This window comes from Mus musculus, chromosome 19 (assembly GCF_000001635.26).
Source record: "Mus musculus strain C57BL/6J chromosome 19, GRCm38.p6 C57BL/6J".
Classification (NCBI taxonomy): Eukaryota; Metazoa; Chordata; class Mammalia; order Rodentia; family Muridae; genus Mus; species Mus musculus.
Window position 1 is genome coordinate 53,427,100 of NC_000085.6, and position 71,705 is coordinate 53,498,804.

General features: G+C 49.0%; 3 long non-coding RNA genes across 3 annotated transcripts; 1 reads left to right on the forward strand and 2 right to left on the reverse strand.

Annotated features, from left to right (window-relative positions):
* Window positions 1-14,112: 14,112 nt before the first annotated feature.
* On the reverse strand, window positions 14,113-37,697 carry Mirt1 (myocardial infarction associated transcript 1). Its single transcript, NR_028427.1, has 10 exons — window positions 37,587-37,697; window positions 36,209-36,393; window positions 24,523-24,665; window positions 24,314-24,404; window positions 22,176-24,093; window positions 20,057-20,214; window positions 19,677-19,788; window positions 19,242-19,384; window positions 18,151-18,245; window positions 14,113-16,448 (listed from the first exon to the last, which is right to left on the reverse strand). It is a non-coding gene; the product is annotated as a myocardial infarction associated transcript 1 (long non-coding RNA).
* On the forward strand, window positions 33,523-35,632 carry 4833407H14Rik (RIKEN cDNA 4833407H14 gene). Its single transcript, NR_167900.1, has 2 exons — window positions 33,523-33,720; window positions 34,617-35,632. It is a non-coding gene; the product is annotated as an RIKEN cDNA 4833407H14 gene (long non-coding RNA).
* A 24,180-nt stretch (window positions 37,698-61,877) lies between the features above and the next one.
* On the reverse strand, window positions 61,878-65,550 carry Gm30826. Its single transcript, XR_386791.2, has 2 exons — window positions 64,879-65,550; window positions 61,878-62,213 (listed from the first exon to the last, which is right to left on the reverse strand). It is a non-coding gene; the product is annotated as a predicted gene, 30826 (long non-coding RNA).
* Window positions 65,551-71,705: the final 6,155 nt, after the last annotated feature.

Below are 71,705 nucleotides of genomic sequence, written 5' to 3' on the forward strand. Positions count from 1 at the left end.
ACCGAGCCGACTCTCAAGCACAGTCCTCTTGAGTAGCCATCACCAACCCCCTAGCAACCTCAGCACCCCCTAGCAACCTCAGCACCAGTGACTCTATTTGTCCCACCTGATCACACTGCTCCATCTCTGCAACATCTGAATACATTCACCGAGGCTAGACTGTGCACCGCCCAGCCTTGTCCTAAATGGGCTATCTCATGTAAGCTCATTTAACCCTCATGAAATCCACACTGCGGCAGGCAGAGAAGTCCCTCCATCTGCAAGAGACACTTTCTAATGCCGCCGCCGCAGCACAATGGAGGCTACAAGCAGTGACTGGTGTATTCTGCACTATGCCTTCCCTGTATATGTGCCAGCACATTAACAAGTTAGGAAAGAGTCTCAGCCTGCCCTTTCCTGTCGTCCATCCACTGGGCCATGAGCCAAATCACTGCTTCTCCTTACACTTGGCAGTGACCTCAGGCAAGGTCGCCTAATTGGCCACAGGGATGACCTTGTGGAGTGCCCTCCCTGCCTTCCTCAGTGGTCTCTTTTACTTTGAAGTTTCTGCCAAGAAAAACTGTTGCAGCCCCTGCTGACGCCTCGGCTGCTTTCCCTCACAGTGAAGCTGGCTCAGCTGGCTGCCCCTCAGGTGATGGGACCAAGATGGGTCCATCGGACACGACTCCAAGACTAGGTCTAAGAGTGCCATTTGTAGCTAGGACTGATACAATAACAGTTGTAGCCTTGATGAGCTGTGTGCCTTGCTACAGCACATCTTATAGGTCAGGCTCCGAGCCAGCCCAACACATACAGATCTAACTTAATCCAGGGAACCAATAGGATGTTAACAACCCACATTAACAAACGAGGAGACAGAGGCTGCACTGCACACGGAGCGGCTGGGCAGAGCCTCTGTGCCAGGCAACCAGGAGCCTTCTAACTGATTGTGTTCCACTTCCTTATGGAAATGGGAGGAAGCTGATTCTGAGCCCACACAGCAGTTAGAACAGCAGGTTTAATCAGCAAGAATGGCTGAGTGTGTTTGAGCAAGGCTGCCGGCAATCAGTGGAGAGATTACCCGCCGCCATGGCTCCAGGTGGAACAAGAAGTGGGAGGAACCGGCTCACTCCTAAGCCTGCCCCTCCCAGCATCCCCATTCCAACCCACTTTCCTCTCCTACGTGTTTCCTAACTACCCACCCATCCTCTTCCATCTTCACCCCACTGGAGAGCAGAGAGCCAAGCTCACTCTCAAGCTGGTTTTTCTCTGTAGTCTGTTTAATGCTGAAAAGGTTGAGCGATGTTCCCATTTTGTGGATGGAGATGTTGAGGCACATTTAAGACGATGCGTTTGTTGGTAGAACTGGCCTTGAGATGGAGCTAGAGGTGAACTAGAGGCTCAGCCACACTGTGAAGCAGGAACAAACCCCTCACACGTTTTGGAAAGGACTTCAGCACCTTGGCAAGCAGGGCTGAGCCTGGCTGGGAAGGAAGGGATAGCCACTCTAAGAAGGACAAGACTTGTCCTCTACTGGCTTAGCCTAGATCACACCCACCCTCCTCACCAGCCAGAGTTCCTTGTCGCTGCTAGAGAGGATACTGTCCCTCTCATAAACAGATAGCTGTAGCATGAGCTCACCTGTTGACCACTCTGTGAGACTGTAAGCTACCAGAAAGCACCTACAGAATAGGCTTCCAGATGCCACCAGTCCACAGGCCTGAGAGTGCGTGCCATCTTGCAACCTTGGGTAGCACTTCTGTCACCCATGAAGGTATCTTGTGACTCATAGTGCAGGTCAGAGGTTCCTGGAGCCAAGGAGTCAAGATTACAGTCTGTGACCTCCCCTTGCCTTGCCTGGAGCCTCCCAGACCACAGGTAGCTCCTGCTGCCTCTTGGTGTAGAGACAGAGGTGGACAGGTACAGACAGATTTCAGGGAGCTTGAAAAATGTCAAGTGACACCAACTGGCTTGAGTTAAACCCTAGAGCCCTTCTCTCAAGAGTCACATGACCTGGTGCAGCATCAGTCTCAATGTTGGTATTTGTAGCAAGGGATCAACCACATCTCTTTAGTACTTTTGGTGAACCCAGAGGATTTATATAAGTGTCCATCCTGCTGAGGATTGCATAAGGATTGTCCCCACATGTGCGTGAGCTGGGAGCCTGTCTCCCAGTGTGGCAGAGCAGAGGGGGCTGATGGGAGCTTGGCTCAGGGATCCTCCTTCGCAAATGATCAGTGCCTGGATGCAGAAGTGAGTCAGGTAGGATTTCCCCTTCGCTCCCATTCTTTGCCCACTGGAGTCATAACAACCAAAAATATTCCGTCAAAGGGTAATTAGCCTTGGCAGAGAAGTAGCCACTGTAAGCCCTGGAGCCTGAGAAGCAGAGGCAGTCACCCCTGGACATTCTCCGCCGCACAAAGAAGATTCTTCTCCTTGGGTCCAGTAAGATGGTTCATGGTGTAAAGACTCTTGCCGACAACCCTGATGACCTGACTTGGATTCTAGGAACCTATGTAGTAGAGCAAGAGAACTGACTCCTCTGGGTTGTGCTTATATGTTCCAGTGTGTGTATGTACACACACACACACACACACACACACACACACACACACCCCTTTTGTTTGATCTCACCCAAATCTGGAAGGCTTGAAGTCTCAAGTTTTAACACTACCTAGCTATACAACTTTGGATGAGTCGAAGGGCTGTGGGGCAGTGGGCTGTGCATAGACAGCCTGGTCTCTGGTCAAGCCTAGGTCTTTTATCTGCCTTCACCTGATCTGGGTGGGTGGACAGGATTGGTCCGTACAGTTTCATTAGCAGGCCTGGTCCCATCCAGCCGAGGAAGGAGGTAAAGTCTTCTTTCCTGGAACTTTCAGGAACTGGTTGAGGAAGAGGCTGCGACCATCAGAAAGAGAACTCAGCGTAGACATCTGTAAACCGATAACCACGCCCCACCCCACCCCACCCTACCCCAACTCCTAACTGCATGTCCACCTTTTTCTTAAACTATTAGTACCTCATATCCATCTTTCCTTCCTTTTTCTTTTCTTTTTCTTTTCTCTTACTGCTAGCATTGAACGTGTAATCTTGCGTCTCCATCCCCCCCCACCCCCCCCAGACGCTGGCTTTACAAGCTAGTGGTATGTTTGGCCTCAGCACCTTATTATGCTGACATCTGTAGCCATGAAGGATGCCAGTGCTAGACCCTCTGGAAGCAGCCCCGATCTCTCCCCATCACAGCTAAAGCCTCTTCCTCCTCAGGTTGCCTCCTCCTCATGTCCTCCAGGATAAGGAGAGCGCAGACAGACACGCGCTCTGTCTGTTTGGGGATGGCAGATCCAGACAGCAAGTTCTGTTCTTTCTCCATCTGGCTTCCTTGGTGAACTCTCTGCTGAACTCCTTCCAGCCTTGTGGGCAGCTCTCCTGCAGGGAGGAGCCAGTGCCAGGGAGAACAGAATAATTGCCTCTCGTGTTGTGCATGCAGAGCCTTCATTATCACATCCCCGGAGTGGCATTTGCAGCCCTCTGTCACAGCATCCCGCCACTGAGTAGCGCGCACACAATTTGTCACCCTCATATTCTCCACTGTCTCGAAAGAGCCAATTAGCTTTCTGTTTCTGTGGGTTGTGTAGCTTCACCAGGAGAATCACATCTCCATGGGCTGTTATTTGCAGAGAAGACCATTGGCTTGCTCACTCAAGAGCACATGTTAGGGACCAGGGCCCTCCACCCACCATCTTTTATCCTACCCTCTGCACAAGGAAGCAATTCTTTTGATCTGTGAAGCTCAGGGATGCTGGGCTATTATATTCTGAAATCAGAAGGCTTGGAGTTTAGTAGTTCATATAAGGCTTGGAGTTTAGTAGTTCATAGATCTGTCAAGTGTCCGTGCATCTGGCCGTGACATCGCAAGGCGCTTCTGAATGTCATTTTCTTCATGTACAACGTAACCGGGTTGGCACTGACACCCAGGCTCCTAGAATATAGTCACCTGTCATTTTATAGAGAGAAAAAGCTGAGGCCCAGAGGTGGTCCTTTGTGGAGCAGTGGGTGTGGGAGAAAGAGGGAGTGGGAGAAAACCCGCATCCCGCCAGAGTTCCCGTGCTCTGGGCGGGCAGACATGAAAGGACTGCCACATGCTTTCCACACAGCCCCTGGTGGGCATCAGGCTGTGTGAAGCCACTAAACCCCACACGGTGGGTGGTGGACAAGGGGCAGTCCTAGGTACCAGGTTCTCAGCATGGGGCATCTCACGCTGGACACTGCGGAAGAGCTGAGAACAGAATGGGCCCCCCCCCCCGGGGTCGACTCAGTAAGCCCCAGGGCTGAAGGGAGGAGAGGACAAGGGAAGAGGGGCACTCGGTGGGTTCCACGTGGATGAGAGTCTTTGGTCTGGTCCATGGCTGGAGCGCAGGAAGGCCTTCTGGTGGGAGGTTTGATGCTGCTAGTTAGGGCAAAGCCTATCCCATTGTCCAAGCACGGCAGGCCTTGATGAGCAGAGACAGTCTATGGTTTTAGAGCTTTATTGTAGAAAGCAGGGGGAAGGAGAGAAGGTAGAAAGAGAGAGACTGGCCATGACCATGTGGAAAGGGGAAGAGAGAGAGAGAAGGAGGGCTAGAGAGGAGAGTAAGAAAGGTGAATGCTTAAAGAGAGCGAGGAGGGGCCAAGCAGCCCCTTTTATAGTGGGCTGGGCTACTAAGTAACTGTTGGGGTGGAGTTGAGCCAGAATGCCAGGAGCTTGGGACATTGTCTGCGTGACTGATAGTCACACACCTCTCCTTAGGGGGCTGTGGGGGCAGTAACTTCAGATGAAGGCAGATAAAATTAGTGCAAGGGGTGCTGGGGAGGTGGCTTGGTGGGTAGAGCACTTAGTGTGCAAGCCTAGTGCATCCCCAGCCCTCATGGTGAAAAGCCAGGCGTGGCTGCGCGCACCTGTAACCCCAGCGTTGGCCCAGGGAGGTTAGATTCGAGGGATCGGTGGTGTGAGCTTGCTGGCCAGCCAGGCAGAGACGATGAGAGCTTCTGCTGGTCCCCAGGATGAGGTGGGGCCAGTCCTGGCAGGAACACTGCCCCACACCTCGTGTTAGGACTGTCAGTGGACCAGGGGACCTAGATGGCTTAGGCTACGAAGGGGAAGCTGACTGGCTGGGCCCTGTCTAACAGACAGACAGACAGTGAGGACAATACCAGGGGCTGGAAAGGACTCACCAAAGGATATAGACTTGATTCTCTTCCTTAGTGTATTTTCCCAGCTGCCTAGGACCTTCTGCTCTCATGTCTCAGCTGTCCCTTGTCACCACACAGTAGATACTGACACAGGCAGGAGACTCCAGGTTTATTTGCATAAGAATGACCTAGAAAGACTGGAAAGCTTGCTGGTGGCAGCTTCTTGGTCCCACTCTTTGAGGTTCTGATTTGGTGAGTTTGAGCAGGACCCTAGACAGAGTGTTTTGGTCAGTCCTGGGAGATTCCCACACGGGTGGTTTCTAGACCTCACTGTGAGTGAGAATCTTGCGTTCGTGGCTCAGGGTGTAGACTTCTGAAGTCAGACCAGAATCCAAACCCTATCTCTGACACTCCCTAACCCTGCTTTCCTCATCTGCAAAATGAGGCCATCATCTTCCTCCTGCTCTAAGGATTAAATGAGATCCAGGCAAAGGCCAGACTGCCTGAGATTCATTGTGCCTTTCATAAGACTTGGCTATTATTGCTGGTAGAAACCGTTACCTCTGCTAGCTCCTGCTAGCTCCTCCTAGCTCCTCCTTCCAGCCCTGGCTAGCCCCTGCTTCCAGCTCCTGTTAGCCCCTGTTAGCCTCTGCTAGCCCCTCCAAGCCCCTCCCATGTACACAGGAACTCAGTGGGCAATGAGAGGCATATTTGGTTTTGATTCAAAATTGTCTTCGCACGTGCTAGGCAAATGCTCTGTCACCAAGTCACACCTTCATCTCCCCCTTTAAACGTAACTCTGTTAGAACCGCTACCGGGAACTGAACCTGGGACCTTGTGAATGTTGGTTAGCATTCTGCTGCCAAGCCTCGAGTTTGCAATCCTTCCTTCCTTCCTCACTGAGGCCTCTGATTCAGACCACTGAGGTTGATCTAATTTCCCTTTGGATGGCAAAGCATCTTTACTGCTCTATTTTTCTTGTAGATTCAAATAGAAATTAAATCACTTATTAGCCCATTTCCACAAGAAAGAAGATAAAACACTGTCTCCTGCCCAGCCAGGACTGGGCACTGGGAAAGTCTCTGATGGGCCCAAATCTTATTTAGCATTGAAAGAAAACCAGAAGTCCACTGATTACTGGACCCATCATTTATCTTGGAATTTGATGGGACTGAGGGCTGGGCAGAGTTGGCATATGTCAGGAGCCTGGTACGAAGAAGAGGCCCCTCTTAGAGCAGCTTGCAGCCCAGTCCTTCCTAGTCTGGGTTCTCTGGGCCTGTCCTTATGCAAATGGAAGCCCTGGGCAGCAGATCTACCCTGTCTCTGGCCCTCAGCTCTTCTTAATCCTCTCTGAGCTCTTGGTGTCCTTGACTGTGAAATGGGCTGCTTCTCTGGGTTCTGGTGGGGAGCAACCCTAAAATCTCAACGGTGCATGCTGACCCGAGAGCTGTCTTTGTGAGGGACAGGTGTGCCACAATGTCTGCCACATTTCTCTTGGGCTCCACTTCAACATTTATTCATTGTAGACTAATTTATTTCTGTGTGAGGAGAAATGAAGAGGCCAACACTTGAGAAACAAACAGTCACGAAGAGCCTCAGGTTTCCAGCATTTTGTGTCACGTGCGGAAAGGCCCTGAAGGAGCGAAGAACTCCGGGTCACTCGTGAATGGCATTTGCTGTAGAAGAAAGTATTTCTCCTTAGAAGAAAGGCTGTGTGAAGGGCCTTCTTCTGTCCTCCCTCCAGGTCTCAGGGAAGTGACACAGAGCAGTTCTCAGGAGAGTCCAGGGCTGTGTCATCACTGGCAGACCTCTGGGCTGACTCAGACCCATGGGGCAGGAGCAGTCCCCTGAGAAGCTAGCTGCCCTTTCAGAGAAAACTCCCCCGTGGGCGTGAGGAGAGCCAAGTGGTGTGAAGGGGAAATAGAAACTAACTTGACTTTTACCTAGAAACCCCGGTCCTCTGCCTGGTTGTTTGTTACCCATAAGCTCTCGAAACTCTCTGATTCTCTCGAAACTCCTGCTTCTCTGCCTTATTTGTTACCAGTCATCTCTCCAGGCTAGAGTCACCTTGAGTCTTCTGTCACTCCTCTGTGCACATAAAAACACACAGAGGAAGTGGGTGGGTGGATGATGATGGATGAATGGGTGGATGGACAAATGGACAGACGAACTGACGGACGGATGGACAGGTAAAGGAGTCTGCTGTCTCTCAGGAAGGAGATCCTCAGAGACTCCTACAGCTGACAGGGACAGAACTTTCTAATGGAAGCAGGAGGAGGGGACAAGTGGCTCCAGGAATGCCCGGCCATGCCTTTGGGTTGCACCAGGCCCTACAGCAGGGGCACAGGAGAGCCTAATTCTCTCCTTAGGAGAGTGTAAAGGGAAAGATAGAACCGATCTGGAGTTCCAGGGGCAGATCCATTCTCCCAAGACCTGGAAGCTATCCCAAGACTCCCGCCTCCAAGAGGCCCCTCCTTCACACACACACCCCACCACCACAGCCACCTGCTAATGCACCATGAAGGTGCCTCCCCTTAGGAGGGGGTCTCCAGGGAACAGGACATTCCATACATGTTCAACCCCATGCCCTGATGGTGTTTATTAAAGATAGCACTGAGAAACCAGGTTTAACATTTTATTTATTTATTTATCTATATACTGATGCATGCATGCTGTGGCTGGTAAGTAGAAGTTAGTTCTCCTTTCACCACTGGCTCCAGGGATCAAACTCAGGTTGCCAGGCCTTTACCTGCTGAGTCACCTCACCTGCCCAGAGCCAGGGCCATATTTTTAAGTTTCCTGTTTTGTATCCATAGAATGTTATAAATTAATGGGGCAGGAAGAGTCACTGGAGAGTTTGTTATCAGTGCAGGTCACTGGTTGAGTGAGATGACCTCATTCAAAGAACAGGTGAGAGATTTTCCAAGGAGGTAGGAGGATCGGGGTTGTTGACCTGGTGTGGGAGGTCCCCTCTCTCTACTGATAACCGGGCTTCTATGTTCAAGCTCCCAGAGCGAGTGAGCCATCTACTTACACCCCTCCCCCTCAAGCCCACTGCCCCTGCTATGACCTAGTGTCTGAGCGGGAACACAAATAACCCTTGCTTCCCTAAGGACAGGTGTCAACCGTCATCCCACACATGTTGGGTCGTGTCCTTTTCACAGTAGCATGCTACCTTTATTTTGTACATAAGGAAAGTGTGACGTAAAGATCCAAAGAAAGCAGCTCAAGATCGAGAAGCTATCGGGTGGTATCTAGGCTCTAAGATCCCAGAACAGCAAGTTCATGTGTCCAGCAGGTCTGAGGGCCTGTGTGGCAAGAGGCACTCACATGACTGGAGTGGGCACGAGACATGAAGCCCTGGCACACCAAAAGCAGCCATGGTAAGAACACCAGTGGTATTTGGTGAGCTCTGGGTTAGTCCTCAGCCTCCTGCTTTACCTGTAGTGCTCTTTTCCACCAACACTGTGACAGTGTAGGCACTACCGATACCATCATTGAGAAGAGCACCCATTCATCCATCCATGACAGACAGTTTTGTCAACTTGACACAACAAAGAATAACCAGGGAAAAGAGTTTCAAGGAGGGGTTGTCTTCACTGGGTTGACCTGTGGGCATGGCTATGGTGGGCTGTTTTCATTAAGTTAATTGATATGGGAAGACCCAGCCTACTGTGGGAGGCATCATTCCCTAGGCAGGTGCTCTGAGATGCATAAGAGTGAAGAAACTGAGTGCAAGCAAGCAGCATGAATGCATGTATTCTCTCCCTGCTATTGACTGTAGATATGGTATGACTAGTTTTTTGAAGAACTTGCCTTGACTTCCTCCCTAGTGGTAGACCTTAACCTGGAACTGAAAGCTGAAATAATAAACCCCTTTAGTCTATGCTGGGCTTTTTTTTGGGGGGGGGGGGTCAGGGTATTTTATCACAGCAACAGAAATGAAACTAGAACATATTCAACCAAACATCCATCCACACAGCCATCCATCCATCTACCTATCTACTTACTCACTCACTCACTCACTCACTCACTCACTCACTCACTCTTTCATACATCTACCTGTCTATCCATCCTTTCAGCCATCTATCCATCTGTTTCTCTATCCATCCAATCATCCATCCATCCATCCATCCATCAATCCATCCATCATCCATCTACCCATCCACCTACCAATCCATTTATTCATCCACCCACCCATCTGCTCATCCATCAATCTGTCATCTCTCTATCCATCCATTTCTTCATCCATCCATCCATCCATCATCTATCCACCCACCAATCTGTCCAGGAAACTTGTCCTTCCTCTCTGACAGGCTGACCTTGACTAGGGAGCATCCCACAGTCCATCCATCTATCCATCCATCCATCCATCCATCCATCCATCCATCCATCCATCCATCTCTTCATCTATCCAGCCAGCCAGCCATTTCTCCATCTATCCATTCATCCATCTATCCATCTGTTTTTCATCCATCCACTCATCCTCACCCTATTTCTTCATGCATCTATGAACCATCCTCCCTCCCACCCACCTAACACTTCTGCAGTTCACACAGTATTATTTTTCCTAAACTGTGGTCCAGATTCCTAGGAAAACCTGTTCTGCCCTGGCTCAAGTCCATTGAAAAGGACCTTCTGTTGGCTACTTCAGAGTGGGTGTCCTCAGTTGCTCAAAGTCCCAGGTGCACTTGTGAGCAGGTCCTCCTCCGCCCATGCTTTTTTATAGTCTAACTCTTCTCCCAGCTCTGAGACTCCTCCAGGGGAGGCCCTGTAGCCAAGCATTGTCAAAGCCTAGCCTACCTGCCCAGCCTGCTCACCTATAGAATGGGCCAACAGCTTCATCCAGCCTGGCTAGCCAAGTGAGACTAAAGGCACGTGGGAAGGCACGGGGCAGAGTAGCAAGGGGGTTCAAGGGTGCAGGTGGCCCTCATCTCCATGTCAAGCACAGATATCTACAAAATACTTGTGCTGAGGTTTTGGGCAAGATCCAGAAATATGGCCTGGAGAAACTCTGTTGCCTGACAGCATTATAGCTCCTGTCCCTAGGACTCAGTATCCCAGTGTCTGTCCAGGAAACTTGTCCTTCCTCTCTGACAGCCCTGACCTTGACTAGGGAGCATCCCACAGTGTGATTCCCAGCCAGCGTCATCTCATGACAGCTACGCCATGGAACACTACCCTCCACTCCATTCCCGACCCTGGCACCACCTCAAGGTCACTTCCCTTGTGACCTTCCTGCTCCGGAGAGCAGTCATTCCCACACAGCCCTTACTCTCCCTTCCTCCCTCTCGCCTCTGTCCCTCCCACTCTCCGGAAGGGAAGCCAGGCCCCACAATTGATTAATAGCCCGGCTTTCACTGATAATTCCTCACTGAGGGCCCACAGCTCCAAGCTTTGAGTAAACATAGCAATTTGTTTTAAATAAACATCCTCCTTACAAAGTGAAGTTCAACCCTCAGCCCAGCTGACACAGAAACCATTTTCACCTCTGTGTCCTGTGCTAAGACATCTGCGTGGGAGAGGATAGCCTGCAAATCAGGATCCTTCATGGGCCTTCTTTCTCTCTACACTATGACTGCCCTGTGTTCCCTTTCCAGCCTACAGAAGTTCTACCCTCTAACCCCACCTATTACATCTTCTCCTCAGTGCACAGGTCAATATCTCCATTAAATGGTTCTACCTCAACCCCACCCCCAGGAAGGGCAGATCGGACCGGCCTGCGTTCCTCCTTCTTGATCCACCATTCGGGTCGAGAAGTCCCAACCTCCGGCTTCTGATCGCCTGTCTCCACACTTCCTGTAACTCTCTACTGTGTTCAGACCCACGTTCCTGCCTTGACTCTTGTGACTTGGGTCTGACAACTTCTTCACCCAATTCTGCGCCTGCATCAGAGCAGGTGGAATGGAGGCCTGGGAGTCTGCAACACTAAGTAGGAACCAATGCAGCCAATGCAGAGACACTCGGGGGACCGGGACCACTGCAGCAACTGCCAGGACTCAGACAATGACTCAGAATACTGAAGAGCAGGTGACCTTGGGCCTTGACCCTGTGAGGGATGCTGGAGCAGGCCTTATGCTGGCCCATCACATCAGATACTACAGTAATTTACAAGGCTGGACATTTTGAAATCAACCCCTGCCCCCCTTTCAGAGTAGGAGTACTCTGAGAGTCTTGCTGGGTCTTTGGTTGGTCAAAGATGAAGGACACTTTAGGGATCTGTAGAGCAGATAAACGTATTTAGTAGGATGAACACAAACCTCAGGGGGTTAGGGGCACAGGGAACGGTTCTCCCTGCATTACCTACTCTGAGACCAGAAAGTTCCTCTGGCAGGATATGGGAAGGTCCCCAGCAGTTGCTGCCCGGCCCCACTTCCTGCAGGGTGTGTACAGTCATGGAGACCCTAGGAGGAGTCATCCCTACATCTTCATTATCATCAGCAGTACTGGGTTCCTGGCTTTGAGAGAATCCAGCTCCAGAGGCAGAAAAGCAAACAAACAACAAATACAAACAAACAAACAAACAAACAAACAAAAAACCAGACAGCGACGGGGACACCCCTGTATACCTGGGCAGAGCCTGGAGGTTAAGCTCAGTCTTGGCTCAGTGTACTGCCTTGGAGCCTCTCACTACCTCTGACTGAAAATGGGCTGACATTTCTATTCTAGAGGCTTGGGGTTAAGAGTTAGGGGTAAGCTTTGCTGGATAGAAAGCCAAACCCTTCTTGAATGCAGGGTGTGGTCCATGCCTGCAATCCACAACACTCAAGAAGTAAAAGGAGGATGTGCAGGGCCCTAGGTTCCATTCCCAGACTGCAAGAAGAAAATAAAGAGAAGAGAGCAGGGGAGGGAGGAGAGGGGAGGGGAGGTGAGGGGAGGGGAGGAAAAAGGGAGGAAGGAAGGAAGAAAGAAAGGAAGAGAGAACAATAATAAGACACCTTGTGTTACAGAGAGAAATCCTGACAAAACAAAAACAAAACAAAACAAAAAAGTCGGACTGGATGTGATCCATGCCTATAATCCCAGTATTTAGAAAGCTGAGGCAGGAGGATTGCCAGAAGATTGAGGTCAGCCTGGGATACACAGTGAGCTCCGTGAGAGGCTGGCTATAGAGTAAGACTCTGTCTTAAAAAACAAAAACAAAAACAAAACAAAGCATGTGTACACACACACACACACACACACACACACACACACACACACACACACACACGGAGAACTTGTAATAGTCAGAATGACATCACTTCCCACCTTCATCTGCCGCTTTTCACACTGTCCTCTCCCCACTTCATCCGATGGCTCCTGGTGGCCCCTGACAAGCAGGCTCAAGTGGTTCCCTCTCTTTAGGAAATATCTGCAGCGCCATGAGAGCCCAGGAACCATATGCTGCTCATATGTCAACACGGTATAAGCTAGAGTCATGTTGGAAGAGGGAATCTCAGCTAAGAGAATGTTCCCACTAGATTGCCTGCGTCCCTGTGGGTAGTGCCAACTTTTTTGTTGGTAGTCTTAGGCTGAGCAAGCCAGTAGGCAGCATTCTCCACGACCTCTGCATCAGCTCCTGCCTTGAGTTCTCGCCCTGACTTCCCTTCACGCTGGACTGTGATTAGGACAGGTAAAATAAAACAAACCCTTTCTTCCCATGTTGCTTTTAGTCCTGGCGTTATCACAGCAATAGAAACCCTTGCTAAGACACCTCTGCTCCCCTCACACCTCACGGTTATTTGTATCTGTTTTCTTTGCACTAAGAAACAATTCATAGAAGATAACATTTGTTCCTTTTAGTTGCAGCCCATTGCTCTTTAGCACGTTCAGAAAATTGCACAGCTATTCTCTCTATCAGTAGGTTTCTCGTCCCCTAAATAAGCCCAGGACTCCAGTCACCAATTTCTCCTTCACCCATAGACACCAGCCACCACTAAGCGTCCCGAGGATTTACCCATTCTGGGCATTTTATATAGATGGAATAGCGCAAAGTACGGTCTTTTGAGTCTAGCTTGTAGCTCCTTTTGCAGTGTGTGTGTGTGTGTGTGTGTGTGTGTGTGTGTGTGTCTTATTGAACATGGGTGAGAGATTAGAGGGAGAAACAAGGGCAACTTTAAAGCAGCTACCCTACAAAGTCTGCACACAGCAGGGACGCCCCTCCCCCATTGCTCTGTCCACAGAGATGGAGCCTATCTCTCATCCTCCCCCACTTAGATCCTCTAGCCTTCTCAAGAGCACACGAAATTGGGGAAGAACTGTGTATAGTTGGTTGGGGTTGGGGGATGGGTACTCAGGTGAGGGTCAAGTGACCCTCTCTGTCTCCTTTAACCCAGAAGTGAGGATCTTTGGCAAGGAGGCCCAGCCAAACTCCTGAGATGTTAGCAGTCGGGCTCAAAGGCTGGTTCCCTTACAGCTGTCTTTCTGAGCGCCACCCGCTGTGCGCCCCTTTCCCCCCCCCCAACAGTGCTGGGCTTACCAGCAGCTGCTCTTAGCTTTTTGTGGGTGCTCAGAATACAAATTCAGGTTATGGAGTCAGAAATACAAATTATGGTTTTGCAGCAGGCACACTTTGCCCCACAGCTGTACCCCAGCCCTTGAAATGAAACATTTAAATCAGCCGTTCTCAACCTTCCTAACCCTTTAATATACTTCTTCACGCTGTGCTGACCCCCAACCATAGTTACTTTTGTTGCTACATCATAACTGTATTTTTGCTCCTGTTACGAACAGCAATGTAAACATCTATATTTTACAATAGTCTTAGGTGACCCCTCTGAGAAGATTCCCTGCGGGGTCATAACCACAGGTTGAGAACATTGATTAAATAAAATATTAAAGAGGGAAAAATCCTCATGGTAAAAAGTAAATCTATTGATTTTACAGTTCTTCTGTTTTTTTTTTTTTTGTTCTCAGCATATATTTAAATAAAGTAGAAATATAATAATAAAATCAGTCCAATGCAGTTTGCATGTATTTAGTGTATAAATTGACGAGCAATTTTATTTCTTTTTTTTTTCTTGTCAAGAAAGAACAAAGAATTCTGAATTTAAAGTCTTAGACATTGTTTCTTTCAGAACCCTGGCTCATATGTAACTTTCATTTCCTATTTTTTAAACTTTGAGAAAAGTAACTGTTTAACAGAGCTGCTTTGTTATGTCTGCCAGCTGTGAGAATTCCAATGTCTCACCTCTTTGAACACTTGTCAGGATCTGTCCTTTCCCTTAGCGAGGTAGGCTGGGTGTGAGGTGGCATCTCACTGTGGTTTGGATTTGCATCTCCCTGCAGAGTAACGGTGTCTGCCTCTTTTTGCATACAGACTTCACATACACACCTACACCTCCGGGGGAAATGCATATTTGAATTCCAGCCACTTCTAAGTTCAGGGGTTTCTTGTTTTGTCCTCTTTGTTTTTGCTTCTGTTCAGTTTTCGGCACACATACACTAACTGCGTCACTGTTCTGTGATCCATCTTTAGATGTCTGAGTTCACAGTTACACTTTCGACAAACGTGGGCCAAGTCTGGGTCTTATTCAAACCCACATCCTCTCCTCTTGGGCCCGGTGCGCCTACGATGGTGCCTGGCAAGTGCCTGGGTGATTGGGCACCCAGCCTTGGACACACGGGCTTGGACACCTGGTCTTGGACACCCAGCCTTGGACACCCAGGCTGTCCAACCCAGCCTTGAACACATAGGCTTAGACACCCAGGCTTGGACACCTGGCCTTGGGCACCCAGCCTTGGACACACAGGCTTGGGCACCCAGCCTTGGACACACAGGCTTGGGCACCCAGGCTTGGACACCTGGCCTTGGGCACCCAGCCTTGGACACACAGCCTTGGGCACCCAGGCTTGGACACCCGGCCTTGGGCACTCAGCTTTGGACAGCGTCTTTGTGTTTTCTTCTAAGGCCTTTCTAAGCACCCATGTTTCCAACTTACCTCTGTGTGGAGGCAGGCCCATGGTGGGGTTAAGGGGACTTTGCTATGAAGTGGAGTCTGAGCACAAAAGTCTGTATTCTGGAACATTCTGGCATGTTACCTAAGGAGACCTTCTGTGCCTTTACCCTCCCTCCAGGTCTCAGGCTTCCTCTCTCGTCTTTGTCGGGGTTGTGGAAAGTAGGAATGGTTGTTTTCCAGCCAAGGCGAATACAGCTCCAGAAGGATGAGTGCCAAAAATATTGTTGCCCTCCAAGTACATGACCACCACCTTCCACACAGCTACCAATGGCTGCCAGGTGACCCAGAAGGTACAGCTAAACCTGCCCTTCCTCCATCTTGTCAGCCTCCATGACCTTTAAAATACTCTTTTGCGTTCTTACCTGGAAACAGAATTACTGGGCCATACAATAATTCTATTTCTTCCTTTTCCTCTTCCCCTTTCCTTTCCCTTCCTTCATTTCTTTAAAGAGTGTATTCTACAGAGTTAGTCATGTTTGTTTCCCACCAACAGTGTCCAGGGCATCCTACTAGCACTAGTAATGGTTTTTACATGGTAGCTGCTCTGATAGGTGGGAAGTAGTTTCTGTTTTGTTTTGTTTTGTTTTGTATTTTGTTGTTGTTTTTCGAGACAGGGTTTCTCTGTACAGCCCTGGCTATCCTGGAACTCACTCTGTAGACCAGGCTGGCCTTGAACTCAGAAATCCGCCTGCCTCTGCCTCCCAAGTGCTGGGATTAAAGGCTTGCGCCACCACTGCCCGGTGTGGGTTTGATTTGCATTTCTCCTGGGACTCCTGCATTGAGGCATGGCTATTGACCATTTTATGACTTGTAGAAGAAAAACAAGTGTTTGCTTGGCTGAATCGCCTCCCCCCCCTCCCCGGTTTCTGTCACTGTTGATGGCTGTGGCAGCGGTTTGTAGGAGTGCTTTGTATATCCCGGATATTGGTCCTTTATCAGGTCTACAATTTGCAAACCTGTTCATGCGTCCTGTAGGTGGCCTTTTTCCTCCACGGGTCACCCATTTACTGTACAAAGTTGACATTTTAGTGAAACACATTCCGTCTGATAGGATGACTGAGAATATTTAAAATACAGCCTAAGGAAGGAAAGATGGTGAAAGAAGATACCAACAGAAATGAAGTCTGGGTTTGTCCTTGAGCAGATGGCACCCTTTGTTCTGGGGAAGCCCCGCCTGATGAGAGTGGTGGGTGAGAACCAGAGCCCACGTGTGCTGCTTCAAGTCCCAGTAAGAAGCCAACGCGTACCTGGGCCAGGGAGCGGGCCTATGTGGGTGAGGAGGGGTTGCACCGTGGCTCTGGGGTTTCCCTGAGATCCGTAAAGGGAGTGTGGTGAGTGGGTTCAAAGGCAGGAAGTTCACTGTAGGGAAAGCAGAGAGTGCCCCTATGTCAGCCTCCGGAGCCAGGTCTAAAGAGCAGCTCTCTGTTCGCCCGCCACCTTTATGTTGTTTCGTGAGATTTTTTTTTTTTTAATTCTAAAAATAATTATGACTAGATCCAGCTGACTGAAGCATAAAACATTAACGTTGATCATTCATTAAACAAGATTGTGCCAGCAACCAGGCTTCATGAGCCCCTAGAGAAGCCCAATCATCCACAGCCCTCCTCATCCACACCGGGCAAGGACCCTGAGCCCTTAGGGAAGAGCTACTTCTAGTTCAGCAGGGCTCAGTTCAGCTCCGTCTGATTTCCAAGCACATTTCTACTACAGCCTTTTTTCTGCGACCGTTCATCTTAGCACTTGCGCATTTTTCTTAAGCTTTCAAAATAATGATTATGTATTTTCAACCTCTGTTTACAAACGCAAAATCAGCTGAGTAATATTTCAGGAACAGTAAGAGATGCCATTTATTGCGTAGTTTTCTCACAAATTGATGTAATGGGTGCTGGCACCATAGTTTTCGCCATCTTAGGCTGATGGGCTTGCCCCAATCCCTGCGTGCTGGACGCTGAAAACAGACAGTCATCCCACATCCCATAACTTGTCTCAAGAGGGCACTTCAGCCAAGTTCGGGGCTTTCGGTGCTTCGTAATAGCTAATAATAAAATAGCAAGGGTTCTGACCACAGCAGCCCCCCTTTTCCTGACACCTTCTAAAGAGGAATGACAAAGAGCTTCCGTGGAGAGTGTGGGAAAGGTACCACACACATCCCCACCTCCATCTCCAGACAAGGTCCCGTGGGCATCCCAAACATCAGTGTCTGCTCTCTGATGCTCTCTGTACACAGACTTCTGCCATGCACACTGTTGGCACAGCCAGGTAATTTGTCCCAGAGCAATGTATGGGGACAGTTTTGGTTGTCCAGCAGGTTGGCAGGCTGCTGTTGGTATCACACTGGTGGAGATCAGGGATACTGCTAAGTATCCTACAAGGCCCAAAACCCCAGTGTTGAGTCAGAGTGAACTCAAGGATTCTATGTTCCTTAGCTGGCTCCCTGTGGCTTACATTCTTCACACTGAGTGTCCTCATACTACACCGCACTGTGAGAGACACACCAGTGGGGATATCAGGCAAGACAGAGACATGGTCCTGGACAGAGAAATCTGACAGGGCCACATACCTATGAGCAAGGTGCACAGTGGATAGGAGGCATAGCACCGATGCATGAGTGTCCCCACATTTGACCCCAGGCAGAGGGGCAGGAAGGAGTCTACAATTCATGGCCCTTAAGACATTTTGCAACTCCTGTGCCCTTTCAACCCTTATAAAGAAAGTTCCATTGTGTCACTGGTGGTAAAGGTCCCTGTTAACGAGCCCGTGTGTTTGCCAGGGAGGGGACTTACTCGCCATGGTGCCCCATGAGATGTCTGGGTGAGATTAAAGGGTCCTTTATGTGATGCCTCTTCAGTGACAAGAGAGGCAGTGGAAGGCTTCCTCCTCCAGACAATAAACTAAAACCCCCTTGAGATTGATTGCCGACCTTGAGGCACATTTTAATGACTAGCTTTATGGCTGTTCAGAGGAGACTGGGGAGATCACGGAGAGTGTGAGGCGAAGGAGGCTGTGCTATGGGGTCTATACCACTCAGACCCTTCCACCACGGAGGCGACTTTCTGCATACCTGCTGCAGGACAGAGACCCTTGCCTTCAACACGGAACCGCTTGCTTTCCTTCATGCCCGGTGCCCTGTGGGTCCAGGCTTCTCTGCAGCAGGCACTGGGACAAAATAAGGAGGAAAAATGAGGGACAAAACTTTAGACGAGGGAGCAAATCAGAGAGCGGTCCCTCATCCCAGAAATTCCACAGGTGGTCAGAACTCAGAGACCCTTGAAGTTTGACAGACCCAGGGAGAACAGCAGCCTGGCTTATTTCTGTCTGTAACCAGCTGCTGCTAGGTGCTCACTTGCCTGCCAGCCATGGGTCTTGCTCGTCTTGCTTTCCCTTTGGCGTCTCTCCTGACTCTCTGCAGGACAAACTCAGCTTCTACTCTCTCTTCCATGACTTCCCACTGCAGCTAGCTTTCCCCAGCATCCTGGCTATGCTATCTCAGAGAGCTTGCCATGTGCTCCGGGGCTCCAGTCTCCTAAACACACCCACCCTGTGGTCCAGCACCTAGAAAATAGAGTCTCCCTGAATCTTACTAGTTGCTGTTTCCCAAGAGGTGAGCAGTCTATGCCAGGGCTCTGGTAGGGAGCTGCTGAGGTACCAGCTTCAGGACAGGGGTTTTTCGGATTATCTGTGAGCCTGGCAGAATCTCCTGCCTTCTCTTCTAAGCCAAGGAGACAGTAGCATCCTCACTCCTTAAAGATCTGTTTAATGGCGCTTGGCACAAAGGCGGCAAATAATAAATGTTATTAACTTATGAACCATTGGAAAGCAAGCCCGAGTCTGCCTACAGGGTGTTGAGAGAAAATTTATTTCCTCACAGTTTCCCTCAGTGGAACTTGAGAGGGAAAAAAGGCTTTGCCCAGAAACACAGCAGTGGTGACATTCAGGCAGCCCAATTTGTAAGGTGGGCCCTGTGAGTTAAGGGGTGGGGCTGGAATCCTCACCAGGCTCAGTAGCATTTCTTGTCCAGGTGTTGACCATCCCCCCCTCCCCCCAGGTGAGACTCATCCTCCTGTTCTTGGCAGGGGTCTGTCCCTGGCTGAGGGATGAAGCAAGGTGGGGATGGAACATGGGAAGATCTGAGGCAAGCTGCCACCCACTTACATCAGCAGAGCTTTTCATTCAAGCATTGCTGGTCCCAAGAACAGAAGCCGATCTAGAAGTCAGATGCAGGTGGCCAAACATCTCTTCGCTTGGCTTGTCAGAGTGACTGCTTCCTGGTTGGCTGTATGAACTCTTTCACCTCCCTAGGCCGAGAAGACATACAGCCCTGGCTCATCTGCCGGCAGCATGAGCCCTCCGATAGGGAGCCCCCTTGTTACCCACTTCCTCCCAGTACCTTCTCCCTTCCTCACTTCTCCCAGGCTTGACAGAGGCTCTGAAGCACGTGAGGCCATTATGTAAACATTCCCCAGATTTTTGACAAGAGTACTGAGAAGTTCCCAGAGACTCTGAGATGAGGGTCTCGTATGTAGGTACATCTGTGCTGAAAGATGCTGTCTGGGACTGGAGGGCTCAAACCATCCATACTGCACTCACCTAGTGATTCACAGGCGAGAGGGCAACACCTGCTCCCTCTTCCCCACAGACAGCCTACAGTTCTCTCAGTATTCACGGATTATACCAAACAGTTTCTCACGGAACTCACTTCCTGCAGACACACAGAGAAGAGCCCTGTGCACACAGCCATATTCACACTCATGTCAGCCTCCTGGTCCCTCCCTCCCGGGACTTCAGGCCCAATCCTTGTGTAAGGAGATGCTCTGACCCTCCCTGGTAGCATCCACTGCTTGCCCACCATCCCTGCTGGTGGGATTCACAGAATCTGACCCTCTTTTGTTCTGATAAACCCCAGACGTAGGTTACTCTCTAGGGAACTCATTTGGGCCCCAGCTGTGTTCATGGAACACACATCGTACCAGCAGCCCATGCCTCCAGAGGGGTGAATTGACAGATGTGTACCCTGGAACCCTGGCCACTGTACTCAGCCGTGGGTCACTGCTTCTTCCTTCAGCAGTCTCTCAGTCTGGAAGAGTCAGACCTTGCATTAATGGGTCCAGAGCGCTCAGTCCAAAGCCTGAGGGGTGGGCAGAAAAGCCAAGATGGTTAGAGCTTGGGTTCCAGAAAACAGTCCCCATACCTGCTCTGAAGGGAAGTATGAGCGGCTCCACCGCCCCTGAAAGACTGGCCACTGCTGGCTGCCCCACCTTAGGGCTCCGGTGTGGGCTTTAGGCATCATGTGCCTGGTCTGACATCACCTCTATCTACCTCATTCGGGTGCTCACCACATGAGATCTGTTCTTCAGGCCTTACAAGGATGGAGCAGCCCAGGGTCAGTCTGGGGGTCGGGTGGAGGGGAAGACAAAGCTGAAGCTCAGAAGATGTGAGCAGGGGGAGCGCTCTCTGTCTGCTGCATGTCCCAGATGTCCCAGAGAGATCCCCTCTTCTCTGTGAGAGCTCTTCCTAGATTTACTGTAGTGGTACCCATGGCTCCCAGCTCTGGGCTTCCATCCAAAGCTGAAGAAGAGTATGGTGGAAGAGCTTTGGTCCTAAGCTCTGGAACTGAGTTCCAGGGCCACCCGGGGGGCCATGTTTAGAGCTGAGCAGTCCCAGTGCTGGATCTGGGGCTAGAGTAGGGGAGGCACACAGCTCTCCCCGAGTGAGTGAGGTCGTTCTCACCAAAGGACTGGCGTGGACCCAGAACAGTGAGAGCGAGGCCCCGGAAGTAAGTGCTCTTAGAATTTTAATAAGTGCACAAGTCTCTTGGGGTTCTTGTTAAAATGCATATTCTGGCTTAATAGTTCTGGGACAAGGCCCAAGAGCCAGCAAATTTTTAACCATTTATTCATTTATTTGTTGGAGGTAGGTGTGTGTGTGTGTGTGTGTGTGTGTGTGAGAGAGAGAGAGAGAGAGAGAGAGAGAGAGAGAGAGAGAGAGAGCAGCTTTTCTCAGAGTTCTGTCCTTCTACCTCATGGGTTCTGAGGGCATGGAACTTGACAGCAAGCGCCTCTTCCCACGGAGACATCTCACCACCACCACCGAGAATTGGGATGTTTCTACATCTCGGTGCTGGCGCTTGCTGGGGGCCTCCTCCAGCCTTTTGGAGTTCAGAGCTGAGGTGGAACACAGCGTCATTGGACGAAGGCCAAAGACTGATGCCCTGGCTTTGTAATCCTGGCTAACTGTACTTGGGGCAAGAAGCTGATGGCTTCTGTAAACTTAACACTCTCTTGCTTATTTTGTGGCTGAAAACCATTGGCGTCTCTTCAAATCCGTGCTTAAATAAGCGCTGGGGGAAACTTAGCTCTTTGTGCTTAAGCAAGTGCTGGAACTCAACTCTTTATTACTGTCCTGTGCTTCAATAAGTGCTATAAACTTAACTCTTTGGCTCTTTTATTATTTTGTGCTTAAATAACCACTAATTTCTGGCGAATTAACACATGTGGTTAGCAATGGAGAATTAAGTCAGCCCGGGGTTCCTCTGGCCCCATGAGAGGCTCAGAGCTTCTTAAAGCTTTTTGAACCAGAGAGGACAAAAAGGAAAGGAAAGAAGTCCCTCACACAGACACATAGACCGGGTGGAATTTGCTCAATAGGGTGGGCTAATGCCCAGGAGTCCGTAGGGAATGTAACAGTGACAGGAAAGACATATCAGCTGCAAGAAGCAATCCTGGAATGAAGTCCCTTGGGACCTTGCCTGCCCGAGTTCACCTATCATAAGCTATGCAAAGACAGTGGGCCACCTCCAGGAAGGTTACCTGCTAGCCTCAGCCTTTCCTAGATGACCCCTGACAGGCACTTCGGAACCACATTCAGGGCTATCAAGGGTCTCTTCCCAAATATCCTTAATGTTTGTGCCGTAAGTAAGGGCAAACTACAGAGCTAATGGGGCTCAGTGCACAGAAACCTTCCTGGACACCAAGGCCAAATTATCCCCTCAGCTTGAGCCTCACTAGGTTAAGGCGGGAAGGGCAAGCTCCTTCTCTTATTGTGCAAATGACGTGCGAATAAATTGGGTGGTTTTGCTGAGTCACCCACCTGCTTTGAAAGACAGTTCAGTTCTGATCCACCACCCCCCTTTTACAGGGCACACAGGATTACATCAGTGTCGTCATGGGATCCTCTTCAGGCTTCTGGAAGCTCCAGAAGAGCTGCCAGGGGAGGAAGGAAAAGAGAAGTGACCCGCCCCCCCCATGTACGGTCACTCTTCCCCAAGGTGATGAGCGGAGAGCTGAGTCATCCCAACCTGGTGACTTTCAAAGTCTCAAAGGGCAAAGGTCATCTGGTCACACGCCACCTACCCCTACTGCTGGAGCTATTTTTATCCTGAGGTCCCTTCTTGGCCCCATTCCTCCATGATCTCCCAGTGTTGGTTGCTCACAGTAACCTCTTACCCAGGGTGGGGCCAGTCACACCTGAGTTGCAAGTAAGATAAGGTGAGGCCGGCTACCACCTCGAAGGGCGGGGCCGGGGGAGTGCAAGTCGTTTTCGGGAAGACTCGTTGGCGATCTGTGTGGACTGGCAAAAGAAGATCCTGTGCGTGATCCATATGTGGAACCCGCTTCTGGTTATGCTATGGGTTAAATTATGTGTCGCCATCCATAATTCATGGATTGAACTCCTAGACCTCCGTACCTCAGAATGCAACCTTGCTTGGAACGGGGTCTGTGCAGATGTGGTTGTTTCAACGGTAGAGACTAGCAGACACAAACAAATGCTAGTCGCCAGCAGAAGCGAGACAGGAGTTAAACAGTCTTGCTCACAGCCTCAGAGGGAACCAGTCCTAGAACCATCTTAGCCTCAGCCTCCCAGGGTCAGAGCCTTGAACTTCTAGTGCTCAAGCCCTTCCAGTCTCGTTTGGCCTATTTTTGGGGCAAACTGGCTAGTCTTACCTGTCCTTTTGAAAGCCCTGGTGAACCAAGGGAGACTCTCACAATCTGACAATTAATCGTTCCTCTAGTTGTGCTCTTGTTGTGATTGTGGTTTTATTCATCTTGCGGGCTGAACTGTGTCTCCTGTGTTCTCTGCTCCGAGAACGTCAGACCTACTCACTTAGACAACAAGCCTGAATTTCGCTGGCCAGACTTCAGGGAAACTGTTGATTAATAGCATGCACAGGTTGATTTATTGATGCACACCTCCCAGAAGCACCCCAACAGATATCCTCTGGGCAGCAGAACACCCACCCCCACTCCCACCCCCAGCGCAAGCTGGAGTGGTTATATCTCAGAATCATCCCAGGAGAGTAGAGTTTCTAGAACATTCCAGAAAAAAAAAAAAAGATCGGAAATTGGGTGAAGAAGGGTTTTCTGCCATTGGTGAGAGAGATTCTGAGCTCTGTGGATCCAGTGTGTAGTTTCCAGGAAGATTTGGGGCTGACAGGACACTGAGGGTCACCTCGGAAGCTCCCCGCCCCCCCCCCCCCCCCCGTCTCTTTCTCACCCAGATGGCATTTTCTGACTTGTTTACTACAAGTTGAACCCTGATAGAAGCTGAGCGGGCTGGGAAGGGTAATGAATCACCGCCATCCCCACGGGAAACACAGCACACCACACCAGCCCAGCCCAGCCACTCCTAATGCATGGACCCTGCCCTTTAGCATACACACATCAGCTGAGCAATCACACTGTGGCTGAACCTGACCCACAACCCATGAAAGGACATGTCCTGTGGGCACACAGAGCCTCACCCATTCCTACTTTGGTACCATGTTCCTCTCTCCCCGACAGTTCTCTCACTACAGCGTTCTCCGTGCAGAGTTCAGGGTGTCAGCTGTTCCTTACAGCAATCCTGCAGTTCATATCCACAGTTCTTCACTAGCCCAAGTCTGGGTCTCCCAGGCTGGCCGCAAACCGCAAATATGGCCGAGAATGACCCTGTACCTTCTGGTCTTCCTTCCTCAACTCGCTGAGTGCTAGGGCACAGGCATGGGGCACTGTGCCCAGATTATGCAGTTCTGGGGACCAAGTTTGGGATTCTGTGTACACTAGGCAAGCATTCTGCCAACCGAGCTGCATCTCCAACATTCCACCTCCCCTCTTATCCCACGCAGGCACAGACCCAGCTTTGAACCCGACTCTGGCACCAACTGGCTGTGCGGCCTTTGTGAAGGTAGTTTACCCTTTTGGAAGCTCAGATTCCTTAGCTATGAAAGAAGGTCAGCCATAAAGACTTACCCCATCCTGTTGTGAGGAGGTTCAAATGAGACGGCTTACGTCGCCGTGCTTGGCACAGTGGGTGGCTCTCTGAAGCACATACACCGTTTTCCTATGATGGCAAGTGATGAATAGCCTGGGCTTGCGTAGTGTGGCAGAATGCTTATGCAGAAACAAAGGATGTACATTCCAATCTATTGCGAAGCTAGGAGGTATGACATCCATCTTACCTGCTTTTTTTTTTTTTTTGAAGTTTTGCAGCCTGTGACTTTTTGCTGAGGAATGTGCACTGATACGAGGGGACTCATCTTCCAAATATGTTCCGAGCACCTGCTAAGGAGGTGACGTGTTCCTGGCAATTCTAGGAGCAGAACTGGGGGATGCGAGGGAGAGAGGCAGTGACTGGCAGTCGTCCAAACTCATCAAGTTTCCTTTCATGCTTTCCCCTAGGTGATGGTAGATTTGTCACCTACTTCTACAGATTATGTCTGGCATTGCCTCAGGGAATGTCCAAGGAGCTGAGGCCGGAGAGGCCAGTATCCAAGGAGTTGAACCAGCCTTAAGGTGGGATCCCAACTTTTTTCCTCCTAACTCTTGTGACCATAGGAAAGCCAATTATACTCATGGAAACCCGGTTTCCTTTGTTAACTAATAGAATACCTAGGTCAGACTTTCCAGGCTGCTTTCAATTCTGTGTAGCTCCCTCTTGATAACTATATGCTTCCATTCATTCATTCATTCATTCATTCATCCATCCATTCATTCATTTATTCATCTCTCAAACATCCTCCAAAACATCCAACATTATTTTGATTATTATCTTTTGAGAGCTATAGGAGTTTCGGGGATAAGGGAACACTGAGAAATTTTGCCTCTAGGACCCCAGAATCCAACAGTGGACCTTAGTTTACCTTATAACTTTCCCATGTACTGATGTGGGTCTGGCAATCAGGAGCCACTGACAAGTTCCTGGCAGACAAGTGGCTCCTCGGATCTAGGCTACAAGTAGCCTAACCTCTGGGCAGGTGCTCAGGGCAGGCATTCCGCTTCTCCTGGACAGTAGCCAACGGGGACCCAGCCCTTCTACTTGAACTCATGACCCTGTGCTTCCTGTCTCTCAGCAGGAGATGGGTTCTAAAAGAGGGCTGGGTGGGCTCCCCAGGGCTAACTCACAGTTCAGACAGGAAGTAGGTGGGAGAGTTCCCAGACACATCCCACTCTTTCCTTTGGAACAGCAGGGCTTTATACCAGTCTCCCCTGCAGATCTTTGCCTGACTGAGGAGAACAAGTGGCCACTCCTAGCTGCAAGGAAGCTTAGGGGGAAAAAGAGAGAAGAGTGTCACAACTGGCCTGGGTCAAAGGTCAGAGAGCCTTTTTTTTTTCTGGAAATGGTTAGAAGTAAGTATTTGCGGTCCATTCAGTGTGTGTCACTACTGTTCGCTTCTGCCTCTGAGGGTTGGCAACGGGCAATGTGTAAACCCATTCTGCTGGTCTCCAACAAAACATACCACAAAGTATTACTTTAACTTTCTTCAATAATGTAAAATAATGTTAGAAATCTACTTCCTGGGGCTAGAGAGAGGGCCGAGTGGTCAAGAACAAGCGCTGCTCTTCTGCTGGACTGCTGTTTATCCTCAACACCCATTCTTGGTGGCTTATAATCTTCTTTAACAGCAGTTCCAGGGGGGTTTGGTGTCCTTCACAGAGCACTGCACACACATGCAAACTTTTAGGGGAAACACTCATACACACACACACACACACATATATATTTATTTATAAAAATCCGAATTTTTAAAAATCTGTTTTCAGAGTCCCCGCATAGCTCAGTTGGTAGAGTGCTGGTCTCATATGCACAAGGACCTGGGTTTCAGCCATAAACAGGCCTTGATGGCACATGCCTGTTTGTTGGCACATCCTCAGCTCATTTTTCCTTCCTAAGTGAGAGTCTCCACTCCAAGCTCAGGCGTTTGCAGGGATCTGAAGGGGAAGTTTTGGGTTGTGTCACGTGAGGCAGACTCACGAGGTTCTCTTCTTTCTCTTACACCGTCCGTCATAGTCCTCATAGTCTGTCATGTTGCTGGGCATCCCATGTCTCTCCACCTGCACAGCACTCTAGAAACACCCCACACCCCGTTCCTGAGAAGCACCCCCAAAGTTTCGCCTCCGTACACACTGTTCTCATCAGTTCAACCCAGGTAATTAAACAGAACACCTCAAAGGTGATTAAAAATTAATTTGGCTTCAACAGGCCCGGAAATGAAATTCAGGGGAAAGCAGGCCCGGCTGGAAGTAATTGGAAAACCGACCTGCTGGGCAAGGAGAGTCACTAAGCCATCACCAGAGGCGTGGAGGGGACAGTGGAGAGGCAAATGGTGACTGCTGAGATTAGATGGTAACAGGTCACTTCTCAGGCCTCCATCACTTACTGCTGCATGACTGCTGCTGACAACTGCATTGCAAAAGCTGCTGGTTGACAATAGGGAAGTGTCCTCCTGAACTGGTGCCTCCCACTCTGCCCTCTGTGGTCCCCGGCTGTCCCCACTCCCACCCCAGCAGCGGCTGCAGCCCCCTTACCTCCTTCAGTCTTCCCATTTGCACAGTCCCCCCCCCCCCCCCCCGCACCCTTTGGAACCTGGCATGGTCCCAGCATCCTCTCACCCTTTGCCTTGTGTCCAGGGCAGCCTGCTTATCTGTCCTCCTTTGGTTTGTAGCCACTGCCTTCCAAGGATGGTTCTTGATGTAGCCCACCCCCCCATCCTACCCTGTTCTTTTCCCCCCTCAGCCCCCCCTTCCTTGTCTCCCAGGCAACAGTCCTACTGCTTGAGACACCAGCCTGGAAGCTGATATTCCAGGATGCTGCAAAAGGGCATTTCCTCTTCCCATCTCGGAAGCCACCAGGGGCCTTCACACCTCCAGTGCCATCCAACTTTCCCATCTGGTGTCTTTGAACACAGTGAACAGCAGGAAATATCTAGTTAACCCTTGAGGGCCGGAGCATCTTTTCGGTGATGTTCAAGAGCTTACTGGGGAAACTGTTTCACCTGAGATCTCTGGACCCATCCATCGCAAGCTGCTCTGAACGAGATGCTCCACATTCTAGGCCTTTCCACGATCTTCTAAAGGTCTAGGTTGACATCAGCTAAACATGGTGACTAAATTCAAATCTAACTCTAAGTTGAACAAAATGAATAGGGTCAGTTCCTCTGCTATGTCTATGTGACTAGGGGCAACTGTGCTAGGGAATTCACACCTTACCAGAAACTTCTACTGGATGGTGCTCTGCTGGAGATAAGCTGAAAGTCTGACAGATGGGCTGTGGCCCTGGGCTACCCACCTAATTTCCTGAGGCCTCCCGGTGTCTCCATCTGTCGTGGTAAGCTATCTCGGTGACTCATGAAGTCCAGAGAAGGCAACCCAGGTGTGTGCTCACTATGCAGTGTTGGATAAAGAAAGACCAGGTGACCATGCCTCGTGACCCTCAGAGGAGGGGCTGCAGCCTCAACATTAGACTGAGCCCCAACTCCACCCTCCTCTCTGTAAGGCATGCTTGAAGGCCACATACAATGGAAAACTCCTGAAGAGCCCCATGCCCCAACACACACACACACACACACACACACACACACACACACACACACACTGGAGACTGAGTTCTAACATTCAAGTACCTAGTGAGCAGTTAGTTCTAGGGAGAAGCTCTTCAAGGTTCCATAGTCAAAAGCCCGAAAGGCAACGGAGCATCTTCCATCCTAAATCCACCTTCATGGCTTAGCTCAGGAGCAGGGCACAGCTTCTAAGAAGCTAGAAGTTACATTTGCTTGATCTCCAGACTTTATAACCCTATTACTTACTGTTCTATGGGCAAGGAAGCTGAGTCTCACAGAGATGCGGGACCACAAAAAGGACCTGTCACCGACTGCCTCCATCTATATACAAAGTCTCCTGACTTAACCTCCTCAAATCTGCCCCATTCCCTCTCTCCGACTCTGTGCCCAACAACTATTATGGCCACATCGTCTCCCATCCCTCTGTTGTTCCCCAGTGTTCCCCAGTGTCCAACCAGGCTCCTTCCTGTACCCACCCCCAGCCACAGTCCCCTATAAAAGCTAGGTATTTAATGTCAACAGTTTTCTGGTCAAAGTCCCTCAAAAGTGTTGTTCATCTCCGTATCTCTGAAACCTGGCACCTAGCAAGGAATCCCCATTTAACTGCATGAACGCGTGGATCTCTTGGAACACCCCAATCGAAGACAGGTCCCAGAGTGTGTGACAGAGGTGAATTTGGGACACTCAAGACTACCAGCCACCTCTGAGTAGAGATATGGAAGAGTTATTTTAACTGAGAAAATGTGTCCTGGTAAGTAATACAATGTTCCTTATGAGAAATGATGTGTCTGTGAGGCCAGAGGAAACAGATTGTTCTACAGGGTTCCTGAGAAGGCGGTCCAGCCACAGCGTGTGACACGGTGCTTCCCTGACTGTGTGGGCAAAGGTGTGTTGAGTAGTTCCAAAGAAAAAGAGATGACTGCACTGGCCAGCTTCTCAGCCATCAAGTCAAAGATCCCCATCTCCACCTTGGCCAGGGTTAAGGAAGCTCGAGGTGGGAGTCCCTTCTGCGTCCCCTCATTCACCATCTGGATTATGTTTCAGGGAAATTAAGGGATGCACACTGATGCCTGCAAGCTTTCGGAGTATAGTGTCCAGTCTCTACATATCCCTGTGATGTCTTCCTAAGATACCGGCCTGGGAGCCAGCAGTAGGTCATGGGTTCTCAGACAGACCAATTCACTTATTTAAGCCTCAGTTTTCTCTTCAGATTACTGGAACTATAAGATAGCTGTTTTGCTCTATTTTCTGTTAAAGGAAAAAAAGGGGGAGGGATGTGCTGGTATATGCTTTTAGTCCCAGTACTTGGAAAGCAGAGATGCCAGGGGAAGCTCTGTGAGTTTGAGACCAGCCTAGTCTACACAAAGAACTCCAGGACAACCAGGGCTACCTAGAGAGACCTTGTCTCAAAAAGTCAATCAATTTAAAAAAATTCTCTTTCTCTTTTGAGAAAAAGCAAAAGAAAGAGACTGGATATGGGCAATCTATAACTAGAAGTTGACCCGCCTCACGGTTCTGAAGGCTGTGTGGCTAAGCCAGCATGTCTCATCTCAATACCCGGAGAGTATCTACTGCATCCCAAACGCTGCAAAGAGCCTTCCAAGTGAGACGGAGGTAGTGTGCGCTCTCCTTGGGTCTCTTCCTCATCCAATCAAGCTATTGAGGTTGGCGCCAGAGCCATACACGTCATGACCACTAACTCATAGATTTGATCTCCCTGGATGTGGTGATTGGTTTAGCAACAGGTACTTGACAGAAGTCAATGATCAGAGGCCACGTGACTCTATTCCAACAACCAGAGACCATGTGACTCTATTCCAACAACAATCAGAGACAGTGTGACTCTATTCCAAGTACTGAGCTACTAAGGAGCACTGGGGAACTAAGGCCTGGGCCCTTCTGCTGCTACGCTGTTGTGGGATACCTGCCAAAGAACATTACTCAGACACGGGTTTCAGTCAGCAGAAAGTCCTAGCTGGCCAGTGACTATGCTGAGTTTTTAAGATCCCAGTGTAGCCTCAAGCCTTTCTCAGGGTGGCCATTAAGGACAAAGACCATATTCTAGGTTGACATACTTCCGTTAACAAAACGGTTTGCCAGAAGCAGAACCACAGAAGCTCATTTTGAGACTACACTTTTCCAGAACTATATGAACTTTGACGGATTGGGCTTTTGTTTTACTTTTGTTGCGCGGGTGCTGTCCACGTGCTGAGTTTTACAGCCTGAACGGTACTTCCGTCATGGAGTCAGTGTGCCAAGGTCTGGCACCCTGGTACAATGCAGAGCCTAAACTACCAGCCTGAAAATGTTTCTTTTTGTAGAACCGAGATCTAGAGAGAAACAATGTAATGGCATTATCTGAGCTCAAAATCCAGCCTTCCATAACACAAGACCACCTGAACCAAAATATTTACTTGTATTCGTTTGTTTCTTTGTTTGTTTATTTATTTACTTGCTTATTTATTTCTTTTCCTTAAGCCTGTTTGGGACAGAGGTTTCTCGGACTTGCAAGAGAGAGGTATCATCCCTGGTTCTGAAAGTGTCCCGGAGAAGGTGTGAGGGAGGAGACCCATGATAAGGTGGAATCCAAGCCAGGGGCAGAGAGGTACAGGGACAGTCCAGATGCTAAAGACCATTTCGATCAGGTACCCATTGGGATATGATCGTTGTGTTCCCATCCCATACTTTACAGTCTGGTAGCTTCTTAACACTGCCCCCACCCCTAGTCCCCCACCCCCACCCCTACCCCAGCACAGGAGCTCTTGGGGCAAACGAAATAAATGGTGTCCGCTGCCCAGGCTTTGAAGCTCAAGAAGTGTCCTCATGGTTAGGCGATGGCAGCTCGAAACACATGACTGCTAGCACATACAGCCAATCACCTTCATGGAGGAGGATAAGGTATGATGGACAGGTGGGAAGGTCCGGAACTTGAACCTTCCCTGCGTGTTGCTCCTCTTCTCTCTGTCCTCATAACCACCGTGGGTGGGATATTGGCACTGGGATTTAGAGACCAGAAAGTAGCCTGTTCAACATCACAGAGCCAACAAGCAGAGCTGTAACCCACATCCAGCTTGTTCCATACTTGCTCTTCCTACCATTGTGGTTATTCCCCGGGGGCTGAGGTCTAGACCTTTGCCCGCTGAGCACAGAAGGCTGTCAGTCAGGGCAGCCTGCCTGGCCCACACAAATTTGGAAAGGGGTGCATAATGTATATGAACAAGAGGCCAAGCGTGGCAGAGAAAAGGCACTCCAACCAGCCAGTTTTCCAAGACACAGAGTCCAGCATCATACAAAACCCTCCTCGGGAAGGGGACAGAGTAATCCCAGGACTGGGAAGTCCTGAACCCCAGTCACCCACAGAAGCTGGAGGAGGCCAGGGTCCTGGAAACTAACTGCATTCTGGTAGAGCCAGCACACTGCGTCTTGCAGGGTAGGCTACAGTGGGAGGTCAGGGAAGAGCTTGGAGAAAGATGAGAGAGCGCTCCTCCAGAGCAGGGGGCAGAAGAGGGTCCTCAGCTCTGTGCCCTTCTGAGAGAGGGGGCTGTGTTGTTGTTGGTGAGTTTTTCTGTCTCCTTTTAATTTCCCCTGTCAACAACTGGTAGGACCTGTGTAGCCTCTGCTAGTGTGGTCCCTTCCTCTGACTCAGGGTCAGGTGAGGATGCTCCAGAGAGCTACCCAGAGCAGGAGCTCGGGTCCCAAAGTCTCCCCACACCAGGCAGGCTTGCTCCTCTGTGCTTCTATGCCCTGAGTACCTCCACATGCAGAGGTGTGTGGCCCTGCTGGGACTAGGGGAAGGAGCCTTGACAGCCCTCGCCCCTTGCCCCTACTTTCTTGTGCTCTGGATCAGGTTCATTCCAGAGCAGCTGGAAGGTGTCACTCCTGTTTCATAGAGAAGCCAGGGCCTGGAGAAGTCAGATTGCCCAAGAGCGGGAACAGGGATGCTCTGGAATGCTGGAGTGCATCCCTGGAGGCCCTGCTGAATTCTTCCCAGGCAGTCCGGTAAGGCGCCTTAACAGTGCACAGGGTGCTGCCATTTGAGAAGGTTCCTCAGCTGGCTGGACCCTTCGTCTGCCTGACTACCTCTGAAGTCCCTTGGCCACCCACATGCTTCATGGCCAGCTGGTTCTTGCTTCTTCTACCCTTTGTTCATGTCCTCTGTGAGCAAGGCAGGGACATTTGCCCTCCCTCCCCGCCTAGGGTATTCTGCATGTACAGTCCATACTCCTGCTGACCGGTGCGGCTAGCCCTTGCCACAGTAAGAGAGTCATGTGCTCTCTGCAGAAAGAGACAGCAGGCATTTCTTTCTACCTTGCCTGTGTCTCCGTTGGTAGCCAGAGCCCCGGAGAAGCCCCTCAGCTTTTCCTAGCAGCCCCTTCTCTAAGAGGAGTAGAGGAAGGGGCCACTTGTGTGATAGAGTGGAGGAGGAGGCTATTTTATGTCAGCCTGCCCCTGTTTACACAAGTGAATTAAAAGACTCAACTCCCTTCTAGCACGCACACCATGATTAAACTGCTGCAGATTAGGAGACTGTTAGTTTGTCTTCTAGGCTCCGCCTTACAGTTACCTGGCAACAGCCAGATGTGTCTGACTCACTATAAAAGGGGCTGCTTGCCCCTCACTCTCTTGCTCTCTTACTCTCTCACCCTCTTCCCTCTCTGTCCCTCCCCTCCCCCCTCTCTCCACGTGTTCATGGCCAGCCTCTACTCTTCTCTCTCTCCCTCCCTCCCTCCCTCTCTCTCCCTCTTCCTCTCCCTCTCTCTCTCCTCCCTTCCCAACTCCCTTTCTTATGCCTTAAATAAACTATACCCGCCCTGCGGCTGGTACCTCAGGGGGAAGGGATGCCTCAGCATGGGCCCACTGAGGCACCCCTTCCACCTCACCATACCTCATCTCTACCAAACATATCCCTGGCTTGCTTGCTCTCTTTTTCTTTGTTTCTTTGTTTCTTTGTTTCTTTGTTTCTTTGTTTCTTTGTTTCTTTCTTTCTTTCTTTCTTTCTTCCTTCCTTCCTTCCTTCCTCCCTCCCTCTCTCACTTTCTCTCTCCTTCCTTCCTTCCTTCCTTCCTTCCTTCCTTCCTTCCTTCCTTCCTTCCTTCCTTCCTTCTTTTTTATAAATCACAACAGAGACTCCGCCCACTTGCCTACAGCCACAGGCTGAAGGGATGAAGAGCCAGTTCAGCCAAACAGCTCCAGAACACTGAGTTATCTTATAAAAGTAAATTAGACCATTATCCTGTCAAACAGGTGTGAAGCCTTCACCTTCCGCAGGCATCTTGCCACCGTGGGGTGGAACCGGCCTGACACAGAGCTCTGGTTACCGGGAAGAGCTGACATAAAAGGCTACAGGGATCAACAGGGATCAGTGACAATGATGTTCAGATTCTCCGATGGAGCTTCCTCAGAAACTAGCCACACCCCTTGGACTTCAGTTTCATGGCCAATAGAGTCTGTTGTGGCATTATTCAAACAAACAAACAATAAGGTGTTCTTGAGAATAAGAGTTGGAACCTGCCCTTCCCTCCCACGTCAGCCCTGCCCTTTCACCAAACTTCCTCCTCAGAAGCCTGCCTACTCATATGCAAATTAACTTGTAAAATAGACACCCTGGGCTGCCTAGGATTTGTGTTTTGTACTCGTTCGGGATTCAGGCTGTATATGAGTTAGTGAGGACTGAAGAGAGGAGAGTTAAACAAACAAGCAAACAAACAAACACACAGGGCAAGAAAACAGGACCCAACAGCAGACGCTGACACCCTCCCGACCTGCAGTGCAGAGTGATTCCAAGAACCGCGCGCGACATTCCGTGTCTCAGGAAAGATGGTACCCACACTAAGCTCAGCCAAGAACGGCCTCCGCGCCCGCTTAATTTTCCGAACCTGTTCTTGTGGTGCTGATGGGGAGGGTGGCCGGGAAGAGAGGAGAGACCACTGATCAAGTTGCTGTTTGTATATTGGTTGATTGCTGTTTGCTGTTTGTTTATTGATTGATTTTTTTTTATTGGCCCCTGGCCGAGGATGAGCTAAGAAGCCTTTTGCATACCTTGACCTGACCTCACTTATCCTTCCACACTTCTACACCCTTTTCCTTCCTGCGCAGGGTCCTGAGCAGGTGATTCAGGCCCACATTCTCGTCATTCCCGCCTCGCTGCTCAGCCCCTTTCCTTGGCCTGCATTTCCTATTGGTCTGTATTGTGTACTGAAGCAGGGTGTTCCAACAGCCAGCTCAGAGTCTCTAGGTGTTCTGGGAAGGTAGACGGCTCAGTTTCTAGTGTGTTCTGACAGAGCCAGGCCTCAGAGTATAGCTACTGGGGCTTACCCCTGATGTGAGGGCTGAGGGTAGGGGAAGGAGGGGTGAAGAGCAGAGGAAAATCCCTGGGGCTCATGTTCCTTCCTGGGTATAATCTTCATTTCTCACTGCCCCAAGCAGAGGAATGAAAATTGAGAACGCCCATGTCCACAGACGCCACCTAGATGAACTCTGAGTTCTGACTGTAATCTGTAACAAGGTTAGCCACAAACCAGAACCACAGGGTGACACAGCCCGGGCTGTTTGTGCACTCCCCTGACCCCCAACACACACCCTAAATTATTTGCCTAGGAAAGTGGAGAGTCCAGTCCCTTTACCCAGTAAGCATTTTTTTTTTCTTCAAACTGTAGAATGCCAGGCGACCAGCCAAACATAAATTCTTTGGTTTTTTGTTTTTTTTTTTTTTCCAGGTCTAAATCAAGCAGTGCTTAGAGCCTCCCACAACGGGCCTTCAACCATATTTGGAAGAAAAGAAGGAATCCAGAGAGGAAATGGTTACCTGTGCTTACAGGCGGTCTGCACCACAAGCGCTGACTCAGCAAGAGGGAACTCTGCGTACCCCTGTCCCGAAAGCCCCTTGAGCAAGGACGTCAGAAAGAGACTAAAATGGAGGGACAGCCTCCGAGGGCCCTGGAGCAGGGTAACATGAGATCTATGACTATCTAGTCATTCGCTACCTGCATTTGAAAGCATATGCATTATTATGGTTGTCACCATTTATAGTAGTATACTTAGACGTTGTCCATCGAATCTGGACGCATACTCAATTTGAAACTAAATAAAACCTAAAGGAACATAGGTGACCATGAGGGACTCCAGGGAACATTCTCTGGGACGGAACTCTGTGAAGAGTGGAGAAGAGGCCTCTAGGATCAAGCTATTCATCATGGATACAGCCTCAGATCCAGGACCTCCACCCTCTGGTGCAGTATTTCCAGGATATTAGTGGGGGACTGTGGACCATTCAAGCCTTGGAACAAGTCTAGCCCAACCACTGTCTAACTTTGCTGCTGACGGAAGCCTGACCCAGCCCTGACCTCGTAGACCTTATAGGAATATGTTCTCAGCTCACTGCTCCACATTTCTGGCCCTGTGACCTCACCAAACAAACACCTGCCTATCTCAGAGCATTGTATCTATTCATGTTGATTTCTGTCTCTTCCTTATTAGTCTCTTGCACAAACCATGAACTGGATGAAAGCAAGAACGGGATCGTTTGGGTTCTGTGGGTGACATCAGGACTTGACTGTGGACTTGACTTGCATCTGGCACAGCCTGCTCGCCAGCTCCTATTCCCTTGCCCACCTGTTCTTTGACCTTGAACGCCCAACCCCTTTTTCTTGGCATCAGTATCGTCCTCTCTAAGAGCAGAGATTAGGATTAATAAATCTATGACGTGCTTGTCACAGGGACTAATGAGACTGTACTTAAGACTCAGCTCTGTTTTTTAGCGCGTTGGAAATAGTCAATAGGTATTAGAGGAAATCATCCCCCAAAACTCAGTAGCTAAAAACAAAACACGAAATAAGCAAGGCATGGGAGATGGCTCAGCCCTTGCAGGCTGGGCTCACAAACAAACAAAAGATTCATTATAGCCAGCGCTGGGATTATGGCTCAGTCAACCAAGCCTTGCAGATCTGAGGATATGAGTTCTGGCCCCTAGAATCCACATAAAAAGCCAAGTATAGCGGGATACATCTGTGGTCCCAGAATCAGCAGGATGGGAGACAGGAGACAGACAGAGCCCTGGTAGCCTCATGGGCTGGTTAGCCTTATGTGCCTGGAAAGTTCTAGGCCAATGAAAGACCCAAAGTGCCTGAGGACCAGCACTAACGTTCATTGTTCTCTTATCTCTACCTATGTGCACCAGGCACATGCTTCCCTCCACTTACACATAAATAAACACGAATCACTTAATTTTTCACAGTTCTATGGGTGACAACTTGGTCAAGGCTCACCATGGTGGTTCATCTCTGCTTCAAGCAATTTAGGCTGAACTCACTCAAATTTTTGGTTCATTGGCTTGCCTGTGGAAGGTGGCTTCCATCACTCAACTGGTCACTGGTTGGGGCTATCACTCATGACACCACTATTCTCCGTGTGCCCTTTCCAGCAGGCTAGCGTTCACATGTGGCAGTTGGCTTGGAGGAGGACAATCCTGAAAGTCATTGGTCAAAGTAGGTCAGCCTAGAGACAAAGGTGAAGAAATGTGGAAGGTTTTGTTAGAAGGCAGTACTAAGACTTACTGGATGACATCGTCATCATCACGGCCACCACCACCACCATCATCATCATCACCTTCATCAACACCATCATCATCATTGTGTGTGTCAGAGAGGAGTATGTGCACACATGCAGTGGCTCTAGGTCTGTGTAGCGTAGAGGACCAACTTTTGAGAGTCCATCCATCCTAGACTCTAGAGATAGAACTCAAGCTATCAAATGTAAGAGGTAAGTGCCTTGACTTGCCCAGCCATCCCTCAGCCTCTACATGGGTTTCTTTAGTCTTCCATAGTTGTTTTTCTGTTTCTGGAATGTATACATAGATACCAGGCCCAGCCTAAAATTAAATTAATTTTTTGAAAAAAATAAATAAGTAGAGATAGATATAATCCTAGCCCTCGAGTGATGGGGTAGGAGGACCTTGAGTTCAAGGTTAGGTGGGCTCATATCAAGAACAAGTCTCTCTCTCTCTCTCTCTCTCTCTCTCTCTCTCTCTACACACACACACACACACACACACACACACACACACACACACACAGGTCTGGGCATGTGGTTTAGTTTAGTGGCAAATCATTGTACCATATCTTAGATTTGACCCCTATGTACAGAAAAGACAAATAGGGAGAAGGAGGAGAAATGAGAGACCAGAGGGAATTGCTGTGTTCAAGGTCACATAGCAAGAAATGGCAGAGTTAGGAGCATACATTAGGTCTCTCGTGTTCCTCATTGCCTCGTGTAATTATGCCAACCTAACTGGACAGATGCCAGAGATGAGGCTCTGTTCTCAAGGAGCTGCCTTGATTCTCAGCTTCCAGTGAGCCTCAGAGAAGTACCTGGTACCTTAAGACTGCTGCTTTCTGAAGAGCACAGGGCAAGGAGAAGGGGGTATGTGGAATTCCCTAGAGTACAGAACAGCCCAGCGCAGGATCAGAGAGGCAGCTGCCCTCCTCAGTCCACAGTGTATGTGGGTGGGTGGGAGTCAGGGAAGGAGGTCAGAGGCCAAGGGAGCCCTCAGGATGGGCAACACACAGCCTGCTTTTTCCCCCGGACCAGTCAGATCTGTACATACACATGGACACCCCCCCCCCCCCCCACACACACACATACACACATACACACTCTGAGACATGCTCCCTTATGCCGCTCTTTAAAACCTGCAAGGAAGCTGTCACTGAGATGGTGCACCGTTCAGCTCTAGGTTGGCAGAAGCAGAAATCTCACGGCTTTGGAACTGTTGGCTTGTGGGAAGAGAGCATGAGAAAGTCAGCTGGCCCAGGAAGTTGTGAAATGCAAGCAACGGTTCTGTTATCAGCCCCTTCCTGTTGTTGTGGCACCTAGGGGAAATCAGGGCCCTTGAGCACCCCACTTCCTCTTACTAGAGGAACTCCTTGGGCCTGCTGAGTCACCTGCTGGGGGAAACACACCTATTTTCAGCCTGAGGTAAATGAACTGACCCATCACCGAGACCACATTTCCATGAGTTTTTTCATCCTGGCTGGTGAGACTGGATAACAGAGGCTCGCCTCCCTGACCCAAGATACCTTCCCTCTTCTCATTTCCTTTCTCAGAGTAGCTTTCTTTGCAAGAAAAACCCTCACATGACCACAGGAAGAGTGTGACGGGGCAACCATGGGTACAATTCTAAGGTGGGGCTGCAGCAAGGGCACCCCACTCCTTGGAGATGACTTTGTCATGAGAATGACTCAATGGCTGAGCATTGCTCTGATAAGTTTATTATTATTATTTGTCATTTTCCTACAGACTCTAAGCCTCCTCATGCCTGGGTAGACCATTTGTATGACCCTGCTGTTGGAGGACATCATTGTTTAAGAGCTAAGACCATAGTAGCCCTGGAGCCCAGTAGCCTGGTTAAAGGTAGGCTTGATCATAGAGTGATGGACTTGGGCCAGACCCCTAATTCCTCTAAGACATGACCTCCTAGCTTCTGGGCTGCTTCCCAGGTCTTCGAGGCAGGGCAGCTGATTCCTAGGATGTCAAAGCAGGAGGGACATCTACATGTCATGTTTAACCCAAACCACACACATACTTTATTGATAGGAAAATAGAAATGGAGGAAGGATCAGGGATTCACCTGGACCCGATGCTCAAATATCCCTCCAGGGCATCTTTTGGCCAGAACTACCTCTTAGGTAAAAACCAATAAACAGTACATGCCAGTGAGAAGGTTTCTATTGGTCAGAACAATTTCCTTTTGTACCTCAGTACCTGGAAGTCAGCACAGCAGAACTGTATTTTGAAGAGAGGGGGTTGGGGACCCTTTGCACCCATTGTCCCCAAAGATTTGCAGAATATAAAGAGAGAACCCTTGTGCAGCTATGAAGCACAAGTTCGGTCGATGTGAAGCATGGAATCTGTAAGTTGATGATAAGTCATTAGTATAGGCCACCCTCCATGTCTGTGTGTTCTGGATCACGGTATTCAACCAGACACAGACTGAAATCACTCGGGAAACAGATTACATCTGCAATAAAGGTGGGAAATAGATCACATCATCTGCAACAAAGATATGCTGTTCTCCTCATCCTTACTCCCCAAACAACACATTTGACAAGTATATATGTTATGATTTGAATACAAAATATCCCCTTCCCAAGAAGGCTGATTTGTTAAACATTTCCATCTGATGGCCCAGTTTTGAGAAATGGAAATTTCAAAAGATGAGGCCTAGTAAGAGACATATGTCACTGGGGTCATGTGATTCCTGTCCATCATGAGGTAAAGAAACTTCTCCATCATGAGGTAAAGAAACTTCTCTGTCATGTATTTCTGCTGTCGTGATGCTCTGCATGTGTGTGGGGGACTAAGAAACCACAGACTCCTGAAAGCCATAAACCAAATTAAATCTTTCCTCCCTTAAATTGCTGTCCAGGTGGTTTTGTAATAATATGCTAAAAGTAGAAAATTAGTACCAGGAGTGGGGTTGTTGCTGTTACTAATCTAGGACAGGTGGTACTTAAGCTTTTGGAATTAGTTTGTTTAAGAGATGTAGCAGCATTTGGAGAAGCATGCTAGAGAAAGTCTAGAATGCTTTAATTCAGAGCCCAGAGCAATTCCAGCAGAAGCTCAGAGTTGTGAGTGCTGTTGGAAATGTAGACAATGAAGAGTTTTATACTCATTGTTCAGGCAGAAATGAAGATTGCATTGGGAACAGAACTAGAGGCCATTCATGTTACATTTTGGCAAGGAATTATAGAAAAGATGGCTTGAGGGCATCTCAGAAATTTCTCAGATCACACCCAGGCAGATCTCTGAGTTCAAACCTAGCTTAGTCTACATAGCAGGTTCCAGGACAGCCAGTGTTACACAGAAAGACAGAGAGAGGGGGGGAGGGAGAGAGAGAGAGAGACTTTAAGAAAGAGAGAGAAAGAGACTTTAAGAAAGACTGACATGTCAAGAGAACTTTTACATATAGGGATGCCTAGGGACTGTAGGAGTGGAGTTACTGAAAGCCTTGGTAGCTCATATCCCACCACTGTGATCCCTCAGTGATGCACGTGATGCACAAAGCCTCAGGCTTCAATGTTTACCCTGCTAGGGGTGGTCTTTATTTGGTCCCATTCTCCTTCTATGCCCTTGTTCTTTCTTTTCTGGAATGGGAGAGTTTATTCTATACCACTGTAACTTGGAAACATATAAATTATTTATTATGATGGTGGTGGTGGTGGTGATGATAATGGTGATGTTTGGTTTTTACAGGTAAAAAAATTGACTTTGTTTTGAGTCTTTGAACTCAACTTTTGAACAATGTTGGAATCGTTGACAATGCTTTTTCCATTACAAAGTTATGAGCTTTGTGGGGGACATGGTCAGAAGTAGATGCTATGGCTTGACTGTGAAATATCCCCAGCAGGCTCATGTGCTGACTATTCTCAGTGAGTGGCACTATTTTAGGAAGTGGGGCAGTAACCAAAGAAGCAGGCCACTGGAAGCATGTCTTTGGGGCTGTTTCATGCCCCAAGCCACTGCTCGCTCTCATACTTGTTCTCACTTTCACTCTTGTTCTCTGCTTCCTGTAAATCATGAGATAAAGAAACTCCTCTCTTATATGCTACTGCTGCCGTCATGTTCTGACCAAATGCATGGGGCTGAGCAAGCACAGACTGGACCCCCCGAAACTGTGAGCAAAAATAAATCTTTCCTCTCTCAAGTTACCTCAGGTGTTTTGGTCACAGTGACAATAAAACGGAAAGCTGCAGTTTTCATAGCTGTCATAAACCATCTGCAAATGTCCTAAAGAATACAGAAATTGTTCTGTAAGTCGTAGATAAATACTGGGCCATTTTATACAAGGCACTTGAGCCTCTGCACTTTTTGTTATCTTTGGCTCTGGTCAATCCCTGGTGGATACAGAGAGATAACTATACAGAGAGAAGGCTGTGTTTGATTCTTATCCTAAGACCTTAGTGCTTACCTGATGGCTTCAGGAAGTTCCAAAAGGGAATGGTTTCATCTCCCACGGTACTAAAGCCAGACCCCACCTCTTTGAGGTCAAGCCTGTACCCTTATCTGCTTTCAGGGACTTCCCAGAAACACTCTGAGAACTGCTGCCAATCTGTGGAACTTCTCAGACCAGGGCTTGGATCTTAAGACCTACCCCAATCTACAGAAAATGGCCCAGAGTGTGGGAGCACCCTCCCACTCAGGACCACCAACTTCTGAGTTCTCCAAGTCAATTCTGTCTCATGTAGGGCTTTCCACACACCCCGTCCATCCCCTTTAAAATGGCACTTCAGCTTTTAGAATCCAAGCAGAAGCAACACCCAGATCTCCGCCCAAGCCTTTGCTGGGTTCCTCAGTCTCAAAGCAAATGCTTTCACCAGCTCGTGTGTGCGAGGTCTTCCCAAAGGTCATGCATGTGCTTCTAAGTACATATACGTTCATACATACATGTGTGCCTCTCACCGTTTTTTAAAGTAATGTGAATACACTATACACATTTCTCCCGGCTCTCTTATTCTTCATTTAATACTGTACTTGGGAAACTCAGTCATTCTGGTAACTAAAAACTGTCTTTCTTCCTCTTTTACTTTTTCAACTTTTTATTGGTTCTTTGTGAATTTCACACCATGCACCCAATGCTATTCATCTCTCTGTCTCTTCATAGTTACTCTTGCAACCCCCCTCCCCAAGTAAAAGAAAAGAAAAATAAATAAATATTGCTGTGGAAACTGCAGTTTGTCATGGTGTGTCCCATAATACACCCTTTTGTCCAAACACCTTCTTGCAAATGTTCATTGCAGTGAGTCATTTGTCTGGTTCGAGGCCTCTGGCTTCTGCTACACTATCAATACTGAATCCTCACTGGGACTCCTCTCAGATATCCTGTTGTTGCCCTGTGTCACAGAGATCCTGCAGTTTCGGATCTGTAGGACTGGCCCCTTCACCTGCTCTAGCAGATGGTAGATGGGGTAGATGTTGGGGTGGATCTGGGTCTGGAGTGCTGGTCAGCCCTCAGGTCAGTTACGCTGCCCAGGCAAGGTGCAGGGCTGGCTCTCTTGAGTACTGCAGGTGGTGAGGGGCAGGGATAGCTCCCCTGTTCTCCTGATTTGGGGTGGGGACAGCTCTCCTGCCTGCTGCAGGCAGTGAGGGGTGAGAAAACCTGTCTTTCTAATAGCTGTGGATAAAACTTTATTAGTAGTTTGCATTAACCGTTTGATAGGTTGTTCTCCCTTGATCGTCACTTAACACATCTCCAGTCTCCAGCACCTTTGATGAATTTCGGTGTGAATGTATCTGTGTTAATGCTACTTTTCCTGCTTTTGAAAGCCTGGTTCTCAGGCAGCCAAGGAAGCCCCACAGGGACCTGCGGGAGGCCTCTGCAAATAGTGCTGCAGAGGCTGTAGAACGGAGGAGGGCAGCATGGCTGAGTGAGGCTCGTTATTGAATTTATTTTTAAAAGTCTTACTCTGATTATAAAATGGGACAAATGCCTGGGAAACGTGGAAAAGTAACAGATGTGAAAATGAAAGTCCCCTAGGGACAGGAGCTGCGGCTCGTGGTAGAGTGCTTGCCTAGTGTGCACAAAGACCTACATTCTATCCTTAGTATGACATAAAACTGGGTATGGTGGCACATGCTATAATCCCAGGACTCAAAGTTCAAAGTCAGCCTTGAATAGCTAGCAAGTTTGAGGCTAGCCTAGGCTACATGAGACATTAGCTTTAAAATATTTTAAATATATATTTGTTGCATGTAGCTTTGCCACTCTGTCTAAGCTCCGGGAACAGGCCACGCTACCAGCCCCTACCCAGCTTCTCTTGAACCCACAGATAAAACACACACACACAATCATTCATTTTCAACTTGCCTTCTTGGCACAATTGCTGGGCATTTTTAAACTCCCGAGGCTAGCGTGCCCTTAGTAATATGCTTAGCTCTGCACTTCTCCACCTAAACTTTAGTTGTTTAGTTATGTCTAGGCCCTGCTAGACACCCCCGACTGCCCGCCAGTAGGAGCAGCCTGTGTGGCCACTCCGTTTGAGATTTCACATGGCTGGTCACCTTTTCTCCATCAGCAGCATGGAGGATGCTGTTCTCCTTGCTTTGTGTTTGTCTGCTTGCCTCCCAAAAGTCCTGCCTATCCCTTCCACCCAGCAATTGGCCCATGGCTTCTTTATTGACAGATCAAGAACCAATTGGGGAACAGGACCTTATTATCAGAACCACCCCTACGTATATTTATATGTTACATATTTGCATGTTTATAAATATATATTTATTATAATCATCATATATTATAAACGATACAATTATATATTATAAATATATATCTAAATATTATATACATAGATACACACACACACACACACACGTACACCAACTGGAATCTCATCATCCAGAGGGATCTACCAATAATATTTAGAACTTCTCTTGACAATACATTTTTTTTTTAGATTCAAAAGAGAAGATAAGTAGAGGCCAAGGGAATGTGTAGGAAAGACATCTATGGCGGGGGGGGGGGGGCAATCTCTGAGCAGAGGGGAACTGAAGAAAGTCCTGGGCTCTGAAAATGGTGGGGTGAGATCACTGGTGAGCCTGAGGGCAGTGCAGATGAACTGCCCCCCCCCGCCCCACCCACAAGGTCCTGGAATCCACACCAGACATCAAAATTCAACAGATCTGCAACACATTTGAGGGGTACAAACTCGAGATTTTAGGGGAGCACCGAAGGAAAAAGCCATCAGAACTGAGAAAGGGCAAGACTGGAGGCCCAGAGAGAGGCCATTTCTGAAGTACTAACTTGAGTGTTACAGACTAGTGCCATGGCTCAGCAGAGAATAAAGAGTTGATACTCCAAGCCTGCTGGCCTGAGTTCCATTCCTGCATCCCACATCGTGGGAGGAGAGAGCCAAATCTTGCAAGTTGTCCTCTGACCTCCACATGAATACTGTGGCAGACCACCCTCTGACATACACACAATCAATAAATCCAATTAAAATATGTTTAAAGAGTGAGACATGAGGCTTTGGAGTGGGTGGTATAGCTGAGAAAGATGTGGCTCTGAATCTAAGAACACAAGTTTGGAAATAGCAAGGTTTTGGTTTTGTTGAAGATACTACTTATCAACTGTGCAACTTGAAATAAGACCGTGGGTCTTATGTCTCCATCTACAGCTCCAGAGGATACTGATACATCTAACACAAGCCAGCAGTATGAGCATTTCTCAAGCGATACAACTAAGAGACAAACAAGGTACCTGGCACACAGAGGGCTCCCTGGCATGTTTGGAGGACACAGAATGAGAAAGGCAGAGGGATAGACCTGGGGGAGAAGGTGCTCGGAGGACCAGATGAGGTGACTGAAGGTGTGTCCATCTCTTCTTTCCTTACTTTAGGAACCAGAATGTGGGGGTGGGGGTGGCTGAATTGGTTGACTGCTTGCTTCCCTTCATGAAGCCCCAAATTGGATCCCCAGTGCCACATAAACTGGGCATGGTGGTGCATGCCTATAATTCCGGCACTCAGCCGGGAGAAGCGGGAAGATCAGAATTTCAAAGTTCTCCTCAGATTCTTACACAGCCTGGGATACATGAGAACTGCCTTTAAAAAACAAAACCAAAAACTTTTGACTGAGAATTTTTGTTCATCAGTCTATCCATCCATCCATCTGCCCATTCCTCCACGTACCTACCCATACATCCATCCATTCATCTACCCACCCATTTATCCACCCATCCATCCACCCACCTATCCACCTATCCATCCATCCATCCATCCATCCATCCATCCATCCATCCACCCACCCATCCATCCATCTATCCATCCATCCACCCACCCATCCATCCATCCATCCATCCATCCATCCATCTACTCATTCATCCATCCATCTACCCATCCACCTATCCATTCCTCCATTTATCCACCTGTTCATCTATCCACCCACCCACCCATCTATCCATCCACCCATCCATACATCCACCCACCTATCCATCCATCCATCTACCCATCCACCCATCCATCCATCTTTCTCTTCCTTGCTCTCTTCAACCATCTGTCCACCCATCATCATTTTATGATATATCTCTGGGACCTCTGGGTCTGGGCTAATTGCTAAACGCAAAGCATTAGGGAAATGCCAAGAGGAAGCAAGGAGCAGTCGAGCCACCCCACCACCACATACCTCTTCAGGGGCCTGTATTTATCAGGAAGACCATCATGTAATGAATAACAAAACATCACAAAATGTTGTGGGTTGAGCATGAAATGTCCCCATAGACTCATGTGTTTGACCATCTGGTCCTCAAACTGGTTGGTGCTGCTTGGTGGAACATGTGGAAATTTGGGGGTTGTAGGACCTAGCTGGTAGACATAGGCTACCAGAGGCCAACCCTTTGTCAGGTCCCCTGCCTATTCCTGATTTGCCACCCTGTGATCAAGTCACCTTGCCCATTGCCACCACTACAGATGGAGCTGCTATAGTCAGGGTGCTCTTTAAAACTGTGAGCCAAAATAAATCCTCACTCACTTAAGTCCTTGCCATACCTGTCTTATTTACTTTTCTGTTCTGTTCATCATGACCGAAGACACTTATAGAAGAAAGGGTTTATTTGGGGCTAACCATTTCAGATCAGGCCATCATGGCTGGGAACATGGATGTAAGCAGACAGGCATGTCACAGAAACCACAGCTGAGAGCTCACACCCCCATCCACAGACCAGGAGCAGACAGCACACTAGGAGAGTGTGTGTTCTTTTTAAATACTATTTTTATTTATATATTTTTACTATTAAAAATACGTTTTTCTATACAATAGATTCTGTTCATGACTTCCCCTTTCCCAAGTCTTTCCAAATCCTTCCCACCTCCTCACCCACTCAAATCCACACCTTCTCTTTTCCCCTCTTATTAGAAACAAACAGGCATAAAATAAAATAAAAACCAAAATAGGACAAAACAAACAAAGCAACAAACAGGGAAAGGGTAAAGAAAATAAAAGGCCAAAAAATGCACAAGAAACACAAGACAGATGATGAAACTCGTACATTTGAACACATAGAAATCACTTAAAGACACAAAACTGGAAACCATAATATATAAGCAAAAGATCTGTAAGGAAAAAAACTCCCAAAATGCCATTGAGTTCATTTTGTGTTGGCTGTGTACTGCTGGACATGAGACCTGCCCTTAACTGTGGTTTGTATACCCAGTGAGACTCCACGGGAGAAAACTCACTTTTCCTTTGAGAGCAGTTACCAGTTGGAGATAGCTTCTGGGTTTGTGAAGGGCGCTTGCTCGTGTCTGTGTCCCCGCTCAGCACTGGGACATCATCTGGCTTAGACCTGTGCATGCTGCCACAGTCTCTGTGAGTTCATATGTGCATCAGTGGCTACAAGACCTTGCTTCCATGTTGGCTTTCACCCCTCTGGCTCTTAGAATCTTCCCACCTCTTCTTCCCCCGAGTTTCCTGAGCCCTGAGAGAAAGGGTTTGATGGAGACATTCCATTTATGGCTGGGTGTTCCGATATTTTCTCTCTGCACATCATCTAGTTGTGGCTTTCTGTTCCCATCTGCTTCAGGAGAAGCGTCTCTGATGATGGCTGGACTGCATACAGTCGCTTGAAACCTCAAAGCCCACCTCCAGCCACAAACCTCCCCCAACAAAGCCACACCTCTAAATCTTCCCAAAACAACAGGGACCACGTCAGAGCCTATGGTGGCATGTTTATTCAAAGCACCACAGTACCTAGAAGAACCTCCAAAGCCCATTTCCCCAACCACCTGCTTGCTTTAGCCTTGGCCTGGTCTGTCTGACCAAGTCTCATAGCTTTTGCCTTAGGGTTTCTAGTGCTGCGATAAAACACCATGACCAAAAGCAACCTGGGGGAGAGAAAGTTTATTTCTGCTTAGAGTTCCACCTCACTAACGGAAGTCAGGACAGGAACTCGAACAGGACAGGAACCTTGAGGCAGGAGCTGATGCAGAGGCCATGGAAGAGTGCTGCTTACTGGCTTGATCTCTGTGACTTGATCAGACTCTTTTTTTTCCCTTCCCTTCCCTTCCCTTCCCTTCCCTTCCCTTCCCTTCCCTTCCCTTCCCTTCCCTTCCCTTCCCTTCCCTCCCCTTCCCCTTCCCCTTCCCCTTCCCCTTCCCCTTCCCCTTCCCCTTCCCCTTCCCCTTCCCCTTCCCCTTCCCCTTCCCCTTCCCCTTCCCCTTCCCCTTCCCCTTCCCCTCCTCTCCCCCTACCCTCCCCCTCCCTTCCCTTCCCTTCCCTTTCCTTTCCTTTTTCCTTCCTTTTCCCTTTCTTTGTTTCCTTTCCTTTCCTTTCCTTTCCTTTCCTTTCCTTTCCTTTCCTTTCCTTTCTTTTTCTTTTTCTTTTCTTTTTTTTTTTTTTTTTTTGAGATAAGGTTTCTCTGTGTAATCCTGGCTGTCATAGAACTCCCCCTGAAGACCAGTGTAGCAGGAACAGAGGAGCTGCCTCTGTGTAAACACTTGGGGCTGTGCAGCCACAAAAGCATCTCCTGCAGGAGGACCCAATTGAGAACTAACTGAGAGACCAAGGATTGCCACTGCAAATAATGCCAGCCAATCAGGAACTGCTGTTTAGAAGAGATGCTTTCTTGGGACCAATGGGGATGCAGGTGGAGGGTATTAAAGGAGCTAGCAGCAGTGCTCAGATGAGCTTGCTGCAGCATTCTCACCTGCTCCCAGAGTCTGCATTGCTGACCCTGTGCCAACTCCCCCAAACCCCCAAGGGCAGGTAGGGTCCTGCGGAGTGCTGTCCAGAGCACAGGCAACAGACCAGGGCAGCCTCAAACTCAGAGATCTGCTTGCCTCAGCCTCCTGAGCATTGGGATTAAAGGGATGTGCCACCATGCCTGGCTTCAGCCTGCTTTCTTAGACAACCCAGGACCATCACCCCAGGGGTGTGGCATGACACATAGCAAGCTGCGTTTTCATAATCATCAATCAAGAAAATGCCCCATAATCCTGTCCACAGCCCAAGCTGGTAGCAGCATTTTCTTTATTGAGGTTTTCTCTTCCCAGATGACAGCAGCTTGTATCAAGATGACATGAAACCAGCCAGCACAGCCTCTAGCATTCCCTTGTTTAGCCGCTCCAGCACCTAGTTCTCCATTCTCTGCCTTGTGAGCAGTCAGAGCCTTGATAACGTCCACCCGTCTGTGAGTATCACAGTGTGCCAGCCCTGGGGGACAGAAGCGAGGAAATCGGGTTTCTGCTCCCCTCTGGCTGTTGAGCTTGTGTGAGATGGTCTTGGAAAGCCATAACATAAATATATATGTAAAGTTCCATGGTGCTAAAGGAGAGAGCTTCCCTAGGAGCAGGGCTCAGAGCTGCAGGAAGAGCGGGCTCACGGGTGAGCAGCCCTCCCATGGAAAGGTAGAAGGTAAGAGGGAGAGGAGAGGAGGAGGGGAGGGGAGGGGAGGGGAGGGGAGGGCAGTCAAGGGCAGAAAGACAGGTCCCCTTGGGCGGGCAGGTGCTGTGACTGGGGTTCATCTGGCTCTAAGGCACAGCAGATGCAGGCAGGCAAGGCATTTGGGGCCAAGAGAAACTGTCCCCAGTGGGAAGTGCTAGAGTGGTTCCAACACAGAGGTGGAGTGGCCAGTTTTGTTCTTCAAGAACTCTTCTTGTTGAGGCAAGCTGAAGATTAGCATAGCCAGTGCGAGCCTGTCACACTTTGCCTGTCACACAGAGCTGTTAGCCGTGGTGGGACTGGTGGGGCTGCCTTCCTCCCTCAGTTTGTTGACATGTATTTGTTTGTTTTTAAATATTTTACTTACTTATTATTATATGTAAGTATACTGTAGCTGTCTTTAGCTACTCCAGAAGAGGGAATCAGGGAGAGATGGTTGTGAGTCACCATGGGGTTGCTGGGATTTGAACTCAGGACCTTTGGAAGAGCAGTCAGTGCTCTTGACCGGTGCAGGTGCGTTGCCTGCCTGTGTGTCTGTGCACGACGTATGCACAATGCCCAAGGAGGTCAGAAGAAGGAGTTGGATCCCCTTGGAAGTGGAGTTCCAGGTGGTTGTGAGGCACCTTGTGGGTGCTGGGAATCAACCTGGATCCTCTAGAAGAGCAGTCAGTGCTCTTCAGCTCTGGGCTCTCTCTCTCCAGCCCCTGGGCATTTAAAAATAGTGCGTTTGCTCTGTTTGGGGGAAAATGAAGGAATGAGTGTTGGGGATGAGGTTCAGTTGGTCCACGGCTTGCTTCACAGACACCAGCCCTGGGTTTAAGTCCTACCACCGCATAAACTAAATGTGGTGGTGCAGCTTGTAACCCCAAAACTCAGGAGGGTTAGAAGTTCAAGGCCACCTCTGAGTACACAAGGCACTCTAGTCACCCTGGAGTATATGAGATCCTGTCTCAAAAATAAAAACGTGGGTTATAACACTCTTAAGGATTATTAAACTGCTTAGGACACAGATGGGATGGGTGCAGTGAGGCCTGCGAGCCCCTGTCTGTATGGATTGTGCGCAGGCAGGTGCTGTGGGGTAGACCTGAGGTTTGGGGATGGTAAGCTGCATTTAGGATCTACTGCCTCTCTCGCCTGTGAGAGGACATCTCTGTTTCCTGTGCCTGGGGAACCTGTTCTTCCAAACTGAAGAAAGAGAGAGGCTAAAAAAAAAATCCAACCCCAAATCAGCAGGAGCCACCTCCATGCCAGTCCCATGTGCCCCTCTGAGCAGCCCTGGGCACTGACGCTTCTCCTCAGGGAGTCTTGCTCTCAGCCTGCTGCCAAGCACCGAGACTGTGGGGAGCGCTCTGTTGACAGTGCCCAGCAACCAGGGCTGGGTATCAGTGGGAGATTAGAGTCCCCAGGAGGAAAGTCCTGCCCAAGGCGCCCCCATCTCAGAGAGAATGCTGATAGGATCTTAGGGTTGGGTCTTTCCAGGGAGACTGCCTGCGCCTCCAACAGCATGAGGACTTGTAGGGCACTGACCTCCGCGCCCGCCCGCTGTTGAGCAAGCCTAGTGTTGTCACAAGGATGAGGGAGTAGAATGGGATCCACACACATCCTCTTCCTGGATCCCACGGCCAGCGATATATCGTCCTCTGGGAGGGAAGCCAGTGCTCTTTCAGAGAACCCAGAGTCCAGCAGAGCCCACAGTCTAAGCAGGGCAGGGCTTAGGCCACCTCACGCCCCCAGGCAGACACAGTGCGGGACAGTCTAGATCTCAGACACGGGAGGTCATGGAAAGAAGTGCAGGGACTTCACACTCTTATCTGCCTCAGTTTCCTCTCTTGGAAAAGATGAGATGATATAGCCTCTGCCTCTGACCATGGCTACAGGGCTAACTGGCAGAGCCTGTTGTACAGCTCCCCTCCCCCACCTCTGTGACCTATTGCCTCTCCTCCCCTCCACCTACACCTTTCCTGTGTCTGGAGAGCCAGACTCGGCCCCAGTGGCCAGGGGACAGTTTCTGAGTAGATCAGTTCCCTCTCTAGATTTCAGGTTCCTTGTTTTCTGAAACTGGGGACTCTGTGCAAAGGTCAAGTGGCCACCTCAGATCCACCAGCAGTTCAGGTCTCATTGGAGATGGGACGTAACTTAGACGAGGATGAGGATGGACGAAGGGTAGGGAAAGGTTGTGGACATTGAGGAGAGCTGGGATGGTCGTCCTATGGAGGGCCAAGCGTCCGCAGTGGCTCTCTACCTTCCTAATGCTGCGACTCTTTACGACCGTTCCTCGTGTTCTGGTGACCTCCAACTGTAAAATTATTTTAGTTGCTAGTTCATAACTGCAATTTTGTCACTGTTATGAATCCTAATGCGAGTATTTTTGGAGATGGAGGTTTGTCGAGGGGGTCACGACGCACAGGTTGAGAACCGCAGAGGGAGATTTGTGATGTCCAAACTCTCCTCCTTCTCTTCATGCTAGAAACCTTTCTAGGCCTCTTTTCAAAACCACCAGCACACGCATGCAGAGATATTCCCCAGAGCACACATGCCAAGGCTGGGACCGTTAACGAACACGGAAAGGCACCCAGAGTGCCGTGGAGATACTCAGATGATGCAGAAAAGCGAGTCACGGAGCTGACGGTCCACTGTGATCTCATTTGTTACGATACATGTTCAGCAAGTGGATGCGGTGTTTGCACACATACACACATACGCATAGAAGCATAGAAGTGAGGATTCTGAATCGCCTATGTGTGTGTAAATAGCCCCTCCCCCATGCTCATCTAAGCCAGTGTAGACAAACTTTCTGGATCACCAAAGCAAATAGACAAGAAGTGAGCTGGTAAAGCCGGACGTGGTGGCTGGCGCACGCCTTTAATCCCAGCACTCGGGAGGCAGAGGCAGGGGGATTTCTGAGTTCCAGGCCAGCCTGGTCTACAACGTGAGCTCCAGGACAGCCAGGGCTATACAGAGAAACCCTGTCTCAAAAAACAAAAAAAAAAAAAAAGTGAGCAGGTAACAGAGGGAGGGGCTGGGAGGTGTGTTCAGGTAGGTAAAGTTCCTGATGTACAAAATTCAGAGCTCAGAATCCTAGCGCCTACGTGAAAAGCAGGCACGGCACTGCACAACGCTCATGTCTCTGTCCCCAGTGCTTGGGGACAGAGACAGGCAGATCTCAAAGGCATCTGTGGGCCGGCAGGTTAGCCTAGATAGCGAATTCCAGCTTCCGTAAGAAACATTGTCTGGAAAAATGAGGAGGAGAGCAATGAAGAATGACTTCTTTCGTGGTGTAATCTCAGACCTTCACTCATTCCCACAAATGTACCCACACATACATGCACACACATGAAGAAGAGGAGAGGGATAATTGCTCTTGGAAAGGGCAAGAGTGGGAAATGGGAAGAATGTCATCAAGACACACTGCATAAATGTATGAAAATATTATAATAAACCCACTATGCATAATCAATATATGCTAACATATTTTTGAATCAAGTTCTCACTATGCAACCTAGCTGACCTGGAGCTAACTATGTCGTCCAGACTGGCCTTGAACCTATAATCTCCTGCCTCTGCCTCCCAAGTGCTGAGACTGCAGGTGTTCATGATAATGTCTGACCACCACCCCCCCCAAAAATCTTTACTTTTAATTGAAGAAAAATATCCTAGAAAGATACACAGTCCTTGCCAAGAGAAGTTTTCTCTAAGGCGGAAAGCATATGTGAAATTTTAATTTTTCTACTCTGTTCCACTTGACTTTCATAGACTTAGCAGATAGTCTATCTGAGTTAAAGGAGTCGAATGGTCAATTTTTCTCCATAGAGCAAACTTAGAAGAAAGTGAGACTAACCAGAACAAAGATCCATGGTGTGGGGTGGTGACTAAAGACATCTGATTGTGAAGACAGAGGTGTGACAAGGACAACCAGTCTCTTTTCCTAGTGTGCAGTGACAGTATTCATGCACACATCTACCCTCCTGTGCCTGGCTGAGGCCCGAGCATCTACTGCGCTGGGAAAGGAGGCCCGGGTGGGCTGGACTCTCAGGTATGGACTGATGACTTCTCTGGAAGTCATGAACATTTTGAGCATCCTTTTGTGCATCCTGGGATGGATACTCACTAAAGGAGTGAACAGGCAACCCTACATCATGCTGATGTCTACACTGTCACATTTTTCCGTGTCCTGTACCATGTATGCCATCTTGTCACACATCAGCCAGTGCAGTGAGGGGCCTCCGACCTTTACTTCTACTTTATAAATAAGGAAGCTGAGGCTTCGGAGGCTGTGCAACTCACTAAAGGTCAACTAGCCACAGAGGTCAAGGCTGAGGTCACAACACTCCCCCTGACTCTGGAACCCACCTCAGAACCACCACTCAGTGTCCCCCGGGACACATACAGAAAGAATATGCTCGCGATGTTTGTAGAGCATGACTTCTTGCTGAGTTACCGTTAGCCTGACCACAAATGCTTCTGAGGAAAATGCTGAGGCGTTGGAGGCGTGGTTGGTGGCAGGGCTTGGCATCAGAGGTCCCTAGGTTCCATTCTTGGTACTGAGAAGGGTGGGAGGAGAAGGGGGGAGGGAAAGAAGAGGGGAGGGGAGAGAAGGGGACAGGACATGGAAAAGGAGAGGAGGGGAGGGGAGGGGACCGAGGGGAGAAGAGCAGAGAATTGATGATGTATGTGATTGGCGTCAACTGAGCTGGGATACCTGATATTGCCCCTTGAGTGGCAACTGCCTAAGCAGGTTTAATTTGTTTAAACATTTATTTTTTGTGTTTTTATGTGGTGTGTGTGTGTGTGTGTTCATGCATTAATGCACGTGTGGAGGTCCCTGTAGGAATCAGTCCTTTCCGTCCATCATGTGAGTCTCAGATATTGAAGTCAGGTGGTCAGATGGGGGCAAGCAGCCTTACTCACAGTCATCTATGGGTCTACCTAAAAAGAAAGGAAAGGTGAAGAAAAAACTCCAGTCTACACTGTAGCTCTCAGCTCATCATGTGTTTGTGTGGTTCTGAAAGATCCAGGATGCTGGTGCCCACCTGTACTCCTGGTCCTCCGTGGGTTGGAGGAGGAGCATCGGATCCCAAGGTCAAGGCCAGTCTAAGCTACCTATGTAGATCTTCTCTACAACAACAAACAACCCGGAGAGTTGAAAGTAGCTGCTTCTGGAGAAGGACCAGTCATCTGTGAATGACTTAGATCTGTGCTCACTCATAACTTTGATTTACACTGAAAAGTAAACAAAATCCAAAGTAAAAATAAAAAGAGTTCTGACTCCAGCCAGGGAGGAAGGTGAGTGGCTATGGTCAAGACAATGGAGACCTGGGAGGTAGGGCTTCCTTGTTCATTACACAAACAAAAGCTAGCAGGGCCTGAAGCAGGCATTGGTGGCAAGGACATTAGGGTGGTGACTTCCTGGGCTAAGAATGTAGCTCCAATGGTGGAGTCTGCCTAGTATTTGCAAAGTCCTCCTGGGTTTAACTCCCAACATGATATAAAACTGGGTATTACAGCACATGTCTTTAATTCCTGCACTCGGGATGTAGAGGCGAAAGATCAGGGTACATATTAAATTTGAATTCAGCCTGGACTACCCAAGACTGTTTCAAAAGAATAAAGAAAGGAGGGTGTATGTGGGGTGGTGGTGGATGGTGGTGGCACATACCTTTAATCCCAGCACTGGGAAGACAGATGTAGACTGAGCTCTGTGAGTTTGCGGCCATTCTGCTCTACAGAGCGAGTTCTAGGACAGCCAGTGCTACACAAGAGAAACCATGTCTTGAAACAACAACCACAACAAAACAAAACAAATCAACAACAAAAAACAGACAGGGGGTGGAATCTGAGGACATGTCGTGTTGCACAGGCACAGGGACGTAAGTTCTGATTCGCCAAAGCCATGTAAAAGCTAGGCTTAGCAATATGCTCCTGTAATCTCATAGCTGAGAAAGCAAAAAAGTAAGATTCCCAAGGGCCGAATAGCCAAATCAGTGAGCTTGGTGAGAGACTCTTTCTCAAAAATTAAGATAGAGACTGGGGAAGACAACCGGCACACATCTCTGGTCTCATGAATATGTGCACCTGCACACACGCGCGCACACACACACACACACACACACACACACACACACGTGCGGTGGGTCCCTTGAAACTGATGAGGAAAGATGAAATGACTTACTAAAAGAAAAAAACAATTAGAAAACAGAAAAGAAGGTCTGGTCATTCCAGAGCCAAGGACATGGCCCCTTGAGTCCCACATAGCCAAGTGGGACCTTTAATACACAGATGTAAAACAGAAGTGTGATCTCCTCTCCAAGGGGCAGTTTCCTCCATAAAACTGGGCTATCCTTGAGCAAGGTTAGTACTGGTCAGATACACACTTGGACATAGCAGCCTGGGGACAGAGGAGCCAGAGTGTGGTATCTGTCTACTCTTGTGTATGTATGTGTATGGTGGAGGGTGCACATGTGTGCATATGTGCACACAAACATGCCACAGTGACTCTGAAGTCTCTCCTTCTTCCACTGTGAGCTCTGAGGATGGAACTCAGTTTGTTAGCCTTGCACACTTTACCCACCGGGTCACCTCGCTAGCCCCGTAGGCCCTTGTTTTATACACGAGGTTCCCGAGTTGGGCCCAACAGACTGGATTAAAATGAAAATGGGATTACCCAGGCTTAATAGAGTTCTAAAATCCAGTTGTTCCCTGGCCTTCTGAAAGAGCAGAACGGGAAAGCTGAGTTCTCTCAATGGCTGGCATGGCCGAGGAGTTCCCACTGCCGTGACCTGTTCATCCTTTAGTTCTTACAAAACGTAGTGGAATGATAATCATCTGGCTCTCTATTGTTCTGTCTTCCTGTCCCAGCCTACAGGGAAGATAGCTTGCAGATGAGCAGTCTGGTCTCTCTTCTTTGTTTCTGCTTCCTCAGCCACTCATCTAGAAAACCAGTCTCCAGCCTCAGCCAGTCCCGGCAGAACCCTTGCTCTAGTCTATGGAATCAAGTGTCTCCCGATTCTAGAACCACAAAGCCAAGCCAGTTGAGATCTTTAATGTTGCTGTAGTCTTGTCCATGGGCAGTAGTGTGGAGAAGTTGGGCTTTAGACTCGAACCTGAGATGCCAAGGGCTCTCCCTGCCTTTACTATGTACATTTCCCTCAGACAGGAGCTGAACTGTCTTCTAAGACTGAGTAGCCGGAGCTCAGCACCCGAACAGACTTGTTATGTAAGGGCAAGGTGAGCTCACCGGGAAACATTTCTGGCAGAGGAGTGTCACACTGTTGGAGGGACAAGCAGTCAGGCCTGAGGCTTGCTCATTCCTAAGGGGGTGGCTTTTCTAGAGAGGCTCAGGCTTTGCTGGTGAGGGAGAGAGTCCAGTTTCTCCCTCCCCCGCAAATTCCTTCCTCTGGATTCAACTGGACCTTGTGGGGAGAGAGAGAGAGAGAGGACAATGCTTGAGTGTTGAGTAGCAAGAGCGTTGCAGGGAGGCCCAGGGCTCTGTCCTGTTGTGTGTGGGTGGATGTTTGGACCTCTCTGGTATGGTGGATCAAACCCAATCTTGAGACCTTTTAGGAAGATAACACAAGAGCATCCATCTGGAATGGACATCCTACAAGATCCTCTGCAGGTACCCCTGGTTCTGGAGCCCAGGGAGTCTGAGCTCCTCTGGTTACATCATCTCTATTCTGCAGAAGAGGCTGAGACGGGTTGGACAAGACACACACCAGGTGCTGCTCAGGGTAAGGTACCTTGGAGGTGCATAGAAGCCAGAGTCAGTCCACTGAGCCCTTTTGGATGGAGAAGCAGATGTGTCCGTGGGACATGATGCCCTGGATGGAGTCCCCTGTCTCTTCTCTCAGTTCAAATGCAGATGCCTCTGGGGAACTGAACCCCTTCTATCCCTGGGCATATATTTTCTGTAATGCCCCCATGTCTTGTAGCTATGCCGCCGGGATCTCTAGCTAGTGTGACTTGTGGTTGCACGGTACCCAGCAACTACCCCCATTCTGTTTCTGTCACCTGGAGCCTACCAATGCTTTCTCCATCTCTGCTGCTGCTGTTATTGTCTTCACAGCAACCCGGGGCAGATACTGGGGAGACTCAAAGGAGAATCGCCATTTTGAAAACGAACAAACTGCTCCAGAGAAGCAGTGTGGCTCACTGCGCTATCCCCCAGGTCAGATCAGCTCCTAGCTCAGCTTCCAATGAATCTATCCAGCTCTCTGTCCCCAAAGCCTTCCTAAAGCCACATCTGCTTCCTTGTTCCACTGTTGGGTTTTCTTGGTCTTTTTCCAACGCCCACTGAACAAAGGAGTCACAGCAAACCTGTCCTGTGTCCCCAAACCCACCCTACACTGTAAGCACATCAGATCACCTGCTTCTCTACTCCACATTTTTCCTGCCTCAGTGACTTCCCTCGAGCCGTGTCCACCGCTTAGTGTGCCTGTTCTTTCTCAGCGTGTCCAAATCTAACGCAAGCCGCCAAGCCCAGCTCACATGCTGCCACAGCCTCTTAAAGCCTCTGCTTTTATCTTCCCTGGTGCTTCTAAGCCATTCTACCCCAATCTAGTTTTTAGTTTCCTCAGGGGTCTGGGAGTACCTTCAGAAACCCAGACCGATTGGAATGTCGAGTAGTTCACTTTTTCCTACAACCTTGGGGAACAACTTGGACTGTCCCACTGTCCCTGCTATAAAGCTGGGATATCACCTGCTTTTCTGGGCTGGGTGAGGATTAAGCAAAAACACCCAGCCCTATAATGCCTCAAGTACAGACTGGGAGACTAATGAGGTAATGATTGTGAGAGGCACCAAGTCGGACCAGGTGTGGCTGGATCTGCTGAGTCCAGGAAACTCAATGTTTCTCATTTATCTCCTCTCCAAATGCCTGACTCCCACCTAGGGAAATTAGGTGTGTGTGTGTGTGTGTGTGTGTGTGTGGGTGCATGTGCGCGTGCGTGTGCGTGTGTGTGCGCGCGTGTGTCCTTGCCTATCTGGAACTTATGATCTGACTCTTTCTTCTGAGTTTGGGATTACGGGTAGGTACCACCCATGCCCAGTTTGCTGTTGTGCTTAAAGGCTGCTAAGCTTTGGAGTCATAGGCAACCTGTTGCACCAGCAGCCTGCTGGGCCCCACCCTGAACCTTCTGAATCAGATTTCCGTCGGTGAGTGAGGCCAAGGAAGCTGCATTTAAAAATGAGATAGATTGACTGTATTTGTGGGTATGAGTACTTTGTCTGCAAGCATTTATGTGCACCATGTGCATGCCTGGTGTCTTAGGAAGTCAGAGGAGGCCGTTGGAGCTCCTAGAACTGGACTTACAGGTGGTTGTGAGCCTCCGTGTGGGTGCTAATAGTTGACACGGGTCCTTTGCTAAAACAAGTGTTGTAATCGCTGGACCGGCCCAGGAATCTTCATTTTGGACAAACCTCGAAGGAGAGAGCTTCAGCAACAGCTCTAGCCACGCTGGGCCATAGGGAACACAGAGAACAACTGAGATAAGAACAGGAGGGCAACACTATCCCCTTTGTCCAAGAGTGGTGGAGGTGAACTTGGAGAGTGACAATGTCAACAAAAAATTCCCCTCTGTTCTCTCTCAGCTCCTCTTTGAGCCTTGGCCTCAGAGTGCATCTAGGGCCAATCAGTAGCCAGACAGGGTTACCGGATTCACTCCTGGCTCTCCAGTCATTCATACTCAGCAAATATTTGTTGAAGCAACTCAACTCCCAAGGGGCCAGTTCTGAACAGAAGAAGACTCAATACCCAGCCTACTGCCCTAGATTCCAGCACCTGTTTTTCCCTCTGGGCCAGGGTGTGGCCACACAGAACCAATAAGCTTGCTCGAGTATTCACGGTGAGGAGGTGGACAGAAGAATGTATAGAAAGGCACATTGGTTCTCAGCCTAGGGAGTCATGTTGTGGAGAGAAAGCTGGGTAGGAGTGACAATATGAGGGACCCTTCTTTATCTACGGCACAAGCAGACACCGGCCATCAAGGATCCGTCCAACTGAGACCAGACGGTGGTCTGTTTCTGAGCTCTGCCCCGGTCTCTCAACCCCAGCCTCAAATAGTATATCTCAGGTTTGAAAAGGGTCCATGCTTGGGCCACGCCCCTCCAAACAATGGAGTTCAGATTTTTGGGTGATAGCTAAACATCAGAGCCCCCCCCCCCGAAACAGCACAAGAGCTCCTAGTTCATGGCCTCGGTTGGAAAATTGCTGGTGAGCTGCATTCTTTTTCTTCTCCTTTTGCCTCTGATTGCTTGGAGCCTAAAGATCCCAGATATTTAATCATAGCAATCACAGCTAAGAGTTAGGAAGGACCTATACATCTGCCAATGAATGCCCCTGGCTTCACCAAAAAGCCATTGGCTGCCGGGAAGATGGACTGGGAAACAGGAATTATAATGCACAGCACAGGAAGGCCTGGGAATAGCCCCACCTCAGGTCCTGGGCGTCCGCAGGAAAGAGTAGATAGAAGTTTCTGGAGACACCTCGGAGTCTGAATGGAGGGTGGGGGAAAAGACCGGACAGTGGGCTTGAGCCTGGGGAGACATGGGAAGGAGCGGGGAGGGAGTGGAGGGGAGGGGGGTGAACTCTAGATAGAAGAAACTAAGCAGTTCCAAGCACAGAGGAAGACAAGCAGGCACAGAGGCCCATCCCTAACCAAGAAGCTATTTGCAGCGACATCTGCCAGGAGAAGGAAGATCCATTCTCTCCAAAGGACTGTCAGTGGGTATGTCAACCTCGATCCAGGGCAGGCCCCATGCCCAGGGGTAGCTGGCCAGCACAAGTGTGGACTCCGTATTTTTTGTGCACATTTTGTTTTGATTTGCTATTTTTTTTTGGCGTTTTTTTGGCTTTGTTTGCTTCTAATTTGTTTTCCTTGTGGGTTATTTGTTGTTGTCGTCGTTGTTGTTCTTTTCTTTTTGAGGGAAAGAGAGGGAGAGAAAATGAAGTTGAATGGGTAGCGAGGTGGGAAGGATCTAGGAAGAGTTGGGGGAAGGGAAAGAGTATGATTAAAAATATACTTTTTGAAGACAAATAAATAAATAAATAAACACATAAAAACAGATGAGAAATAGTTGGATTCCTCTTTAAAGGGTGAGAAGGGTTAAGGGTGCCTGCCATGTGGGTGGGGATGGGGGGCAGAGATTCACATGAAAGACCCCCATGATGGGAGAGGGGGGTGCTAGATGCAGGGGTTGCCATCCATGTTAGGGAGGCCAGGTTTATGTTAACGTGTAGGAGCAACCAGGGATAGATTTACAAGATGAATGGGCAGAGACTGGTTTGAGTGGTCTGTAAGCTCATCTGCTATTGGGTAAAAAACTGGGATGTCAGCGGAATCAGACTCTAGTTAGGACTCTGGGGAAAGTAACCAGATAGGAGATGAGGGGCACCTGAACTCGTGTGACAAGGGAAAGACATGGACAGACTCAAGCGACACAGAGGAAGTGGTGTGCGCATGGCTTAGTGATTCACAGGAGAAGAAGCAGAGCCGGGGCATCCATTGTGGGCTGAAGCATGTCCTCTCTGTGTTAGTCAGGCTTGTGATTGCTATGACAAATACCTGAGAGACAGCTTACAGGGAGGAATTTATTCTGGCTCAGAGATTTAGAGATTTAAGTCTGTTGCTGTGAGCCTGTGGGGAGGCAGACCATCATGGTGGCGAGAGGAATGTTTGGCGGGCAGGAAAGAGAACATCAGGATGGACTGAGGGCAGGATCTGTCTCCCCACAACACGCCCCCATGACTTACTTTTCCATTAAGATCCCTAACAGCCCATTCAAGTTTTGAATCTATAATTGGAGCCATTAATGAAGGCCAGTCCCTTACAATGCAATACCCTCAAACCAAGCTTCAAAACATGAGCCTTGGTGGCGAGTGTTTCATATCTAAGCCACAGCACCCACCCCCTAAACACACACGATGAAGTCCTAATCTACAGGACCCTCCAAAATACCACTGCATCTGGGGAGAGTGTTTTAAAGAAAAGGTTAAATTAAAATGAGGCTGTGACTGGTCTCTCACCCAGTTCAGCTTGTGTTCTCGTAGGTAGAAGTTTGGATACAGAGGACACTAAGGATACGGACATGCAGAGAGAGCACCATCGGGATGCACCATAAAAGAAGCTGTCAAAAGCCAAGACAGGAGGACTTAGGAGAGGCCTTCTTGCTAATACACTGACCTGGGACTTTCAGCATCCTGAAGCTGATGACACACACTTCTGTTGTTTAGTCCAGCCAGGCTGTGGTCTCATCGAGGTTATACTACCAGATCTATTTCCTGCATGGCGCTTGGGTGTCTCTTTGCCCAGTCAGGTATGTGGGGGCAAGATATCAGGCTATGAAAATATATGGAAGGAGGAAAAAGACAGCCAGAGTTTGGAACCTGTTGAGTTTGAGAGGTTTGTTTGCCAGTTGCACAGGACATGGCTGTGCCTCTCCTGAGAGATCCAGCGAGGGATGAATGGCAGTGAGATGCTGGGGTGTCATCCACGATCCAGGTCCTTTCTCCAGCACAGTGTGGCCTTGGAGAGACCCTGAACCTTCTCAAGGTCCCTCTGGAGCACAGGGCTGGTCTTCCAAGTCCCAGGGGCAGTTCACCTGAGAGGTTGATGCCTGCCAAGGTTCTCTTGGGACTGCCACAGTGCCTGGGGGAAGGCGTTGTTGTTCTTGGGCCTCCCATCCAGGATGTTAACCAGGAAGGGGGCCTGGGCCCCAGGGAGCTCATGAAGTGCCAACATGGAGTTGGCAGTAGTGCCCTGCCCCTCCTGGAAGGCCTCCCCCTGAGAGAGAGGCTCTAACAGGTCCCCCATGCAATCTCACCTCCGACCCAAGGGGCCCCGAGAGCCCAGTGCCAGGGCCCAGGGAGGGCCAGTCAGACCCAGTAGCACTGGCTCCAGGTCCTGTTCCTGGTCCTTTGAAAATCTGGGCCTCTCCTTCCCGACCCCAACCCAACCCTGTCTTTCTTTCCTACAAACCCCCAGATATAAGAATATCAGATTTAAAAGGAAAACAAATAAGTTATTAGATTTGAACTCCAGATACACATTGAATATTTTCTAGAGTAAACATGTTCTGTATAATATTTAGGGCATACTTATAATTATTCTACGTTTGTCTGAAATCCTAATGTATCAAGGAATTCTGCATTTTGCCCAGCAGCCTCACCCAGACTAGACCCTAGGAGGGAGGCAGCCAGCTATCCCAGAGGACAGAGATGTCTCCTCCACCTGCCACTGCTTGGTTTGCTTCAACCAGAGGCTGGTGAGAATCTGCCATTGCCCAATTCCCTGGCAAGCTGTAGCCCTCTTCAGACACTGGCCCTGGCACTGGAGTCATAACATCTTTGGAGAAGTGTTGCATCTAATTAACCTAATAAGTAGGTTGTAGGCTCTGACCGGAAGCTGCAGAGGATTCACCCTGACAGATGGGCAGGAGCGGGTCACACCTGCTTCAGGCACCTGCCAACAAACCACTGCTGTAGCCCGCGGGAGAGCTAATAGGGTGCTTCGGTTACACACCAGATACATGACAAACAGAAGTCACACCAGCATCGTACTAGCAGCGTAATGGCTGTTATGAAACCCGTGGTATACAGCAAGCACTGAGCTAGCATTATCTCATTTAACCCCTATAACCATCCCATCTGGCAGAAGCTACTATTATCCCCATTTAACACATGACAAAACTGAGGCCTAGAAGGTTGAACAACTTGCCTAGGGTCACACAGCTAGAGAGGGATAGAGGCGAGGACTCAAGCTCAGTCATCCAGACTCTGGATTCTTCTTTCTGCTGATAACCCTTGACTCCTTCCTGTCATCCCAAATCGTTTCGTTTTGGCGATTGACACATATTGTCTCCCATGGCTTCCCTCTTCGTCTTCAAGGCATTATGGCCTGGGGAGAGAAATTGATATGAAGATCTTCAACAAAGCCCCGAATGACCCAACAGTGACAGAACTCTTGGCTGCATGCCCCAGGCTCCATGTTATATCTTCAACAAAGCCCTCCTCCTCTGTCCCAAAGCTAGTGACAGCTACAGCGTGACACTGATGTCGAGACAAGAGGTCGGTGACCAAACACTCAGGTCTAGAACCTCCCTTTGATAGGTCTTGGATTTGAGGTCGATTACTTTGTTTCTCCGTGGTTCTGTTTTTCCACGAAGCGAGGCAATTGCCTATTGCATGATGTTGTAAGGATGCGATGAATTAACACTTCCAAAGCAGACCGGCAAGATGGCTCAGCAATCGAAGGCACCGTAATCCTGACAGCCGGAGTTTATCACTGGAACCAGTGCAAAGATGGAAAGAGAAAACTGCCTCTGTAGGAGGATCGTATGGCTTCTGTAATCGTGTGGCGGCACATGTAACCCCCCACCCCCTCGGTCTCTCCTGCTCTCTTACACACACACACACACACACACACACACACACACACACACACACACACACACACCTTTTAAAACATTTGAAAAGCATTCATAGTAAACATTTTATTTACCAAATACTTAGCAAATGCCAGCAATGTGCCAATCCCTGATTCAGGATACTGGGGTTATATTGGTTTAAAAATTTGACAAAAATATTTGCCCTTGTGTGATTTATGCTATAGCTGTTGTTACTGGTTTAAGACTACAGTTGGCAAGCCTGAGTGATTCACACTGCATTTAGGAATGGCAGCCATGGGGTGGCAGAATGACAGGAAAACCTGGAAAGAGACTAAGACAACATGGACTGGAGTCTGGGTCATCCACACTCCCTATGAGAAGATGTCATTTTCTGAGATTCTTCTAAAAATCTGGTTGAGGGAAGAGCCTGGCCCTCAATAAGCAGCCAAAGTTCATAAGGGCAAAGTATAGCTCAGCCCTGACCCTGGAGCCGGGGGAGGAAGGGAAGCCAGGCACTGACATGGACCTGTGGCATCTCTGCTTCCTATTAGGAACTCTCACCGAGCATCCTGGTCTTGTTCCAAGCCATGGGACACACTAGTTCAAGAGCGAGTAACTTTTGTTGTTTTAATTTGGTGTTTTGAGATGGGCTTTCACAATAGCCCAGGCTGACCTCAAACTGGTAGCTGAGGGTGACCCTGAACTCCTGATCCTTCTGTCTTGACCTTTCCAGTATTGAGACTGCAGGTGGACACCACCAAGCTCAATCCATTCTGTGCTGGGAATCAGACACAGGCCCTCACGAATACTGGGAAAGAATTCTACTAACTAGTTATACCCAGAGCCCTGAGTTTTGATTTGTCGTTTGCAATGCTGCCTGTCTGCTGTAGGGAATTAGGGGAGACCCGGAAGTACCATGGGAAGGATGAAGCTGTTGTGATATTGAAAGGGATAGAGAAGGAAAGGCAGATGTCCTGCCAGGAAGCCTGGGAGGGCCCAAGAGCAATCACTGGACTCTAATGTTCTCATGGTCCCATGAAGAAACACCCACTGGCTGGATGTAAGTAAGGTCATGTGACTAGCAGGGTCACCTTCCCCACAATGTGTCCAAATTTAGGGTCGCCTGGATGTTTAGTTTTAATCACTAGGACCCAGGAAGTTTCCCAGGGACTGCTTATATCCAGGGACACGCATTTAACCTTTCAGCGTCTTTGGGTCAGGGTGAATTCTCATCCAGTCATCTGCCTGGACTCTACTGCCTGTGTATATGACTCGTGCTTGGTGTGTTTGTTTGAGTGTCTGCTGTGCGTGAGTCACATCCCTGTGCACATATGAATGTGGCTCGTGTATCTGCTGGCGTGGACATTTGATGGAGCAAGTCCACAAATGTGACCTCTCAGCAGGCTAGCAGGCTTCTTACAGAGGGCTCTGTGTGCTCTGTGAACCCCTGCCTCAGAGTCTGTACTTGCCGATGCTCAGGGCTCTGCTGGTTTCTTGGTGCCTCGGCCTGGAGTCTAGAGAGGATCTGGGACTCAGGCAGCCTCAGCAGGAGCAACTCATGACTTGCTAATTGGTCCCTTTGCACTGCTCTGGGGCACCATCACCTTGGTGCTGTGGTGACTGTTCCTCACCATGCCCTCTCTGCCTATGTTGTAATGGGTACAGGAGTGTTCTGTCAACTCTGGAGGCCACCCTGTCTACCTGCAGCCCAGTCAATGAAGCTCAGCCAGCCTGCCCCCTCCCTGCCCCCCCACCCCCCGGGCAGTAGTCCCTTCTGTTGGGGCTTCCCTGACCTGGTGGAGAGGAAAGACTGTTTTCTAAGAACCTTCCTGGGATGAGGGCAGACTTGAAGTGGCCCAAGGTGGTGCCCCGCCCCACCCGGAGTCTAGTCCTCTAAGCAAGATCTGCAAAAGCGAGAAAAACAGACATGCCACCCACTCTTCTCTGATCAGCTCTCTTCAGCCACGGCCTCTCACCTCCATTTTCCACTGGAAAAACTCTGGTGCAGTGCAGAACTTTCTATGGTGATGCACACAGTCTGTGTGGTCAGAGTGGGGGCCCTCAGCCTCGGGCAGCCACAGCGACATGAAATGAGGCCAGGGTGACTCTAGAACTGGGCTTCTCCAGGTCGCACTGACAACATTATCAATGATGTCATCATTGAGAGGTGCTTACCTGACACACACAGCTGATGACCAAGCCTGTCTGTGTCCATGGATCACTGGAACATCATAGCAACTCTGCCAGGACAGGATCACTGCGCGGCACGCAGGCAGGCTATCCAAGGCCTCTCAGAGAGCAGGAAGAGGAGCTGAGACGGCAGGGCAGCCCAGGTCTCCAGAGTTAGAAGCTGGGCTTGACCCCCATCCTTTACTCTACTCTGTCGTCAGGGAGTTCAGCAAAAAGCAATGACTGTAGATCTTAGCTCTACATTGGGATGAGTCATATAGTCATTAATTGGAGCCTGGAGTTGCTCACTCTGTGGAAGAAAAGGGCAATATGCTGTCATGAGGGGATACACATATACCGGGCAGTATATTGGGTTTTTCACAAATGGGATTCTGCTCATCTTCATAGGGCTGGGTGCTATTCATTGGTCTGTTTGCAGAGGCAGAGTCTTAGTATATATAGGCTGGCTTTGAACTCACTATGTAACCCAAGCTGCCTTCAAACTTGTCATCCTCCTACCTCAGCTTCCAAAATGCTGGGGTTACAGGTTTTGCCGCTATGCCCAACGTGTAATTAATTCTCCTTTCAGAGATAAGGAAATTAGATGCTCTGAGAGGTGGCTCGAGTGTCCAACAAGTGGCAGAACCAGGGCTTGAACCTGGCACTTTGGCTATGAGGCTCTCCACCTCCACTTGGCTGGGGATGAAAGGCTGAGACAGAGGCAGCTGCAGCAGCACCTATCAAACTCTAGCAGACGCTTCACAGAGCAGCAGATAAGACTTGGATTCCCCAGCCTCAGACCCAGGGAACCTGCTAGTAGGGCCCTGGAAACAGACATATGTGGCTGAGGGGCAGTGCGGTGACTTATAGAGTGGCATATAGAGGTGTTTTGGACATAAGCTTGATGCTCTCAGTCCAATTCCTGGGAAGAAGGAGAGACCCAACTCCACAAAGCTGTTCTCTAACCTCTATGGGCACACTCTGACCCACTCCCCTCCCGTGTCAGAGCACTCTGGACTGCTGTCTCTACCGTGGGTGCTTGCATTCACTGAGTATCTCCAAAGCCATTCTCCCCCTGTTTTAAACACCAACTGCTTCATTCAGACACTCCCAGACAGTGTGGCTTCAAGCAAGTGTGTGTTCATGCTTTTGCCACATGCATCGCAAGCTCACCTCTGCTTCATGAGCTGTCACCTGGGTGGTCTTCCCGCTTCCTTTTTCTGGGACCTTCAAATGGCTGCACATGACTGGCTCAGGCCAGAGCTCAGCTGGAACACGGGATGGAAAGGCTTCTGTTCCCCTCCACCAAGGCCACACACTCTGCACATGGCTGGTTTTATTTATTTATTTATTCATTTATTTATTTATCCAGCCGAGGAACTGGGGAGCTTACCTAGATGCTCCAGGCTCTGCAAGGACAGTGCAAGGCCTTTATGCTGAGGCCTGGATAGGAGGAGCAGCAGTGCCAACCTCACAGGATGCTTGGAAGGACAGAGAGCATGGATGCATGTGTCTCTCAGGATCCAGCCACCCCATGCCTGCCTGCTAACCCTCAGGCTACTGCATCTGAGACACCAGCTCTTGCTTCCCCTACCCACAGTCTTAGCTTCTAGAGTCCTCTCCTTTTTGCCATGCTCTGAACTGGCTCCCAGACACAGCCCATACCTCCGTGCCTTAGTCCCTTATCCAAAATGCCCTTCCTATCGACGTTCATCTAGCCAATGTCTTCCATTTTCCCTACTCTCCCCAGAGCTGATTTTCTCAGGATCTTTCGTAGACGGAAGGATGTGGGACAGTGACGAGGGCAGGGGGTACCTGTGCCCAAACACAAGGGCTCTGGAAAGGGGCTTTGCAGTTCCAACTCTATGTATGGCTTTACTTTTTAGCACTGTGTTTTCTCTGCTGTAAGTTGTGTGTTGTGAGCATCCAGTGAGATCATCTGGACTGCTTAGGTGTCTAGGGTGGAAGCCAACACCATGGGTGAGGAATTCATGTGACCCTGTCATTTCCAGTTAGGGGACTCTATCTTCTCCTTTCTAAAGCTGGAAAACTACAAGTGGCATGTCACTCTGAGGAACGGCTATTGGCAGGGAATTCCACGGCATCTATTTAGAGCTGGCGGCCCCTCCCTCGTCCGCAGGGTGAGGGCAGGACTCTGTGCATCAGGGCTGGTGTGCAGCCAGGCCTTCTCATGCCCTGTCACTGAGCCCCTAAAGTGGAGGAGCAAACCTGAGTCTCAGAAGGAGGTAAGGAAGCTGACTGCTGAGTCCCAGCTACTCCAGGGCATCAGGTACCCCTAGAAAAAGTGGGTTCCTCCTATTGCTGTCAGCAAGTTTTATCATGACAGGACAAAAAGATGTAAAGATGTATTATCAACGCACGGAGAGATGGTCTGGAAGAGCCTTTTAAGGGTAGGAAGTGCTCATACATTTATAATGCTGACAAGTGCATTAAGTATTTTCTGGAGGGCACTGTATAGGAGCCACTAACAGCAGGAAGAGGCTTAGGAGGGGAAGCAATGAGAGAGGCTCGCTTCCCACCATGCTCTGACCATACACTTGAATTGTCTTCCAGATGCATTTGGGAAATGAAAATGGAGGCTTATCTAGTTGGTAGGAGGGCCGTTTTAATTCTCTTCTTGAGATTAGCAGCACAGACCATACATATGGCTATTTCATAGGACCTGCTTCTCAACCATTTGGCTGTGCCGGGGTGGCGGCTATCAGCTACACACCTAGCTTTTACGTGGGTGCTGGAGAGCCACGTTCACGTCCTCAGGGTTGACTGCTAAGAGATTTATCAACAAGCCAGATCCCAGCCCTAAAAGAAATATATTTAAAAGAACAACAACCAAACCCTCTGAGGGACCAAGGAGATGGTTCAGTCAGTAAGATTGCTACACAGTGAGAGGACCTGAGCTGAATCCCCAGAACCTATGTCAAAGAGGCGTGGTGGTCTGTAATCCCAGTACTGGGGAGGTGAAGGCAGGGGAAATCCTGGGCTACTCCAGTCAGCCAAGCCTAGCCTAACCAGCGAGCTCCAGATCCCATTGAGACACTGTCTCAAAAAACAGGGTAGACAGCAGCTTAAAAAATGATAGCTGTGGATAGTTTCTGACCACCCACACATGCACATGCATGCACACGCATGCACATGGACCTACATGAACATGTACACCCCACTCATGTGTACACACATGTACATGCACACCCATGCACACATGAGCACAAGCACCTACATGAACATGCGCACACCACACATGTACACACATGTACACACATGCACACACATGTACACATGCATATACACATGCACACACATGAGCACACATGCACAAGCACCTACATGAACATGCAGACGCCCCCCTCCCCGCGTCCTTGAGAAGAAGATGAATGCTGTGGACCAATCCCAATAACTTTTCAGTAATGCATTTATATAATTATAAATTATAATCTATATTATAAAATAAGAGCTGCATGACTGATAGCAGGACACAGCTCCGATACCTCTATTGAGATGATGCTATCAATAATTTAAAAGAGAAAATGAGAACCCAGGTTAGGGAGGCTTCTGGAAGGGAGTACTTAATTTGGCTTTGAGCTCTGTGCCCTATATGGAGCCTTGATGACAGTAAGTGTTCAGAATGGTCCCTGTGCTAATGGACAATTTGGTTTGCTTGCGTGGACCCTGAAGCAGGTGCCTGTCAGCACTCAGTAACGGACGTCAGTAACCAAATGGTACTCTCTCTAAACACCAGCTGGGAGTACAGGAAAGGGTGGGGACTGCTTTGTGAGACTAAGGTCCCCTATCCACCACCACGTGAGAGTGACTGAGGACCATCCGGCCAGCACTGCTGAGGGTCTGGAAGTGGCCACCATGGGCTTCCTCTCCTGCTTGCAGAGGGTGCAGGAACACAGCCATACTATTTTCTACCGAACCTGGCCTTCCTGACCTCCTAGGTGCAGAAGCAAGCCAAGCCAGGGATGAAACTGCTCCAAACATCTGTTTAAGAGCCAGTCCACTCCCAGAGGATTTCTTCCCTTGAACCCAGGATGTGAGACACCATCCCGAACACTACAAGTGCCCTTCATCTCAGAGGTGATGTGTCTTCATGGGGTCGTGATATTTTCCTATGAACCGGATGACTTCCAGCTCCCCCAGCCCCTCATTTTGTTTCCAAAATTAATCGTTTGGTTCTCATACAAAGAAATGAGATTCACTGTGACATTTTTATGCACGTGCATGCATGTGTGTGTGTATGCCCACACGATATATAATTATACTCTGTTCTTGTTCAATCTCATATTCCTGTCCCCTCTTGTTAGTTCCCCTTCTCCTCAATAGTCCCCCTTCTCTTTTTATGACATGTAAATTCATCTAGCGTCACTTGCCCACATCTTCAGGCCTCTTTCTTTTAGTTATTCTTTCATGTTCTAGACACATGTACACACATGTGCATGCACACAAATGTGTATACATATGGGTACACACACACACTCTCTGTCTGTCTGTCTGAATGGTTTATTTGCTGAACATAATGAACTCCAATTCTCCATTTTCCTGCATACTCCATTTATTTCTTCCTTTACTGAATAAAAATCCATCATATCTATGTTTCATGTTTTCATATATTTTTGGTTGTGAGCCTAGCCTTTAATGGCTGAGCCATCTCTCCAGCCCCCGTGTTTTCTTTATCCATTCATGTGCAGCTCTATATCTCAGTCGACAATAAACATGACTGGGCAGACATGCTGACCTAGAATACTTCCGGTTATCCAGGGGTGGGATAGCTGGGTCAGAATGGTAGTTCTGTTTTTTATTTTTATTCTTTTAAGGGCATCCCATAATGGTTCCCACAGTGGCGGCACAGTTTACATTCCCATTGGGGAGGTACAGTGCTCTCTCTCAGCAGAGTTTGATGGCTCATACCACAATCCTAGCACTTAGGAGATTGAGACAGGAGGATGAGTTTTACCGTATCTTAGTCTACAGAATTAGACTGTGTCTCAAACAAACAAATTAAAGCTGTGTGGTGAGGACTCTGCTCTCCCCACATCCTCACCAACTTCTGCTGCTCTCTGATTTCTTAATGACATCCACTCTGACTGGGGCGAGAAGTCTCCCCGTTAGCTTTGGTTTTGCCTTTCCCTAATGGCTAACGGTGCTGAACACTCTCTCAAATATTTGAGATGTGTTCACTTCATTAGCCCTCTCCTTCCTGAGTGGTCACGAAACATCTGAGATCTTCCTGCTACCTTCAGCATGGGGTTTTACACGAGTACCAGTGACCTAATCTAATCATACAGCAATCATGGTAACACAGCCCGGTGATCCTAGCACTTGGAAGTTGAGGAAAGGAGATCAGAAGTTCAGAGCCAGCATAGGCTACAAGAGACCCTATCTCAATAAATAAGTAGATAGATAGATAGATAGATAGATAGATAGATAGATAGATAGAAGATAAACAGGCAGGCAAATAGATGATAGATATATGGTTGATAGATAGGCAGATAGATGATACAGGGATGGATAGATAGATAAATAGATAGATAGATAGATAGATAGATAGATAGATAGATAGATAGATGGATGGATGGATGGATGGATGGATGGATAGATAGATAGATAGATAGATAGATAGATAGATAGATAGATAGATAGATAGATTGATAGACAGATAGGTAGGTAGGTAGGTAGATAGATAGATAGATAGATAGATAGATAGATAGATAGATAGATAGAAGAATGGATAGATAGCTAGATAGCTAGCTAGCTAGCTAGATAGATAGATAGATAGAATGGATAGATAGATAGATAGATAGATAGATAGATAGATAGATAGATAGATAGACAGACAGACAGACAGACAGATAGATAAAATGTTAGCACCTCCTACATTGGCTGAAGCATCTCCTCATTCCCAGAGGCTTACACACTGGTTGGAGTGAAAATCTGGAATGGGATTGTTCTCTGGTCCCTTCCAGTCCATGAGTTCCTGAGATCTATAGAATGCCACCCCCATCTCCTTTCCTCCTGCTAATCCCTAGCCGGTGCCAAGGTTCAGTTCCTCTCACCTGCCTGTGCAGTCCACATACTCCCATCTGCATTGTCCAACATTGCACGTGGTCCTGAGAGACTCTCTCTTCCCTGAGGCCAAAGAAAGAGCAGCTGCAATTCCTTCCTCTCCTCCAGTAGCCACTGACACAGGGAGCAGGAGGGCCTGCTGAGAAGAGCTCACTCCAAGAGGGGACACAGTCCATTAGCTAGGGTAGGGTTAGGGTTTCCTGGGGCAGGACCAGCAGGATCCTGAAGAGGAGATCAAGGTGTCACGGCCTTTCCACCTCCTGACCTCCCGTCTCTGCTCCTCAGGAAGCCACTGGTTGTACCACAGGGCCAGATGCTTGTCCTAGATCAATCAGGGCTGGAGTCACTTTCTCTTTGAGGCCTTCCTTGACTTCATCCTAGCTACGCTGCTCCTTCCTCTCCTGACATTTGCTTTCTGCTTTCTGTACGTACCAGTTCCTAATGGTATTTGTGGTATTTGTCTTACTTAGGATTATTATTGCTGTAAAGAACCACCATGACCAAGGAAACTTGGGGAAGAAAGGGTTTATTCAGTCATGCTTCCATATCACAGTTCATTAATGAAGGAAGTCAGAACAGGAACTCAAGCAGGGCAGGAAGCTGGGGGCAAGAACTGGTCTAGAAGCCATGGAGGGATGCTGCTTACTGGCTTGTTCCTCATGGTTTGCTCAACCTGCTTTCTTATTGAACCCAGGACCACCAGGGATGGCAGCACCCTCAATGGGTTGGACCCTCCGATATCAATCGCT